This window comes from Miscanthus floridulus, chromosome 6, assembly GCF_019320115.1.
Source record: "Miscanthus floridulus cultivar M001 chromosome 6, ASM1932011v1, whole genome shotgun sequence".
NCBI lineage: Eukaryota > Viridiplantae > Streptophyta > Magnoliopsida > Poales > Poaceae > Miscanthus > Miscanthus floridulus.
This window is the reverse complement of record NC_089585.1, coordinates 18,365,207-18,437,295: the sequence shown is the minus strand read 5'-3', so window position 1 is coordinate 18,437,295 and position 72,089 is coordinate 18,365,207. Positions and strand designations below refer to the sequence as shown.

The 72,089-nt window shown below is 48.3% G+C and overlaps 1 protein-coding gene and 1 pseudogene across 1 annotated transcript; both read right to left on the bottom strand.

Annotated features, from left to right (window-relative positions):
- Positions 1-26,395: 26,395 nt before the first annotated feature.
- On the bottom strand, positions 26,396-30,505 carry LOC136457770 (uncharacterized; annotated as a pseudogene).
- A 3,710-nt stretch (positions 30,506-34,215) lies between these two features.
- LOC136457769 (triosephosphate isomerase, cytosolic) lies at positions 34,216-37,678 on the bottom strand. Its single transcript, XM_066457769.1, has 9 exons — positions 37,520-37,678; positions 36,673-36,748; positions 36,417-36,540; positions 36,004-36,088; positions 35,662-35,794; positions 35,103-35,197; positions 34,843-34,921; positions 34,659-34,741; positions 34,216-34,522 (listed from the first exon to the last, which is right to left on the bottom strand). The coding sequence occupies exons 1-9, from the start codon at positions 37,556-37,558 to the stop codon at positions 34,475-34,477; spliced, it is 762 nt and encodes a 253-aa protein (XP_066313866.1). The 5' UTR covers positions 37,559-37,678; the 3' UTR covers positions 34,216-34,474.
- Between the last annotated feature and the right edge of the window lie 34,411 nt (positions 37,679-72,089).

Genomic DNA, 72,089 nt, shown 5'->3' with positions numbered 1-72,089 from the left:
CATCCTGCCCCCTATCGAGCTGAATGTCATCCCGATCATAGCCGAGCTAAGCACCGATGTCCCAACCACAACCGAGTTGCCTTCGTCCTCGCCAATCGCACCATCAACCGATGCCGCTGGGGTCACAATAGAGTTTAGAGTAGAAATAGTCAGTTTATGTAAAAGATGAATTCGTGGGGGAACCCCTATGGGAACAGTTTTACTTTTGTGAATATTTTAAGTTCATTTTTATGATGAAATCACTTGTGAGGGGAAGCTTGTCCCATCTGCCCTTGTTTTTATCGTTGCATAATTTTGTCTTTGTCCTTTCTTTTTCACGCCCGCCCGTTGACCCATAGGCTGCAACCTTAAGAACCTAGGCATGGCCTATGAGGCTTAGCTACTCATAACTATAGGTCGTGGTGGGGTGTGATTGGTTGGGAGGTTAAAGCGCAAGTTACATAGGGTAATCAAAGGAACAGAATGCCCTTTTGTTTGAGCGACGTCCTTTTGTTTGGGCGAAAAGTGATCACTATATGATAGTAAAAAAAGAAGAAGGGTGGTATCGCACCCCATGGAGCCCCCGAGTGACCTAGGCCAAGAGTGCTTGGGCTAGGGTGCTGCAAGAGCAAGCATTGAATGGAAACAAATGGTAAGACCGAGTTTTAGGGAAAGAAACGATGTAACTGTTCGATGTTCCATGTGTTGGTGAGAATGTTGTCGTTGTCATCCTTTAGCCTGTAGGCGCTCGGTCGGATCACCTCGGCCACCACTTATGGTCCTTCCCATGGTGGAGAGAGCTTATGTTCGTCCTTGGTTGACTAGGCCCTCCTGAGTATGAGATCACCGACCTTGAAGGATCCTCCCCCTAATTTTTCTTTCATGGTACCTACGGAGAGTTTGTTGATAACGAGTAGAAATGGATGACGGTCATCTCATGAGCCTCCTTGAGTAGGTCAACCATGTCCTAGCTGAGCCTCTATGGCTCGGTCTCGGTCGAAGGCCTTTACTCTTGGGGCACTATGATCAAGGTCGGATGGCAACACTGCTTTGGCTCTGTATGTTAGGAAGAAAGGGGTGAACCCCATGGATCAGTTTGGGGTTGTTCTTAGGCTCTAGAGGGTCGTAGGAACCTCTACAACCCAATGCCCAGCATACTTTTTGAGCTATTCGAAGATGCAAGGACTTGAGACCTTAGAGGACCATGCCATTGGCCCATTCGACCTGACCATTAGTACGCAGGGTGTCCGACTAAGGCCCAATCAATCTTGATGTCGCATCCATCACAAAAGTCTAGGAACTTCTTCCTAGTGAAGTTTGTTTCGTGGTCAGGTGATGATACAGTTTGGAACACCAAACCAATAGATGATGTCGAGGAAGAACTTGACTACCTCTTCTAAGCGGATATTGGTGATGGGCTTCACCTCTATCCACTTGGTGAACTTGTCCACCGCCACGAGTAGGTGAGTGAAGCCACTCAAGGCCTTTTTGAGGGGTCCGACCATGTCGAGGCCCTAGACCACGAATGCCTAGGTGATGGGGATAGCCTGAAGCTCTTGCACCGGTAGGTGAGTTTATCCGAGCGTAGAACTGACATCCTTCATACCTACGGACCACCTCCTATGCATCTCGTAGCGCAGTAGGCAAGTAAAAACCTTGGTGAAAGGCTTTCCCAACCAGCGACCTTAGGCGCCTGTGTGATGTCCATAGATTTTGGCATGGATTTTGAGGAGAAATTAGTTTCCCTTAGTCGGTCGGGATGCACTTCATGAGCACTCCCGATGGACTTTGCTTGTAAAGTTCATTATTAATGGCGACGAATGTCTTGGCGCATCGAGCGATTCATCATGCTTCAGTGCTTTCTGGTGGGAGAACCTCCTCGACGAGGTAGGCGAAGTAATGGTGATCTCTAGTCAGGGCTAGATTGGGTGCCATCACCACGACATCATCGAGCGACGTTGCCATGGATGTACCAAGGTCGGAGCCCCCGATCACTCGGTCGGGGTCGAGGCATGTCGGGGGATCCGAGCCCCTGAGTGCTAGATTGGTATTGGAGCGAGTCTGGGTCGGATCCTGTCAGATGTGGGCTAACAGCTCATGGAGGTCGTTTACAAAGACCCCATCGGTGGGTGGTTCTCATCTCATCGCCAATTTTGTGAGGAACTCGGCGGCGTCGTTGTCCTTTTGAGGGACACGATGCATTTTGACCAATCAGAACTTGTCCTTGACCTTGCACACCTCCTGGTAGTACGTCACCATGAGAGGGCTCTTGTAGGAGGACTCCTTCATGACTTGGTTGACAACCAACTTTGAGTCACCACAGACATACAACCATGTGGCACCGAGCTCGACAGGTGATGCGTTGTCCATTGATGAGGATCTCATACTCCGTGGCATTGTTCGAGGCTGAAAAATGGAGATGGATCGCGTAGCGGATCCTGCTCCCATCTAAGGAGATCAGAACCACTCTAGCCCCTGAGCTAGGCACCATGACCGACCCTATCGAAGTACATCATCCAGTACTCATGGGTGACATTTAGGGTCAGGAGCTAGACTTCCATCCATTCGGTGATGAAGTTAGCAAGGGCCTAAGACTTAATAGCAGTATGGGGGACATACCTGATGTCGTGGCCCATGAGCTTGAGAGCCCACCTAGAGATTCAGCTGGTGGCATCATGGTTATGGACGACCTCCCCGAGTGGGTAAGAGGTGATGACCATGACATCATGGTCGGTGAAGTAGTGTAGGAGCTTCTAGGTCACCATCAGCACGGTGTACAAAAGCTTCTGAACCTAGGGGTAGCAAATTTTGGCGTTGGTGAGTACCTCACTAACGAAGTGCACCGGTCGTTGGACCTTCAGGGGGTGTCCTGGCTCCTCTCTCTCTTGATGATGAGGGTGGTGCTCACAATGTGGTTGCTTGCCGCGATGTAGAGGAGGAGGGATTCTCCCCGTTTGGGAGCGACGAGGATTAGGGCTGATGTCAGTGATGTTTTGAGACTTTCCAAAGCCTATTGTGCCTCCTTTATCTAGATGAATGCGCCTGTCTTCTTGAGAAGTTTGTATAGAGGCATCCCCCATTCGCCTAGTCCAGAGATAAAGTGGCTCAGGATGGCCAAACAGTCGATGAGCCTCTGTACGCCCTTGACATTGCGTACATGGCCCATGTTGGAGATGGCTATGATTTTTTTGGGGTTGGCTTCAATGCTGCGCTTGGACATGATGTATCCGAGTAGCTTCCCCTTTGAGACCCTAAAAACACATTTTTTAGGATTCAATTTGACTGCTGAACCTTCGAAGGTTCACGAATGTTGCGGGCAAGTTTGCGATCAGGTCGCTAGCTCGAGCCATTTTCACCACTATGTCATCTACATAGACAACAATTGTTGGTTTCAGCCGCTCAACTTGGTCAGGTTGGTCGGGTGGGTCGATTTGGTCGAGGAAGCATCGCTGCATGCACCATTGATAGGTGGCACCAGCGTTGTTTAGACCGAAAAGGCATGGTTACATAACAGTATGAACCATACAGTGTGATGAATGAAGTCACGACCTGGTCGGACTCTTTCATCGTGATCTGGTGGTAGCATGAGTAGGCATCCAGGAAGGAGAGGATTTCACACCCTGAGGTGGAGTTGACTATCTGATCTATGCATGGTAAAGGGAAGTGATCCTTTGGGCACACCTTATTGAGGCCAGTATAGTCGACACACATTCTCCACTTCCCATTCTTCTTTTTCACAAGAACAATATTAGCTAGCTAGTTAGAGTGGTATACCTCTTTGATGAATCTGGCTGCTAGAAGTTTGGCGATCTCCTCACCTATGGCCCTGCTCCTCTCATTGTCAAAGTGACATAGACTGTTGCTTGGTAGGCTTTGATCCCAGGAACGACACATAGTGCATGCTTAGCAACCTCCCTCAGTATGCCTAGCATGTCGGAAGGCTCCCACACGAAGACATCACGATTTATGAGTAAGAAGTCAGTGAGCTCACTTTCCTATTTGGTCGAGAGCTTAGTCTCGACCTGAATTGTCTTGGTCGGGTCGGTGGAGTCGATCTCCACTGCCTTGGTTTCCTCAATTAGATGGAAGGCACTTGAGGAGGTCGGCCTGTTGTAGTCGAGGACTGCTAGAGTTGCCAAATTCCTAAGCTCTGGGAGCTCGACGGAGTTGATGATGGCAGTGGCGAGCTCCTAATGCTCGCGGTCGCACATGTAGGCGTGTGAGAAGGTGCTACCTATGGTGATGACTCTGTTAGACCCCCACATCTTTAGCTTGAGGTTGGTGTAGTTGGGGATCGCCATGAACTTGGCGTAGCATGGCCGCCCCAAGATGATGTGGTAGGACCTAGAAAGTTCACTACCTCGAAGGTTAGAACCTCCGAGTGGAAGTTGACGCAATCGCCAAACATGATGGGCAGGTTGATCTGCCCGAGTGGATATGCCTATGTCCCTAGGATCCTGCCATGGAAGGGAGAGCTCACTAGGTGGAGCTCCGACCAAGGGATGTGCATGGCGTCGAGGGTGTCGATGTAGAGAATGTTGAGGCCACTGTCTCCAGTCCATCAGCACCTTGGTGAGGCATTTCTTGTGGATCATGGGGTCAACTGATGAGTGGGTAGCGACCCAATCAAGCGACTGTGGGAAGGATGGTCTCTCTAATCAAAAGTGATCGGGGAGTCCGACCAGCTAAGAAAAGAGTGGATGGCCGACTCAGTAGGCGCATGCCTCTCTATAGCGTACCTTGTGCTAGTGCTTGGAGTGGATAGCGTCAGATCCCCCAAAGATCAAGAGGCATTCCTCGAGGTCGGGGAAGCCTATCTTCATCCTTGCTCATCAGTGCCTCCTTTCTTGGCCGCCTCCTCCTTGCCTTTCCCTTCCTTTGGCTTGGCGGCTTGTCCGCAGGAAGCACTTGAGCTCATAGTCCATGTAGAGATGTTTGACGGGATAGGCATGGTTGGTGCATGGACTCTCCATGAGCTTGTCGAAGTGGTCAGGCTAGCCCTGCTAGGGCTTCTTGCCCGCTCAGTTGGCCACAGTGACCAAAGCTAGGTTGTCCAGTCAGCGCTAGTCCTTCTTGTTCTTCTTGCCCTTTTGTGTGGAGGGGCACTCGCCTTGGTCCTCGCACTTGGCTTGCCCCTGTCCTGACCACTACTGAAGGCCACCCCAACCGCCTCCTCACCTGAAGGCATGGTTCGTGGTGATGTTGAGCAGGTCACGGGTGGTACGGGCCTTCACATAGCCGAGCTTCTAGATCAAGGACTTGCAGGTTATCCCAGAGAGGAACACGATGATGATGTCCGCGTCGACAACATTAGGAAGGGAGTTGCACTACTTTGAGAACCTATTGATGTAATCCCGTAGGGACTCATTGGGGTCCTGCTAGGCAGCTCTTGAGGTCCCAGGAATTCCTAGGATGGACATAGTCCCCTAGAAATTTCCTGACAAAGACCCTCTTGAGATCCGCCTAGTCGCGGATGTTGTCAGGCAGAAGGAATTCGAGCCATGCTCGAACATGCTCCCCCACGTAGATGGGGAGGTACTGGATGATGAAGTAGTCATCATCCACTCCTCTAGCCTAGGAGGTGAAGTCAAAAGTCTTCGAGCCATATACCGGTGTTAACACTGGATTTTGGTCGACTCTAGAGGATGACAGGTGGACCCGCATGCGGGAAGAAGGATATTCGGCAAACAAAACTGAGCGGTCGGCTAAATGCTTGTGCAATCGGTTACTTCAGAAGGTGGTGACTCCATTCGGGAAAGCAGAAGATGGCAGGCAAAGCCGATCGAAAAGATGAAAGTTGTAATAATAAAGGACTCTGAGAGTTTAGGGCAAGGAATCATAGTTTCCAAGCTTATTTAAGAGTTCCTTTGTAAATCGTAGTCTTTTAGGACTCGTGTTTTGTCTATGGTATAAATATTGACCCTCGACCATTGTAATAGGGGTTCACAACCAAATCAATACAACCGGCCCCGTGCCAACTTTCGAGTCCTTTTGTCATAGTCGTCGAGTTCTTCGAGAGGAGTCATCGATCCGTCGACCTCCTGTAAGTTCCGACAACCTTGTTATCATGTTTAGTATCATGCTGGTGGATTTAGACGTGATGCAAGTAGTCTTGTTTGTTTTCAATGATCGTGCGGCGGATCTTTGCTTGACAATCAAGAAGTCTTTGCTTATGCTTTGTTTATGAGTAGATACCAGTGCGGCAGGCAGTTTGCTCAATATGCTTAGTGAAAGCAAGACAGTTATCAGGCTCTATTAGATACGGCAAAATCTAAATAGATTCATTAAGTTATCCTGTGTTGCATGTTTTAAATATTTTATATATTTGTAACACACTTCTGCCCAATCTAGATTGATATTGTTCGGCCCTCTCTTATGGTTTTATTCGTGCTTCAATGATCATTGCTTTTCATATTACCTTTGCAAATAGATAACATGCTCATAATGGCTGAATTATTTTAATCTAGATTGTCACATGTCGTGGGTTCATGCATGTTAATTACTGTTTAAGCTTTAATGAAACTAGGTGTCGTGCGGCAGATGCAGGTTTTAGATTAGTTTAGTCGTGTTTATTTGCATGTTCCTTCTTCATGGACCCCAACTCTGCTAGACTGCTGAGCTTGGTTATGCATTAACTCATAATTAATTTCACTTGTTCAAACATGTCTTCCCATGCACATGCATTCAGGCAATCGGATCTTTACGTGTGTTCATCTTACGATTAGTTGAATGGTTTATAAACTTGTTGGCAGACAGCTTCCTATAGCTGTATGTCAGTTGTAAGTGGCTTCAGGGCCGTATATATGGAACTGTCTAGTCTCACCCGACATGTTCCGGTTTGGCATTTAACTGTTTTATCCCTTGTTAGTTTTTTTTAGGTCAAACTGACTGGCACGTTTCCGGATCATGAAGCACCCTGGGGACCCGATTGAAGCCACGCTTTCCTGGCTTGCTGTGTGTGAGGCACAGTGTGTTACATTTTGTGTCAACACACTTTTTGGCATGCCTGGTGGGACCATCTGTTAGTTCAAGATGGCGTCTGAGATCAACAATGATCATGTTCTGGATGTGAGCATGGCAGAATTGCTAGATAATTATAGGGATTTAGTGCTACAAGCATGTGAGCAATACCAACGGAAGTGTTTGATGTCTTTTTCCAAAAACAAGAGCAACAAAGTGTTTCAAAAGCAGTCAATGCCAAGGGTTCTTCTTCCATATCAAACTGATTACACTGAAGAGGAGGATGCTCAGAAGATGGCAGCCCTGGTTTATAAAGCTATGGGAGAAACCATGACAAACCATCACACAGCTTTTCTGAATACCTTTCAGGGCAATCATGATCAGTACTTTTGGTCCAATGGTTGATAAATACTTTGAAGAAAATGTTGGCCCACTCAGTGGACCTGACACTTTTCAATGTTCCAAAGCATCAAGAGAAGCCTGTTGGAAAAGAAGTAGCGTCGACTTCAAATATAGGTGGATTGACTCACACTGAAAAGCAATCACATCCCACCTATGGCCAAGGTGACATTTGGTACCACAGGAGAACTGCCACCTTCAGCTTATAGAGTTTCTCCAGCATCAAACAGATTGTAGAAGAATATGTATGGAGATGGGTATCAAGAATTTACTGATTACAATGCTATCAATGCTGTGTCCAAATCCAGGGTATAGGAGTGTTTCAGGATTGCCTTCTGGAGTGCAAGTACAAGGAAATCAGGATTCAGGCATTGATGTTTTGATGCACAGGATGGCTGATATGATGCAAAATCAGTTCGGCTTGAAGCCAAAAAATCAATCCTATTCATACAAGTCTCCTTATCCAGAGTGGTACAATAGAGTGGCATTACCTCCAAGGGTGAAGCCTCCAACAGATTTGACCAAGTTTTCTGGTCAAGATGATACTAGTACCATAGAGCACGTCAGTCGGTACTTAATGCAGCTTGGAGAAGCTGCTTTAGATGAAGCTTGGAGGATTTGATATTTTCCTTTGTCTCTTACAGGACCAGCTTTCACGTGGTTCATGTCTTTACCAGCTCATTCCATTGGTACGTGGGCAGAGCTAGAGCAAAAGTTTCATTCATATTTCTACATGGGTACTAATGAGAAGAAGTTGGTCGATCTCATGAGTCTGAGGATGAGAACAAATGAGACACCATTGGAATATCTTCGCAGATTTAGGGAGACCAAGAATATGTGTTATTCTCTGAATTTACCAGATGATCAACTACCTGGAATAGCTATAGCAGGAATGTTGCCGAATATCAGGGAGAAGTTGTTCGGCATGGAGTTTGATGATCTTGGCCAACTTGCACAGCGTTTAGCAGCTATGAGTAATCAGGCCCAAGGATTCAGGAGAGATAATCGCTTTCAGAAGAACAATGCCACTAATGAGGTGTATCAAGGTTTTCTGGAGGAAGCGACTAAGTATATTGATGAAGATGAGATAGCTGTAGCTGAGTTGAATTGGGCAAAGGAGCCTACTCAAATTAGTCAACGCTGGTTGAAACAACAAAAGGGAACCTATGATTTTGATGTTACTAAGGCAGACAGGCTTTTTGCATTATTGATGAAGGAAGGACGCATCAAGCTGCCTAGAAGGAACATCCCATGCTACGTCCTGAAGGAGTGAAAGACAAAAAGTATTGTGGCTTCCATAACACTAATTCTCACTCTATCAATGATTGCCGAGTGTTCAGAATACGAATCCAGAAAGCTATCCAAGAGGGACATTTGAAGTTTGATGGCAAGATGAGAATTGATGATCAGCCTTTTCCACAAAATATGATTTCTTTCTCTGTGAATATGGTCTCTGCCAATGATCTCAAAGGTAAAGGCAAGATGAAGGTGTTGACTTCTGATAGAGCAAAGAAAAGTGGTGTTGTTGACCCGGATCGGCAAGTCACCTAGTAGAGAGCTACAGCAACGAGTTCGGTTTTAGAATAGCCGAACCGAGAAAGGTCAAACTTCCAAACCCAGAGTTACATCACGTATTTTGCTAAACAAGTGGCAGAGAGAGCAAGAGAAGGAATACTATAAGAAGCAATGGTTTATGGAAGAATGCCGGAGGTATGAGGAAGAGGTATACCAAAGGGAGCAAGAAGAATACATGACAGAACAGGAGCAGTCTCATTGGGGTTGTTCATTCTTTAGGCATTGTTGGAATGAAGGCTTGAGGTTGCCTACTAGAAATAATTGTCTAGAGTGTAGTGCTCAGTACTCCGAGTATAGGCAATCTCGAGTCAACCGCCTGTCCCTGTCTATGAAAGACTTGGAACGAAGGTTCCTGAAGATGATCAGCGCTTAAAAATAGATGATTTTGAGAATCAGCAAAGGAAAAGATTTGCAGGTCAAGGTTGGATTCATGATAGGGTGCAAGATGAAGAAGCTGATTCCTATAGATATGTATGGCAAAAAGGACAGTGGTGTCCTCCAGGCCTGAAGGAAAAGTCAGAAAAGAAGAGTTCAACGGTTGAGGAATAGGGAGTTGAAACAGGAAGTTACCGAAATAAAGCAAATATGGCATCCTAAGAAGAAGCCTGATGGATGTGGTCCTTCGACTGAATGCTTGCATGGCTTTCTTCCTCCCATCAGAGTTTATAGCTCCCTGAAAGCCAAGATGTCCAAGAAGAGGTGTACTCTGATTTTGATGAAAGTGAATATCAGGATTTGATGGACTTAGCTTGTATTAACACAGCAGGCTATTTTTGACAAACCAATCAAGAATCGTCACTTGAGACCACTCTATTTAAAGGGATATGTCAATGGCAAGCCTTTAACTAAGATGTTTGTTGATGGAGGGGCTGCTATCAATATCATGCCTTATACTACCTTCAGAAAGCTTGGGATGACTAATGAAGAATTGTTGAAAACTGACATGGTGCTTAGGGACTTTGCTGGCAACCCTTCTGATACCCGAGGTGCTATCCATGTCGAGCTGACTATTGGGTCGAAAACTCTGATTACTACCTTTTTTGTCATTGATGGCAAGGGGGCATATAGTCTACTCTTGGGCAGAGATTGGATCCATGCTAATTGCTGCATTCCTTCAACCATGCATCAAATTCTCATTCAATGGATTGGAGATGACGTTGAAGTTGTACATGCTGATGATTCGCTAAGTGTTGCTGCCACAGAATCTACCTACTGGGAATATGAAGGTGTCGATTGTTTCTTTGGAAAAGTGTGGAAAGAAGGGCCAACAGCCGATCCAAGCAGTCGACTCTCATAGTAATTTTTAATGGGAAATCCTGTCGATGGCAACAAAGGAAAGTTGGGACGTGGTTTTATGTCGGCTGATAAGTTGGAAGAAATTGATGTTGGTGATGGTTCTAAGCCAAGGCCGATGTATATTAGTGCAAAGTTAGACCCAGAATATAAATCAAAGTTGATAGATCTGTCGAAAGAGTTTAAAGATTGTTTTGCTTGGGATTACACGGAAATGCCTAGATTGGATCGTTCCATTGTTGAGCATCAATTACCCATTAAACCTGGATTTCGTCCTTACAAATAACCTCCACGGAAGATATACAAAGAGGAGGTATTGGCTGATGTGAAGAAGGAGGTTGAAAGATTAATAGAAGCAAACTTCATTTGGCCATGCAAGTATGCAGAGTGGATTTCAAATATAGTACCGGTATACAAGAAAAATGGAAAAATGAGGGTTTACATAGATTTCAGAAATCTTAATAAGGCCACTCCCATGGACGGTTACCCAATGCCAGTTGCCGATTTACTAGTAGATGCAGCAGCAGGTTATGAAGTCATTAGTTTTATAGGATGGTAATGCTGGCTATAATCAAATTTTTATGGCAATGGAAGATATTTCAAAAACAGCCTTCAGATGTCCTGGTCATATTGGTTTATTTGAATGGATAGTCATGATATTTGGGTTAAAGAATGCCGGTGCAACTTATCAAAGAGCTATGAATTATATTTTTCACGAGCTGATCAGCAAGATTGTAGAGATCTACATCGATGATGTAGTGGTCAAGTCTAGAAATCATGAAGGACATTTAGCCAATTTAAGAAAGACTCTAGAGTGCATAAGAAAGCATGGCTTGAAGATGAATCCAAACAAATATGCCTTTGGAGTTTCGGCTGGTGAGTTTTTGGGATTTTTAGTTCATAAAGGAGGAATTGAAGTTGGGAAAAAGAGCATGGAAGCAATAGACAAAGTTGTGCCACCAACCAATCTCACAGAATTACAATCATTGTTAGGCAAAATCAACTTTGTAAGAAGATTCATATCCAATCTATCAGAGAGAGTTTTATCCTTTTCTCCTTTATTAAAGCTCAAGAAGGATCAAAAATTTGTATGGGGTGACATACAACAAAAGGCTTTTGATGAGATCAAGCAATATATGAAGGCACCACCTGTGCTAGTACCTCCACAACTTGACAAGCCTTTTAAGTTGTATGTGGCGGCCGATAGCCTAATGATAGGATCGGCCCTTATGCAAGAATTTGAAGGAAAAGAAAGAGTCATAGCTTATCTTAGCCGAAAGCTGCTAGACCCGGAAACAAGGTATTCGGCTACAGAAAAACTTTGCTTGTGTGTGTATTACTCATGTACCAAATTTCGGCACTATTTGTTGAATGCCGAATGCGTGGTAGTTTCTAGTTTTGATGTAATCAAACATATGCTATCAATGCCAATTTTGAATGGAAGAATTGGCAAATGGATTTTAGCATTGTCAGAATTTAATTTAAGGTACGAATCGGCAAAGGCGGTAAAGGGTCAAATTATTGCCGATTTTATTACCCAACATCGGGATCTTTCTAGTTGAGGCGATAAGCATTGTGCCTTGGGCCTTGTTCTTCGATGGATCATCTTGTAACAAAGGTGGTGGTGCTGGTATTCTCTTGATTTCCCCACAAGGAAAAACTTTTGAGTATGCGATTCCTATTGAATTTCATGTTACTAATAATCAGGCAGAGTATGAAGCGTTGCTTAGAGGGCTTCAGCTTCTTATAGAAGTAAAGGCCATTGCTGTTGAAATCTTTGGGGATTCTGAGTTGGTGATTAATCAACTGAGTGGTCAGTATGAATGCAAGACAATGTGTTAAGAGAATATTATGAGGAGTGTAGAGAACTTTTGAAGAATTTTCTGGTAGTAACCTTGCATCATATCCCTAGAGAGTACAATGAAGAAGTAAATAAGTTAGCTCAAGCTGCTTCTGGATATCGAGAGAGTTGGGAAGTTTTTGCTATAGAAGAAGGTGTTTTAAATACTGATCAAGTAGATGGTGATTGGAGATACGAAATTACCAATTATCTGAAAGGTCCATCTCAAAAAGTTTCCCTGAAAACTCAGGTATAAAGCTCTCAAATTTGTGTTCCTTGATGATCAGTTATATTACAAGTCCATCGATGGAGTATTGCTCAAATGTTTAGTCAAGAAGAGGCCAAGAAAGTGATGTATGAGGTTCACGAAGGATTGTGTGGTGCACACCAGTCAGCTTATCGGATGAAGTGGATAATTAGGAGAACTGGTTATTTTTGGCCGACTACGTTGGAGGATTGTTTTGAATATTACAAAGGGTGTCACAATTGTCAAAAATTTGGCAATATTCAAAAAGTTCTAGCATCTGCTATGAATCCCATAATCAAGCCTTGGCCGTTCAGAGGATGGGGTATAGATTTAATTGGTCAGATCAATCCTCCTTCTAGTAAGGGACACAAATTTGTACTCTTGGCCACGGATTATTTCACCAAGTGGGTTGAAGCTATCCCTTTGAAGAAGGTAACGTCAGAAAATATGATCAGTTTTGTTAAGGAACATATAATTCACAGATTCGGGATTCCTCAAACTATAACAACTGATCAAGGAACTCAGTTTACTTCTTCAGAATTCTGTGATTTTGCCAAAGATATGGGGATTAAGTTATATAATTCTTCTCCTTACTATGCACAAGCTAATGGTCAGGCAGAAGCATCAAATAAGATTATGATTAAAATCATCCAGAAGAAGATTGATGAAAAACCAAGGAGATGGCACTTGGTTCTTAATGAAGCATTGTGGGCTTACCGAATGGCTTGTCATGGGTCCACTCAAACATCTCCCTATGAACTAGTTTATGGGCATCATGTTGTATTACCATGGGAATTACGGTCAGGTTCAAGGCGAGTTGTGTTACAGAAAGAATTGGTAGAAGAAGATTATAAGAATCTGATGATGGATGAATTGGAAGATTTACATTTGATTCGTCTCAAGGCATTGGAAAATATTGAGAAAAATAAGATACGCGTTGCCAAGTATTATAACAAAAGGGTTAGGCTGAAGCAATTTGTAGAAGGAGACTTGGTTTGGAAAACTATATTGCCAGTTGGAACAAAGGATAGAGCGTTCGGCAAATGGTCTCCAAATTGGGAAGGTCCTTTCCGAATAGTAGAATGTGTACCTAGCAATGCATACATATTAAAGACTTTATTTGGGGAGGAGTTTACCTAGAGCTATCAATGGAAGATTTCTTAAGAAATATTACCCCAGTGCTTGAGGTTGGTTCATGAATGTAGATCAGAAAAGCTGATAAAGGGAAAATCGCCTTTAGCCTAAAAAATAAGACTGAGAATAGCCGATATTGTTCATATTGCCTTTAGCACAAAATAGCCGATGCAGTTTGCATCGCCTCTAGCACAAGAATGTTTATGCAAGACCGAGGTGTTTTCAGCATTTTTCTGATGGTCACAGGCAGAATTTTACCGAAAAGAATCAAAGAAATAAGTATTCTTCCAAAAGACAAGATTATTTATAGAAGTCCATCCTAATACAAACTACTCCTCAAATAACTTGTTGAGGACGGACTGGGGGTTTGTGGATTTGGCAAGGGCGGCGGCATGATCATCGTAGACCTCTAGACGCTCATCGATGTCGTCGATCTCGTCTGAGCGTCCTCCAGCGAAGCCAACTGGCTGGAAGGAGTAGTCTTCGTTGGTTCGGGAGGTCATTGCCGCCAGCTCGAGAGAAACACCAAGGTGCACACCTTGGATGATGGCCTGATCAATACGGCCAGTCCACAGCATCAAGGCATGCCTCAGATAGTCTCCCCCTGGGCATTCACCTTGTCGGCAACCTTGTTCGCCGCCGCCTTTAGGCGGTCATTCTCCGCAGAAAGAGCTAGGGCAAAAAGGAAAAAAATGGGTCAGCAAGCGGGGGAAGCCAGAATGATAAAACCAAATGAAGATATCAAACCTGGTGATGGCAGTCGTAGAGTTGCTTCTGTTGGTCCTCCCATTCGGCTTGCTCGATGCCGAATTTCTTAGAGACGTCGCCTAGCTCCTCCCGGGCCTCATCCCTCTCCTGGCAAAACTTGAGCACTTCCTCAGTGAGAGTATGGATGGTGTGCATCTGCTGGTTCCTGCCGGGCCCCAAGGATTGGGATGATAGGAGCTTGAAGAGCTGGAGGATCCGGAAGAGCCGGATGATGGAGTTCTCGGTTGAGCTGTTGTCGCCGGAGGAAGGAGATGATATTGGCTGGAGCTGATGACCCTTATCCTGATGAATGAGGAAGAAAAAAAATTCAAACCTAAGAGATGAACAAGAAAATCGCAAGGGGGCAAAAAGCCGAATCGTACCCACGGCGCCGGCAGCGCGATGCTCTACTTCCTTCTGCCTCTCTATCAGTAGGTCGCTTGCCACAGTCGCCACTGTTCACCATTTGCTTTGGTGGAGGTTAGGGTTTTCTTCTGGAATGAATCGAACAAAGGAAGTGGAGGAGACAGATGTGAGAACGCTAAAACAGAGACAGCGATGAAGGCTAACGGAAGGGTCTATTTATAAGCCGAAGCGAAGAATCGTGGCGAATTCCACAGAGTCGTGGGGCGAGAATGCCGAACGATGGAGTAGGGGTTTTCCCTTTTAGCTGGGCCGCTACTGGGCTGGGCCAGGCATGGATTAAGTCAGACGTCGTTCGACTACCTCCCTGATTTGTTGGAGCCAACATTGTTCGGCTATACCCTCACAACATTTAAATTAGGATTCATTCGGCTATCAAAAGAATGGAGACAATCGGCTACATTCTAATTGAGTAATTTAAGGGAAAATGGCCGATTGCTTTTTCAAACTGAATAAAAATATGTAAGCATAAAGTTGATTGATCAAGGGACAGAGGATATCACACTTAAGTTTATTACAAGCCCAATGTCTACTTATTCAAAAGCTGATTGATTGCCTCTATGGCTTCAGTCCTTGATTCGGCTAACATTATCTAGCACTTTCTAATCCTCATCTTCAGAACTCTAGGATGCTGGATAACTTAGTTTTGATTTGCTGATCTTCTTTGATGGTCGAAGTTATCTTTAGTGAAGCTGCTTCTATGTTCTTCGGCAAATTAGCTATATGGGCCCTGTGAGACTGAATTGTGGCATTCAGTTCGGCTAGTTGAGCTTCTAGTCTGCTTTTTTCATCCTCCATGGCTTTCAGTTAGGCTCCAAGGTTGTCAAGGAATTTCTTGTAGTCTGGATATGAGAGTGAAGATCTTTAATCTCCAGCTTCTTCAAAGATCTATCCTTCTACAAAGTAGCCCTCGAAGATATGTTCTTGGTTGCCCTTCTCACCATGGCAAAGTGGTCATCAAGATGGGCTGCAGATTCTAGGGGGGCCTTGAGAGCAGAAGGGATATCTTGATCAATGAGTTCAAGGAGGTCTCTTATCTGATCTGCATCCTGAACCAGACTAATGGTATCCTTGTTCAGCAGAATGATCACCTCTTTTAGCCGAGCCTGATTTTCCAGCGATAAGGTTTGTTGAGAAGTAATCTCTTCACCTTTCTCAATGATGTAGTCCTCAATAGAGAAGGAGTAGCTGGTGGTCGGTTTAGTGATGTTCTTCTAAAGAAAATAGAAGAAAGGAGGTGTTAGTCGATTGGGTGAATTTGTTAAAATATAGTGTAAGACAAGGCATTACCTGCTGAACTGATTGATCATTAGGATGGGTTATACCCTGGCTTGCTAGAGGACTTGGCTGAAGGTTCAGAAGGGACGGGTTTGGAGCTTGATTAGGAGAAGTTTCCCTTACCAATTCATCTAAGATTTCATCTATTCTCAATAAAGTAAATGATAATGAGCATAAGGGATAGATATTATTTAAAAAAAAGGGAGAAAAAAGAGAATTGGTTGAACGATGTTACCTATAGTCTCATCAGATTTATGAGCCTTTGAACCTTCAGCTTTATGAGTCTCTAAAGCTTCACTATCATGGATTTCTTCATTTTTGGTAGAAACTTCAGGGGTTGGTTTTACAGGTGCTGAGGTATTGCCTAGTCTGGGAATTTGACTTGTGGCTTACAATGGAAGTAATGAATGTAGAGGTGGTCAGGTTTACTGCTAAGTGGGGTTGTTAACCTAATAGAGAATAAAAGGTTCATACCTTAAGAGATAATTTGACTTTCTTGGTCCTTGGTTTCTTGGGTAAGAGAAAATTTTCAGGTATTTTCCTTTTGCTTTTTCCTCTTGAAGATGCAGCAGCTGAAGTAGCAGGAGTTCTCATGAGTGCCTTTAAAGGTACTGAATCCAAAGTTGCAGGAGTTTTCATGAATTCCTTTAATTTTGGAGCATCAAACCCCAGAGCAGGCTTAGGGACCAACCTGAATAGTACTAGGATTGCTTTGGCTAGGGGGAGTAGACTCAAGATCCTGTGCATAACCAGATGTTAAAATAAGAAGTGAATTCAAGAGCAGGAAATGATGAGCATAATGAAATTATCTCACTATCAGAAGTAAAATGGATGAAGTTTTTGCATAAAGGATGAACTGATATATTGAAGATATGAGCATGCCATTCTTGCCACCAAGAGACAAAGAAGGGATGAGCAACATCTATTAGCCCAAATGGAGATGGTTCGTATGTTGGACAATTCCTATCCTAATTCAAAGATTTTCTTGGCTTCCATTCTTTCTGTTATTACTTCCCTTGACTTTATGATTGTTGAGAAGAGGAATCTTGGGGGCAGCTGGCCACATCCTAATTGTCTGGCCACCATATTTGGATAGTAGAATTCATAGGTGGACTGCACTAACCTCCCATGATGAAATTCAGCTGGCAGAGTGCAAGGTTTGATAAAGGAGTTGAAGATCTCCATGGATTCTTGACCTGAACAACCAATTTCATAGATAAACTTATAGGGCAAAGTTAAATTTTCATTTTCTCTGTAAGGAAACCAGAGCACATTGCCGAATCCTTTGAAAAACAGCTTGAAGAAATGACCGATGTCTATGTCAATGCTGATAGATGATGCTGCTTCCCCATAAGTCTGACAAGCCTTAACCTTTGCTGTACTGCCTTAGCATAGTTAACTGAAGGAAAACTTAGATTGAAGAGGCTCACAGAGGTTATCTGATGCATGTATAGCTGGAGCCACATTTGAATTAGCCACCAGGGACCATTCACACAAGAGATTTCTCCACCTTGGCGCATCTCAAGAGTAATCTGATGCATCATATGATAAACAGACCCTAAGAAATATTTGCCTAGTGGGATCTGAGTGCCTACAGCTAAGTCTTCAGTCATCACCATGTGATTCAGGGTTGGTTCATTGGATTTTCCACAGAAGATGAATCTGCATAGCCACATATTCATGAAGGCTTTCAACTCTTTGTCAGAGATGGTGCCAGATGCAGTCATGTAGTTCTGGATGTATTTGACCCATCCACATCCAGAGCTGACGGCTCTTTGATTACTTTTGCTCTTATACTTATAAGGGTATACTGGTAGTGACACGTTCAAGCCAGTCATCATGAACACGTTGGCTAGAGTGATGGTCATCATACCATGGCCGAAAATGAAGGCATTAATGGTGTCAGACCAAAAATGGGAAGCTGCTATCAAAAGGGAATCATTTCTAGGTGTTTCTGCTAAGGATAATTCCAGACAATGACTGATGTCTTGACTTTCCTAGTGGCTGCTGCTTTTCTCCAGCATTCTCCTGTACCAATTCCGCCATCCAGCGATTGGGGGAAATGGCCAATTCTTGAACGTGTTTGGCCATCGGTTTGGCAAGGTGATCCTAGATTTGAAAGGGATTCTTTGGGTTTCCTTCTCGATAATTTCAAAAGGGTCAGGATTTCCCATTGGGCCGAGGAAATAGGAATCGGGGTTGGCAGCATAGGGGATCAAAATCTGATTCTTGTATTCCTTTAAAGGGTGATTGAAATCAAAGAGGAATAAGCCAAAAGAAGAACAGAAAGATCAAGTGGAAATTGCCAAATATAAGTGAAGTTTACCTCTGGAATTTCATCCTGGGTCACCATTGAAGATTCGAAATGGGTCTGAGGTTGCGCTGAAAGCTTGAATTTTTGGACAGCGGCTGCGGTGTTGAACGGTGCTGACCTAGGAGGAAGAAGGAGCTTGTGGTCAACTTCAGAATAAAACAACTTTTATCCCAAAATTGAGGGGGCATGTGTTAACACTGGATTTTGGTCGACTCTGGAGGATGACAGGTGGACACACATGCGGGAAGAAGGATATTCGGTAAACAAAACGAGCGGTCGGCTAAATGCTTGTGCAGTCGGTTACTTCAGAAGGTGGTGACTCCATTCGGGAAAGCAGAAGATGGCAGGCAAAGCCGATCGAAAAGATGAAAGTTGTAATAATAAAGGACTCTGAGAGTTTAGGGCAAGGAATCGTAGTTTCCAAGTTTATTTAAGAGTTTCTTTGTAAATCGTAGTCTTTTAGGACTCGTGTTTTGTCTAGGGTATAAATATTGACCCTCGACCATTGTAATAGGGGTTCACAACCAAATCAATACAATCGGCCCCGTGCCAACTTTCGAGTCCTTTTGTCGTGTCGTCGAGTTCTTCGAGAGGAGTCATCGATCCGTCGACCTTCGTAAGTTCCGACAACCTTGTTATCATGTTTAGTATCATGCGGTGGATTTAGACGTGATGCAAGTAGTCTTGTTTGTTTTCAATGATCGTGCGGTGGATCTTTGCTTGACAATCAAGAAGTCTTTGCTTATGCTTTGTTTATGAGTAGATACCGTGCGGCTGGCGTTTGCTTAATATGCTTAGTGAAAGCAAGATAGTTATCGGCTCTATTAGATACGGCAAAATCTAAATAGATTCATTAAGTTATCCTGTGTTGCATGTTTTAAATATTTTATATATTTGTAACACACTTCTACCCAATCTAGATTGATATTGTTCAGCCCTCTCTTATGGTTTTATTCGTGCTTCAATGATCATTGCTTTTCATATTACCTTTGCAAATAGATAACATGCTCATAATGGCTGAATTATTTTAATCTAGATTGTCACATGTCGTGGGTTCATGCATGTTAATTACGTTTAAGCTTTAACGAAACTAGGTGTCGTGCGGCAGATGCAGGTTTTAGATTAGTTTAGTCGTGTTTATTTGCATGTTCCTTCTTCATGGACCCCAACTCAGCTGGACTGCTGAGCTTGGTTATGCATTAACTCATAATTAATTTCACTTGTTCAAACATGTCTTCCCATACACATGCATTCGGCAATCGGATCTTTACGTGTGTTCATCTTACGATTAGTTGAATGGTTTATAAACTTGTTGGTAGATAGCTTCCTATAGCTGTATGTCGTTGTAAGTGGCTTCAGGGCCGTATATATGGAACTGTCTGGTCTCACCCAACATGTTCCGGTTTGGCATTTAACTGTTTTATCCCTTGTTAGTTTTTTTTAGGTCAAACTGACTGGCACGTTTCCGGATCACGAAGCACCTGGGGACCCGATTGAAGCCACGCTTTCTGGCTTGCTGTGTGTGAGGAACAGTGTGTTACATTTTGTGTCAACAACCGGGGTTCAGTCTCCCGGGTTTACCTAGCGAAGTTGGTGGGCGGTCGAAAGCGCTATGGGAACGGTGCTTTCTGGATGAGACGACTAAAGGCCCATGGCCCCAGGCCATCTAGGCTGGGGCTCTGGTCGTTTGGTCAGGCCACCATACTTGGGGTGTGTGTCCTTGCACTCCTCGATGGTCAGGGTAGGGCCCGTGCCGCCTGCTCTCGCCACCATTCGATGGGCGTTACCACTATACCGAGCGTGGCATCGATTGTTAATGACACTACAAGCATCACAGTTCAGCCTGAGTTGTTCGCGCACATGTGGTCGGTGTGAAGCAGACGCCGGGTTAGGCTACGATGCAACCGTGGCTTCCTGCTCCATGCCCAGCAACTACTATGGTGAGTGGATGGAGTGATTCGACTGGTGTGTCCCTAGTCCCCTGGTTGTGCATGAGGCCATGAGCCGGTGTCACGATGCAGAGCTCTCCACCTGCTGAACGGCGGCGGTCTCCACTAGTGCCTAGAGGTTCAGATGGATTGCCTATTAATAGAGGTTGGCAGGCTCAGGGAGGCCATGTAGAAGCATTGTTGCAGTAGTGATGTTCTGGCCAGCCCATGCAAACTAAGGGGCGGTCGTCCCCTCCGTCTAGTATGTTACACTAGACCTGACGGGCACGACCACGAGTGTCGCTCACCGGGTTACACACATGTGAAACCGTGTGATGTGCCGGGCACTTCGGCGTAGGCGGGGGCTGGCTCTGCCCCCTTTGTCATAACTCCTCGCCATGCTACTGCTCACGTGCTAGGGCTTGCGTATGGGGGTCCCAAGGGGTGTGAGTCTATAGAGACTCCACTACCTCCGGTGGCTATCCCGGGGTGTCCGCCATAGCACACTCATAGGACAGAGGGTGGCCAAGTGCCATGACATCACCGATGCTGGAGCCATCGCTTTTAACCTCATCATCGACAAGGTCGTGAAAGGAGGCAGGAGCATAGCCCGCCATCCCCATGAACTCCAACGTGAGAGGGGGCGACATCAGCATCCTTCAGAGTCCCCACGCGCATGCGTCCTCGGGGGATGCGAAGTCGTAGGGGAACCGGTCGCACGGCGATCGTGGTGGGGACAACGGGGTCCCTTCGGAGAGTTGGTGGAAGGTGTTAAATAGTGAGTAAAGAACAAAATGTACATCACTCACCGTGGAGTTTGAGCCCAGCATGGGCTTGGGGTGAAGTGTGAGTGTCTCGACGTTGAGGTCATTGAGTGGCCCTGGGGCCGGTGGAGGGTGCTCCTCCTCTAGTGGGCGCCTGGACAAGCACTTTCTCGTGGCGGCAGAGTACGCCGAGTTGGTCAGTGACAAAGTCCAGACTCTCGAAGAGGAAGGTCTAGAGTGGCACGAAGACGGGAGGAGCCCACATCCCAGCAAGTGGGAGCGTGGGAAACTCCAGTGAGCCAAAATGAATTTTATCGCTCAAGCCCGCGATGCCGAAGATAGTGGAAAGGTGGGCCATCCGATGACTAAAACCATGAACACACGGCGTCCTCCCCATAGACAGCGCCAACTGTCGATGCGAAATGTGGCCAACAAGTAAATATTTGTAGTTTTGCCGTGTGTTGTGATTGGATGTGGCCTAGCACTCAATGACATAGGATTTATACCAGTTCAGGCAATAGGCCCTATGTCCAGTTGAGGTCGGTCGGTGACTTTATTCCTGAGCCTAGGTGCTCAAAGTTTGCTGTGGGGTTACAAACGAGTTAGGAATGAGAAGGGTAGTGTTAGAGGCCCGGTCGGACTTTGAGCCAAGTGGCAGAGAGTGACGGATGCATCAACATGTGCTAAGTATCGGAGCGTATGCTCTGTGTGTCCGAGCTTATCAGCTATTGAGAGCGTGTAGACTATGTAGCTGTCGAGCTCTAGAGCTGTTGTGTTGTTGTCCTTGAGTCTTCGAGGCTTCGGGGGGTTCAAAGCTTCTGTCCTCCTGGTAGGAGAGAGCGCATCCTCTTTTATAGTTGAAGGGAATGGCCTTACAAGTCAGAGAGAAAGAGAGAGTTCATACAGGCGCTGCCTAGTCTTGTTGCCCACGTTATCAGGTATGGGATGGCCGTCGATGCCCATAATATTGTTTATGTTTAGACGCATCTGGTAGGCTCTACCATGTTCGCCTGGTACCATAAACGACGACGCCCACAATATTGTTCATGCTCTGACGCGTCTGGCAGGCTCTACCATGTTCGCTTAACATGCCCCGATGGCACCATCCTGTAGGTGCGTAGGGCATGGCAGGGTACAGTCCGACCATGTCGGTCGGGAAAGAGTAGCGAGCAGAGGTTCGGCGTATCCTCGGTCGGAGAAAGAGGGTCGGAGTCGGACTGCGGTCCCACCTTGGCCAGGCCTTCTGGTCGAAAATTGGATCGTTGTCTTGGCCTATCATTATGTATCTGGGCAAGCCCAGGCACGTGTTGTCACTGCGCCGCCTGTCGGGCCGGGTTTTGTAGGGAAGCGGATCCATTGGAGGCCCCGGGTTTATGAACCTGACACCTCTGCTTTCTTAACTTTTTCTTTCTGCCATTTTCAAGATGATTTTTGTCATTTGCCTATGTCGATTTTATTTTTTCCCATTTTTTGGAGAAAAGCCAAACTTTTAAAATTGGAAGGGTTACATCATTTGATACTAATCATCGTTTAATACTAATCTTACAAAAATCAGGAATATGTCATAGTAACATTGTTAACGACAAAACTTTACAAGCATGCTTTGCTTTTGTTCTCTCTTTATAAAAGCAAACTCAACCCCTTGAAGAGGGCCTAATTTAGAGACAATACCCAAATTTCTATGAAAATGGTTTAATTTATCTGTAAATTTAATGATTCTACTTTTTCCCATTTTAGGTCAGTCTCAGTGGTGAGTTTCATGGCGTTGTTACCAAAACTGTCACATCAGCTTTTTGTGTTGGTAAATGTAACAACGGGTTTCATCTAGATGATACTATATGAAACTCTCTCTATATCTCTCTTTATAATTAATTTGTTGACTCATCAAATTTGCTGATGTGTCACGGTATTAAATAAGAATGAAGCTCTTTTAAAAAACTCTATTGAGACTGACCTATGCAGCATATATCATTTAGATGATACTATATGACACTATCTCTATATCTCTCTTTAATCTTTATAATTAACCTGCAACTCAGCAAATTTGCTGATGTGTCACGGTATTAAATAAGAATGAAACTCTTTTGAAAACTTCCATTGAGACTGTCCTATGCAGTATATATCATTAGTTGAAAAGGTTTACTTATTATAGTTAGATTTCTGGAGAATTTGTAGCAGAGATACAACAAAAGATTCATATGAGCTTCTAATCGAAGCTATGGTTAAAATGGAACATTAGTACCCGAGAATGGAATTCAATCTTCATGTAAAGAGTTAGCATCACAAAGGTAATAGTCAAATAAGTCTGCTACAAAATCATATATCATTTCTTTATTATTAGTAAATTTAGTTTAATAAAACAACACATATCTAGTACTAGCAAGCATTGAGATTTTTACACGGAAATGGTTGTATATAGTTAATGAATTAATGACAGAATAAAAGCTTTCTCATTTTAAATGGGTCGTATAATGGCCATTTAATTTATTGACAGAAGTGCAAAATACCGATATTTCCATAAAATTTATAGCACGATGCAACGAAAAAATTCTTATGGCCTTTCAAATTACACTACTATGCTAAAACTTAACCAAGGCGTTTGCTTTTGGGGCTCGGAGGTAGGCGGGCTGGTTCCGTTATTAGGTGTTGGGCAGTCGGCCCAGCAACCACCTCGGTTAATCCTTAATGGAGGCGGGCAACCTAACGCGCCCGCCTCGGTTAATGTCGATTAACCAAGGCGGTTAATTAACCTAAGGTTGAAATACAAATTATATAAACTTCTCTCTATTTTCTACCACGGGATGCATCACCCCCTCTTTGCCCTCCACCGTCCTTTCGCTCCATCCTTCAAATATTCATCAAAATGGCGAATTCGCTAAAAGCAGTTGGTGCACCTTGATCTTGAGTCCCGAGGGCCTCTTGAGGGACGAAGGAGCGAAGTAACAAGAGCACCAGGCATCGGGGCCGATAGGCGATGCCATGAGCCAAGACAACGCACTTCGCTCCTTCGTAAGAATAAGTCTCTTTTCACCATCTTTTATGAGTATTTCTCATCTGCAGGTGACCATTAGGTTTCGTTGCCACAACGGTTGGAGTCGCGAAAAGGAGAAAACTGGCCGAGAAGAAATGAGGAAACCGGGTCAAGGTTTGAAGGCGCCAATTGTGAAGGACGAAGGTGGCCCAATCTAGGTGGTCCCCTGCTCGTGTCAGGGGTGACGAGGTGCTAGCTGAGGGCGGTGGCGACTAGGGCCGACAGGGAGCACCGGACCAAGCTACCCCAAGTCTGCTAGGATATGCTCTAAATCTAGAGTGGGTGTGAGGGCATTTTGGTCCTGTGTAAAGCCTACGAGCGTGTATATATAGATCCCTAGAGTTCATGGAAAGAGAGAATGAAGAATGAAAACTTCACTTCGTCGTTCCCCTCTGGCCATATTTTCGTTCCCACCTCGCTTGCTTAGAGGGTTCTCGCTAGTTCAACTACCAACCGGTGTTCAAAGGTCCATGCCTAGAACAACAAGTTGTGTCGGGTTCATAAACCCGGGGTCCCTCGGGGACTGGCTTCCGCGTCAAGGCTTGGCCCAAGAGTCTAAATACAATAGGCCAGAAGGATGGCCCAGTCACCGACCAGAAGGTCTGGACCGAAAGGAGCGGCGCCCGCTCGTTGACCCCTTGGGCCCACCACTTTGATCGGAGCACTCGCTTCGGCCTCCAGCCGCCTCCAGATGCCCTCTCCGATCGGAAGGCCTGGCCCAAAGCGCTACTTCCGACTCCTGACTCCGTGTCCCTCCGACCGGGGCTCATAGGAACCCTGCTCACCGCTCTTCTCCGATCGGTGCACTCAGAGCCGATTGGAGCCATCCGACCGGGGACGCCCGCTCGGTAGGAATCAGAAGACGTGCGGAGAAAGGCAAGGCAAGGCTCACAAGTCAAAACCACTATACCAGGGACCATACCCTACACGGAACAGTACATTGCAGTCACCCTGACAAACAATATTATTATAGGGGCCGCTAAAACTCCCATACGGTAAGGCCCTCCACGTGCCTCTAGGGCATCAATAGCGGTATGGGCGTCAGGATTTATCGTACCGGGTGAACATGGCGAGACTCCTCACATGCCTCTAGGCATCAAACAGTATTTGCACGTACCGACGTCCACCATCCAAAAGGCAGCACGACCTCCCGTATGCATTTGACATTCTATAGTGACATCAACAGTGTTGTAGGCGCCCACCATTATCTGGTACCCGCCTGGTGTGGGCAGCAAGGCTCGGTAGGCGTGGACAACAAGGCTCGATAGCATACGCACCCTTTCCCTCTCACTTGTAAAGCCGTCTCCTTCATCTATAAAAGGGGGTGCGCTTCCTTCAATAAGGGAGACGGATTCCAGTAGGCCAGTCCCTTAGATCGATAGCTCACAACCACAGAACCACCAGGTTCGGACCTCAAGCACCCGCTTGAACACTGAGCTCATAGCGAAGTTCCTGTCACTCTCGGCCCTTCCGACCGGAGCCGACCGGACCTCTTGTATACCCCTTCTTCCTCCTCGTTTGTAACCCCACTGCAAACTTCAAGCACCTAGGCTCAGAAATAAAGTCATCGACCGACCCCGACTAGACGTAGGGCACGTTGCCCGAACGAATATAAATCATGTGTCATTGAGTGCTAGGCCACCTTCGATCACAACGTACAGTAAAACTATAAATATTCACTAGTTGGTCACTTTCTGCACTGACAAGTTGATTCCCGGAGAGTTCCATTTTTTCAACTGCCACGTCAGCTATTTTTATATGATTTTTTGTTAAGTATATAAATCTGAGGTAGAAAATAGTACCACTGTTTGTGGACGTATAGGAAATAAAATATATATATATATATATATATATGAAAATTATTTCCTACTCCTAAGGAGTAGTTACTCCCATATGTATATCTCTAGATTTAGGGCGTATATAGCCCGACGAAGTGTAAGTAGATGGAGTATATCATCATACTAGACCATCTAGGGTACTATGTAATGACAAGTATGTATATATACTTAGAGTATATGGTTATACTTATTTTATATGTTACTATCATAGTATTATATAATATATTAAAAAATATGTGCTCTTTTGAATTTTTTCACATAGTAAAGACCTGAAGTATCTTAATATTAGTATGTCAATGTACTCAAACTAATAAATGAGTATGTACACATACGCAACGTGATTTATTGATTATGGGAGTAACTACTCCCAGGATATATTCAGTAGCCAGCTACAAAATAAGTAATTTCGTAGCCACCTCCATTTACGATAATTTTATATACTAATTTATGATGATGTCAATACATATTTACGATAGTTGGGTTACTATAACATATGGAGATATTTACTATAATGTTATAGTAAACCATTTAGTATAGAGTTACTCGTAATCTCATAAATTAACATAGTAATTATCGTAATTCAAAATGGCTATACAGTAAGTTATTTTGTAGCCATTTACTGAGTATATATATATATATGGTGCTTTCCTTTTTATTGATACTTCTGCACGGAAAGACGATGCACAAAAGTTACGCGATCAAACGGTGGTAGTAGTTCACGTTTCACATCATTATCACCACCTCGCAGTCTGGCACTGCACCAATGCTACAAGCCTACAAGCAACAGCCGTTGTCACAGCAAAACTTGACTTAACCCGCAGCTGGCATGCCCTTTGCCCTGATCGAACGACCGCCCGAGACCTGCTTATATGGACACGGACGACGGTCGCTCACGCTCGCTCACCAGACGGGCAGCAGGTAGCAGAAGTCGGCGTCGTACGGCTCGACCTCCACCATCTTGGCCGCCGGCGCCGGCGTGGCCGCCCTGCTGCCGCTGCTGACGTTGGCGCCCAGGACCTCCCTGATGGCCCGGCGGAGCGGGCCCGACGCCCTGGGCAGCTGGCTGTGCACCCACTCCAGCAGCGACGCGGCGTCGTCGGCGAAGTCGCGCATGTGCCAGTGCAGCAGCTTGGGCACCACGACGGCGGCGCGCTGCTTCCTGCCGGCGACGCGCACCGACGACTCCAGGTACTCCACCTTGGCCCGCTCCAGCTCGTTCGACACGTCCTCCGCCGTGTACACGCGCAGCTGCAGAACAACGCGACAGCACGCCACGTGAGGCGACTTAGTCTGGCACTCGGTGGCAGTGGGGAGGGAGAGAAACGACGACAGGTCGGTCCAGGAGCTGATCGACGCCGACAGGGACAAGACCACACACGTACTGCTGGCGAGGAGCGGCTGCCTCTGCACAGCGCGAAGACCACGTTGGGCTCGGGGTACCCTAGCCCGTACGAGTGCAGCAGATCCATCCGTCCTTCGCCGTCCATGATCCCCTTATCATCATCATCAAGATAACCCTTGTTCAGATTAAAATTTTAATGAAAAGGCAAACGATGCATTCTGCAAGAGTGCATGCAGATTGCAGAGCTGAACAACGTTGTGACTCGTGAGCTAGTCTTGGTTGCATACTTGCTTGCCGTCAGGAGAATGCCTCAGGATGAGGTGCTCGATCGTCACCACATTCAGTACTGTTCCTCCGACGTTCACTGAAGCCTGAATGACAGTTGCCGTTAGCAATTCCAATTTGTGTAAAGTTTTTTTTTTTTTTTTTTTTGGAAAAGCCAATTTGTGTAAAGATAGCCTGAAGCAATCATTTTTTTTTTGGTTAGTAAGCTGAAAGAGCACTGCACCTGATTCAGCAGTGCAAGAAGCTTCTCTGGAGATGGAGGTAAACCGTGCTGAAGAAACGCCTGAAATCATGACGAAAAATTAGCATTGCTTTCATGCGATTGTTCATCAATCTGGCTACGCGTAAGATCGATGAAATCAGAGGATTAGCTTACAGTACATGCATCACGCAGAAGTTGTAGATGTTGATCCAAAACGCCAGCTTCTGCTTGTTGGTCAGGAGGCTGGGATCGACGGCGCAAAGCTTTTGCATCAGGCCTCTGTCAGAAGCAAAACAAACGCTATCATTTCAGAGCTGACAGCATACACAAACTGACAAACACAAACTCGGAGCCCAGCTCACCTGAGATTCTTGATGTCCACGAGGCACAGCGAGACGCGGGTGACGTCGACGGAGGCCCTCGTGAACTCGACGAACCTCCTCTGGCACCCGGTCCCGGCGGCCGCAGCCTCCTTCTCCGCGCCGCCGTGGCCGCCGCCCTTGGTCGACGACGCTCTGCGGTTCTTGAGAGGGCTCATCGCCGCCGCGGCGCCATTCACGGACACGGAGACCTTGGGGACGAGGCTCCTGGGGCCGATGCACGAGGAGATGAGCTTGGACGACGACGTGCCGCTCAGCTCCAGCTCCGCCGCGTCCGTCGTCGTCGTCTTGTTGAGCTTGTGGAAGATGGTCACCGTCAGCCTGACGAGCTCCTCCGAGAGCTTGTTCGGGCTGCTGCTCACCAGGCACGTCGTCTTGCTCTCGGGAGGCGTCGGGTTCGGATTCTCTGATGACGAGTGGCAGTGGCTGCTTCTCCTGACGACGACGTGCTCCGTCTCATCTCCTGATCAGAAACACCATGATGATCGTGTGGCGCATCAGACAGAGTCTGCGTCAGACATAATGAACTTCGTACGAATCCAATGAGCCCTGAATCTTCACGTGAACATTGGTCACTTCCAACCGTACCTTTGGCGGAGGCGGATCCGACAGAAGCCTTGCTCTCGCGTTCGAGAGCTTCGTCGCTGCCTCCTGGACATGGCAGCTTAGGGCAGCTGCTGCTGGGCTCCTTGGAGCTGGAGCTCCCTCCTGGACACGGAGTGCCGCTGCTGGCGGTTCTGCAGCCAGCTCTGTTGCTGCTGCTGCTGCTGAAGGATGCAGTGGTCCGTCCACTTCTGCTCCCGGTGCAGGCGCAGCCGCAGGTCGTCGACCTTCTTCTCCAGGTAGAATATCTCGTCCTCCACCACTGCTAGCTCTGCAAGGAGGCCTCTAACCTACACCATTGCAGTGCAGATAAAAGAAAGTAAAAAAAAAAATCAGGTCAGCAACATGTTGAGCTTTCACTTTCAGACCTTGTGGTCAGCCTCCAGCCATTCGGTATGAGTATGAGCAGAGAAGCACAAAGTTAAGGCCAGAGGAATTTTACTGTTGATATACACAAGGCAATGATATGGTCATGCGAAAATGTGGTAAAAGGATTACAATTACAAGCATTTGGTGATTGACCAGCTGATAGAGGTGGTACAATACAAGAAGACAGCATCCAAGGGAACCAGATCTGATAGATAAGTGGTACTAGTGAATAGTGATTGTCTGCGGACAAGCCGAGATTGCGAGACTAGCTCCAGATCACTCACACAGTAACTATGTGTCCTTGGTTCACAAGTCAGAGGCAGGTGACATCGGATTGCAGACAGGAATCCAAAGGACACACTGTTCCTGCACCTGGCGTTGTTCACCCGTACCCGGATCCTGAGATCTCCAGCCCTTGGAATGGAAATGGCCCTGCTCATTGTTACTGCTACAGTACGAGGGCCAGGTGACAGCTTCACGTGTGCAATATTTCCTTCAGATGCGGCGGTGAGGTGAAATGCTATGATGGAAATTCCACTGGGACTGCAGTGACAGTACACTTGCAATCATGTTTCTTCTTCGTGGTTCAGACTTCAGACTGAGCAGTTTCAGCTTTTCAGTAACCAGAGTGTTAATTAATAACATGTGTGTCACAACTCCAAACAATCAACAGGTAATAATTAGCTGTAAAAAATCAGAATTTTCTGGGATAGTTCTGCAGAAATCAGTTCAATCTAAGCGCTGCAATACATGATGATCTCACTCACACTGTCGGGACTGAACATTCAGACGCCACTACACGCAGGCATGGAACAAAGAGATGGATTCACATTGGACGACCGATGCAATGCAAGTGAGCAGAGCGTGAGGTGCTTACATTGGTAGGAACCAGCGCGGAGAGGCAGCAATGGCAGACGACGCGCCCCTGGAGCGAGCACCGCAGGACCCTGCCCAGCTGCTGCTCCTTCTCCAGCACCGTGTCCAGCTCCGACACCTGCACACACGAGTACACAACACACCACGTCAGCACGGCCACGCATGACAGGGACATGAAGTGCGCGCGCGATGTATGTGAAGAGAGGCTGCCGTGGCTCACCTCGAACTCGAGCTCCAGCCGCTTCTCGCGCTGCTCGTCCCTGTCCATGAGGAAGTACATGAGCTTCATCTTGCACCGGCGCACCCGCGGCCTTCTTAAATCCGCGCCCGGGCCCGGTCGCCCCCGCCGCCGGTGGACGGGGTAGTAACTGCTGGCGCCGCCGCCGGCGGCGGCGGTGGGGCGTAATGGCGTCGGCGAGCTCATTTATGGGGTCTCTCCGGCGGCGCGCGCAAGAAAAGGAGGAGACGTACGGTAGCGGCTGCGGAGAGTGAGAGCGACGTCTCGCTGCTGCCAGAGCACCGAGAGCGTGACGGGCAACGCGAGAGATAGATCCCCGCGCGGATCGGAGGGGCTGCCGCCGCTTTCGGGGCAGGCCGAGAGAGCTCGAGAGGGAGGGAGGGAGGCAACGAAGCGGTGGCCGGGTGGCGAGGACTCGTCGGCGTCGCGTCACGCTTCCCGTGCGCGCAACGGAAATGGCTGGCCCATGCAATGCAACGCATGACCGGCTTAAATTCCCCAGCGGTTGACGCAACGCAACGCAACGCTCGCTGGGGGGAGTTGCTTATCGAGGGGCGGCGAATTTATGCTCGTGACGGCATCTGTTACCGAGGTCACTTTGACGAGGGACCTTCCTCACAATTTTCTTTTTGAAAAAAACACACAACTTATATTCCTATAAATTTATACAAATAATAACGTTACTTTTTCATAAATTTATAGATTGAAAATTTATAGGAAGATGAGAGCACTTGAACTTATTAGCCCGGCTTATCAACCATGATATGGTGTGTTTTTTTCTAAAAAAAAAACAACATCAGCCGAAAAAACCATCAGCCGAACCGCTTGGATCGATAGGTTTGATCCTTCCAATTAAGCCACGCCCATTCTTGTACGTATATTTATATTTTAGCGAAAAAATAATCTAACATTGTTGGGATCCGTATTTCCTTTGTAAAAAAGAATAGATATTTGATTATTTTTATGTGTTAGGCATACATACTTAGGAGCATCTCCGCCACATATCCTATTCAATCTCTGCAACGCAGACGTCGTCTTTCTCCTAAATAAAGAAGACATGTTATAAGAAATCTGCTACAGCAGTGTTCCCTTATATCCTTAAGATTTTAAGGTACTCTTCTAAAAATAACTTCTAGAAGATGCATATAAGCGATCTGATGTCACTAATGTCTAGAGCAGATCAGGGCGCTCAGTTTGATGTATGGATTGGCCCATCATCTTTGTACTTAGGCCAGTCTCAATGGAGAGTTTCATTTCGTTGTTTCCAGGGCTGCCATGTCATATAGAATGAAATGAAACTTGGATGAAACACCCACTCTCAACGGAAAGTTTCATTCCATAGTTTCATAGACATTTAATTCTACGACTCATAGATAGTTGGTAACCGTGCCAAGAGAGTTTCATCCCCATGAAACCCAATTCTTCTCTATTTTCATTAAAACGTTGCCATGTCATCAAAAGTGCATATGTGGCAGGCTATTAAATGCAAATGAAACTCTAATGAAACTTCCACTGAGACCGGCCTTAGGGCACTCTCAGTGCATAATTTCTAAGACCAGTTACCAAGAGAAAAAAGAAACCAATTAATATCTACTAGAAACTGCTATTCCCAACCCATGATTTATAGGGTAGTTTCTATAGTGAGAAGAACTTAAATACACCGCAAAAAGAGATGGATCATCTGTGGTAAGCAACAAAGGAGTACATTAAGTAGTTGATCATGCGCGTACATACAATACCTGTACCTCACATCTTACGCATATATTGTATCGGACGTGGCTGACAACTTGTCTGAGTTCTGAAGCTGTGCAAGCGAAGTTTCAAGAAGAGAGACAGGATGGATATTCAGTCTGTTCGTTTGGCTGTAGCTTGTCGTAAACAATCGTAAATTTTCAGCCGGAACAGTATTTTTCTCTCACACAAACCAACCAGTAGCACTTCTTCACGAACCAGCAACGATACGAACCAGCCAACCGAACGGGCTGATTCTCTCTGTGTGCTCCGCGCGAGCAGCCATGTGGGTTCAGGAGGATGCCGCAGCAGATGGAATCCACCGCGCCACGCGGTGCCGCGTTCGCGTTCGTCGTTCTCGTTCGCTTCTTGGCCATGAATGCCGGTGCCCCGGCGCCGAACTCGGACGGCGAGATGGCCGCGGACGCCGGGGATGCGAGGCGGGAGCCGGCGGGAGGTCCAGCCGCATGGCGCGATGCGGCCGGGACTGCTTGCTACGCGCCTTGCCTGTGAGAGCGAAACAAGTCCGCCGGCACGGAGCGAGCGCGTGAGGAGAGGATCCGGGCGGAGCAACCGATCCGGAGTGAGAGAGGAAGACCTGACCTGCGGCCTCACCTGGGTCTCCCAACGCGATTTTCCCCGTTTCTTAGCGTCTCGTTCCGCGGTCGACTTGGTTTCTCCTCCAGGAAACGGTTTCTCTCTTTTTTTTCTCTCTCTCTCTCGTCAATTAATCTCTTGACGCATCGGCAAAATATTTATGAAACAGCCTAATTAATACACATAGAAACCACTATAAATGTACCATTGGGAGTGCCCTTATGACTTCTTTTTTGTGTGTGTGAAATTGAGTTAATCTATCGTCATCTCATTTTCTACAAATTAGCAATAGTAGTATAACCATAAGACTAGTCTCAATGGGGTTTTATTAGAGTTTTATAGACATTAAATATGTTGATGTGGCACCGTGATAAATATTTCATGGGGATACACATATAGCATGTTCGTTTGTTGGTTTCAGTCAGGACTTATCAGCCAGTCAACAGTATTTTCCTCTCACAACAAACCAGTACTAACCGGGCTTATCGGCTCAGAAACCAACCAACGAACAGGCCGATAGTTTCATGATAATAAAACTCTTCTTCGCCGTTTTCAAAATAAAGATGTATTGGAACTGGGATATAAAATCCCCTGTGAAACTGGCTAAGCAATGGGGTCATCTCATTTCCTACATTGCCAATGGAATCTCGCGGGGGCTAATCTTCTTCCTGGGCTTTTCATCTATATATAAAAGCAGTACTTTCATTTAATACAAAAGCATACTATTGGCACTGTTTGGATGGTATGGTTCTGGAGGAATTTGGATGGATTTGGAGGAATTCTGGAGAAACTTGTGAGAGGAAAATACTGTTCCGGATGAAAAAAAAAGAAGCAGATCATGTCGGGTTTAAGGGCACGCGAACGGGGCCATTGTGATGAAACCTCGATTCAGACTAAGACTACCCACAGCGTTGGGTTTCACCGGTGCTGAATTAGGAGAGAGAAGGATGATGCACCGGCTCATGCCATTGTAGAGTGCGATGCCAAATTGAAAAAATCAAGCACCGTGGCATGTAGGTTCACCGGTGCTTGCTGAATAAAGAAATAATTTCACAGCCAGCCACTAGAGCAGATAGAGACAGTGACGTTCTGACAAACCAGCCCCACATTCGCATGTGCATTGATGCTGACGCTGTTCCAGCATCGGTGAAGGTGGCGTAGAAATCTTTTGTTTAAGCATCGATCACGCTGTGGGCAGTCTAAGCCCATCCGATACAGACTCACGTCCGAATCTGAAGGCAAATAAGATCGGCCAGTGCAATGAATTAGTGTGCAATTGGCCAGAGCAGCACTGCTGAAATAAAATAAAATGCCGTTCAGATCAATCGCGCGAAAAAACGCCAGTATGCTCCGAGAACATAAAGTCCACTCCCCATCATTTCATCTTGGTATATGAAACATTTTTTTGAAACCATCTTCGTATATGAATCTGATGATGTCCCAACCGCCCAGGATCGTAGCGTCCTATGGCTGAGGATATCGCATATCGTACAATAATTGGCTGGCTGCCTCCGTGTAACGATCAGCTGACAAGTTGCTTTCGCAGATCAGGCTAATCGGTGCAGAGCACAGATGATCAATACAATTTTGGCAGCATTCGACCAATGTGGGCACAAGGCTGCCTTGCCCAACAGCCCAAACTCAGGCTCACACACTAGGCGTCGGCGGATGCACTACCAAACCCATGGTTCCGATGAACCTGTTTGCTTGATGGTTTCAGCCATGGTTCTGATGAGCCTGTTCGTTACTTATCAGTCATGGCACAGTATTTTCCTCTCAACAAACCAGCACCTTTCCTCTCTCAACAAAACAGCACCAGCCGGGCTTATCAGCCTAGAAATCAACCAGCGAATAGGCTGGATGACGGATCCATCGTAATTCACCAAAAAAATGGTCAAAATAAACACCATTATTGATATGTCCAGAGGTAAAACATTATTAGCAAGCTCAAACTGTAGCCTCCCAAAAAGCTGGGGGGAGGGAAAACAGTATCTGCTCCAGCGCAAAGTTACCACTAGCTTACATAGCACAGTCAAACAAAAAAATGCATGTTCCTTCCTCTTCAGCATATCTCTGCATCAGGGTGAAGCGTTGGAACATCTTAAGCGGACTTCACGGTGGCTGCGTTGATGATGTCGATGAACTCGGGCTGTGGACAACATAGGGGAAGGAAACAGTCAGCAACATGGGGATGTTGACAAGGCCAGCAGTCATTTTGTTGTTTCTTTGGTTCACACAAAAAAAAAGGAGCAGGGCATAAACTGTCTTCCTGGATTTTTCATTACCTTCAAAGAAGCTCCACCGACAAGGAAACCATCGACATCAGGCTGTGCTGCCAGCTCTTTGCAGTTCGCAGCAGTTACAGAGCCTGTAGCAAAAGGCACGTGTGTGATTATCAAGACAAGATGATTTAGCAGCCAGTACATAAAACACCAAAAGTCAATTGCTCCAAAAAATGTATATATATACCTCCGTAGATGATCCTTGTAGATTCAGCAACCTCAGGGCTGACATTGGTCTTTAGCCAGTCCCTCAGGGATGCGTGCACCTGGGAACATTATACAGATCTGAGTGTTAACATAATACAAATCTGAGTGTTGCACTAAGAAAAGGATAATGTGTTTAGCAGATCAACATATTTATAATCATAGTGCATCACGGGCCAATATTGAAACAGATAAAAATATATGAACCAGTAGAGAGCTGAACCAAGAGAGAACAGAACTTACTTCCTGAGCCTGAGCTGGGGTGGCAACTTTACCAGTTCCAATAGCCCAGACTGGTTCATAGGCAATAACTACGTTGCTCCAGTCATTGATCTTCTCTGTAAAACAAACAGCCATTTGATCCATTCAGCCTGAATTTTCATATGGCATCAAATTTTTTAACTTACAAATTCAAAAAGCAAGGCACTAAAAGTCCATATGAAGGGGGAAAATCCAGCGTGTGAATTCATCCAAGCAATAGAAACACACATACTAAGCTGATTCTAAACTACAGCTGTTACAGAAAAACAGTAATGTCTGAACTAAACATGCAGATTATCTAACCAAACTGAACGCCAAGATCTAATTTTTATCATGAACAAGACGAAACAAAATTCACCAGAAGAAAAGTGTTCACCAAAAGATGTATAGCTACGATTATATATAATGTTAAAGTTCCATGCATGGGAGCTAATTGTAGAAGCGCTTGAATATAATCAATCAACAACTCTCCATTATCATAAGAAAAAACTAACCATGAAGAGACTACACAATCACTGGACTGAAAGTAAATGAAAAGTACCAGCAATTGCTTTTGTTTGTGCAGCAACAACTTCCATGGTTGACCCAGCCTCCCTCTGCTCAAGGGTCTCACCAACACATGCAATGACCTTCAGTCCCTGAGACAGGGCATAAGCAACCTTGTCTCCAACAAACTGGCATCCAAGCAGAAGAGTAAAACCATTAGATGTGAACATTCTTTGGAAGGCAGTGGTCATGGTGTGAAGACAGGGCCTCCACAGTATGTCAACAATCAAATATATCGCAAAGGAAACATAGTCCCAAATGGAAATGTGCATGCATTTACAACCACAATGCAAATGACATGAGAAACATGTTGCATAAGATGCAACCTGGACCATACCTCATTCGATTCTCCCAGCAGAGCTCTCCTTTCAGAGTGTCCAAGAATGACCCAGGGAACACCAAGGTTCGCGAGCATCTCAGCACTGCATTAATAATGGCTTGGCTATCAACTAATAGTGAAATTGAATGGAGAAAGCGCCAAAGCGCAATATACAAACTGCTGAATTAGGTTACATATGCAGAATGCTTAACATAGGATCAGTTAATCAGTACGAAAATAGTTAAAATTGAATAAAAGCGTGAAAGGTGACATCAAAAGACTCGGTGCATAATGGTCAAGAGAACATAATCAATTATTCTAGTGCAAGACTGTATGCATTTGCATTGAAGACTTGGCATTAATCCTTCCTCAGATTGGTCATTATAGCATATGGTCTGATCAGATCAGACAGGAGAGAATTAAAGACTAACCTGACTTCACCAGTGAAAGCACCTCCCTTCTTCACCCAGCAGTTCTGAGCAGCAACTTGGAACTCTGGGCGAAGCAGGCTCTTGACCACAGGAAGGAAGACATAAGGAGGGCTGACAACGACCTCTGCAATACAACCAATTCCAAATGGCTAAGTACATCATACAATACGCTTTAGTAAATTTCTCAGGATTACGTAAATCTGCAAAGTTCGAGGTCAGTCCTAAAAGGCATTATGTGAAGTTTTGGCGTCCATACCAACAACATCTGAAGGGGCAACCTGTCCTTCATTCAGGGTTTTGACAATCTTCTCGACCTGATCTGTGGTTCCGTTCTGCACGCATCAAGATCAACCATGACATGATCAGTTAACAGGCAATTCACTATATATATGTCCCTTGTATGAGAAATTTGGCAAAGCAACAGGCTCTTTCACTGCCAATGAGTATTGAAGTCGCGAAAGGAACTACAATCTATGCTCGGATTGAGCAAGCCCCTTCACGAAACATCTAAAATTTACGACGAGCTCCGTGACAAGAAGCTAAGGTTAATTCGTGTGGCAGACAAGAATGAATCTCCAGAAGTTAGAGATTGAACTTCTATGCTGCTACAGACAACATGCATGCATCACAAAACTACGAGAAGGTTTTTTTTTTTCCGATTTGTTCTGAGCTGGAGTCTGGAAGCACGGTTGGATTGGAAGAAGAGCGCACGGTTGGATTGGAAGAAGAGCGCTGGAGTCTTGAAGCACGGGCGGATTGGAAGAACGCGGGCACTTCCAGCTAGGTCAAAACATACAAAGACCATCAACATCACCTTGTCTGATTCCGTTTTGTTTTTTTCCGAAAGATCCCTTGATTCCGTTTTGAACGAGAACGACCAGATCAATTCTAATCGTGGCCGGATCTCAAGAGGTTACGCCTGGAGGCATCACATCCAGGCTTCCCATCCAAGAGCAAAAACCCAATTCTTACGGCGATCTGAATCGAGAGCAACAGAATCCAAAACACTAGCCTGACCGCAAACGGGATCAGAAATTTCAGAGCTCCACATCCGATCCACGAAAAAAAAAAGACAGTCAAGTCGACGGGGGAAGAGAAATTACGCATTTCCAGTTGCCACCGACGAAGAACTTGCGCCCCATCTCGGTGCAAGTGTCAATTAGATTGGGCGGGGAAAAGAGGGAGGGGCGCTTCTAGATTGGATTTCGCTTCTTCTTGTAGAGGAAAGGAAGACAAGGGGCACAGGATAATAAAGGCGGGGTAAGGTTTGTGGCATCCCATGTGATCATATTGAGGCCGGCCGGCCAGTACTCACGATGACATGTGGCCCCTACTGCCACCATCGAATTTTCTGGAAGGTTTTACCTTAAAATAAATAAATAAAAGATGTATAGATACCATCCTGTCTCATTCTCTATATCCTCTCTTCTTTGTCTATCAATACAATATATACGTATTTATCTATATTTTTCATCCCGAAACAAGTAACACTATGGTATCCGTGCTGATCAAACTTATATAAATTTAACTATATTTGTAGACAATATTACATTTGTATCTCTAACTCATCAAGAAATGAGACCGACATTTATTTTTGGGTGGTGGAGTATCTCTATCTATACCTGCCTATATATATATAATATAATATATTAAAAAGCAAAATGTGATTCTAGTCCATCTAAATTTATCTATCTATATAATATAATCATATTAAAGAGTGAAGAGTTTCTTTTAATCCTTTTTTGTTTTTAAAATATCTATGCATTCTCTATTTTAATTTTTTATATGTGACTCGAACTCATGACCTATGCTTGTACACGTTAGAAATGACTTGTGTCTAATAACGGTACGAAATCTAATATCAAAACGTATTAGGTCATGTTGCAACACACGAAACATATTTGCTAGTCATAGGCAAAAGCTAAAATAGCTAGATGTGCCGGGGAAGCTTAATCGAATCTTTGCTGGTATGATTGCTTCAAGCAGATGCTATGAGCATCCCAATTCGCAGCTGGTTAGGTTGCGTGTGGTAGAACCTGCTTAGTCTTTGACTTGGCACAGGTGCTCGTATTTTTTTAGATTTATTATAGGATTTAACGGCGTTATTCTTTCAGTGGTATACGACGTCCCCGTCGACAGCGAGGTGCCTACGGTGACTTCATAAATCTCGTGATCTACCAGCTCAATCCTTTGGAGGTACTCTTAGGGGTAGGGTTTGCGTACGTGTGTTTATAGAGGTGGGTGTGCGTGACATTTATGTTGTACTGTGTAATTCTTTAAAAAAAATCGCTGTTTTCTTTTAATTTAATTAAAGATAACTGTTCTTGTTCCTACGCAGCTGGGAATAAATTAAAGCTGTAGCAGTGGAGTAGCACGAGTGTGTCACGGACACAGGCGACGCGGGTGTAGACGATCCAGCGGCGGCGCCTAATCGTGGGCACTTGGCGCAGCAGTGCGGAACAAGGGGCGCCGAAGCAGCGGGCGGCGGATCACGACGCTTTTGGGTGCGTTTGCATGCTTCCATCGTCGATGACTCGATGCGCACCTCCGCGTCGGCGATTGGCAATTGGCGATTGGCGATTCCTTCCGCTTTCCAGCTCTGCCCTCGCTGCAAAGGTTCGGCGGCCATTCAGCCCGCGCTCGGTTTGCAGCCGGGCCCAGCTTATAATTGCCCTTCTTTTGAGACGCACAAGGCGGGGCCCGAGGGGCAGCCTCTTCTTGTTGGTTGGGCCTGGTACCAGATGCCGGTTGAGCCCATCTCAGCAGAGATATGCACAATTTAGAGACCCAGCGAAATCGTATTATATAGTACCGCATGTTTATTGATGTTTCAGGGGGGGGAAACGCGTACATTTTCAAGATTTTGTTATCTATTTCTTGCACTTTCAAATGGAAGAGCTGTAAAATTTTCATGTTGAGAAGCCACCACCCGTCAGAACTCAAAAGAACCATGATCATTTTTGCAACACGTGAACGGGTAAGGCGATTTCCCCCAAATCTTATCCAAATTTCAAACCGTGTTTATTCTCCAAGGCTCAACATAACAAGTTTGGATCAAGATAACCTTCGCCACAATTATTGGCTCCAAAACAGGTCAAATTATTCCCCAAATAGCATGGAGCCGGAGGAGCCCGAAATCGTGGTTTCACCGGCTCCGGCTCTTCCCAGTTCATTTTCTACCTCGATTTCCGAAACGGCTCCTGCTACAGTGTCGCAGGCGGAGGAGCCGGAGCTGCGCCAAAGAGGGCCTTATTTGTATAGCTGGCTGAAGCTGGCGCAATTAGCTGTGTACTACGTGAATGAATGTGAGCTGTAGCAGCTAGAGTAGGTTGTTATTAAGGGGGTAAGAAAAACTTTAGGTTTTTGTTTTGATGGAAAATAAGGTGTACGAGCTGCTGTTTATTTATGTATGCGTCGTCGTAGGTGTGAGCAAAAATTTATGACCCCAGTGCAACGCACGAGCATATATCTAGTACTATTTAAAATTAATAAAACACGTTGAAAATAATAGCAAGAATTACACTTAGTAATTGTTAAAAAATCAAATAAACCAATTAAAACCAATAGTATAGGCTTATCATTACTACACATTTTTTTTCTCGATCACATAAAAGACTTGCGCGTTTTTGTATTAAGTGGGAGAATTTTGATAACATGATCATTACAACACAATAAAAATACAATAAGATTTTTATTATATATAGTTTGCAAATCTAATATGATTTAAATATTACGATTTTATTATCAGGCAGAAAAAACGATAGAACCTAGGATGGTCGTCCTAACAATCTGGTTAGAGTTGGTCGCCGTGTTGTAACCTCTGAACCTGATCCGCAGCCCCTACGGACGGACCTACTGTAGGTCATCAACTGGTAAAAACATGTGCTCCTTGACCAGGCACGTTTACGGAGAAAAAAGTCTGGTATTCAAAAACGACCTTTCCATTTTGCTTTCCGTTCATGTCAATTGTCTGGTTGCCTGCAAGATTAATCCATCCCACAATCCACACGTTTTCTTCTAGAAGGAAATTACTCCTCTTTTTTTTAACAAGAAAAGACAGCGCTAGTATATCAACCTTTTTCTGACGAAGTTTCTACATGCCGGACGAGTCATCGTCCTCGTCCTTCGTGGCATGCAATCTCTGGATGACCCCGGTAGTAGCTGCTAGCCTGCTGCTGACGGATTATAGGCGATACGATGTGGTTGAGAATGTAGAGGCGGCGTCGTGTATGTCCGCCGGCATCCACGAGTCACCGCGGTTCGCCGGACATTCGTAAGGATGGCAACACATCGGGTTTGGAGTGGATATTCATGGGTTCTAGGTTCTGCGGGTTTAGATTTGGGGATAGTTTTTCACCCATGGTTTTCAGGTTCGGGCCCCGAAGCCAATCGGGTTCGGTTTCGGGTTTGGTTTTCCACCCGTAGATATCCAATGGATATCCGAAATAAATCATTTAGAATTAAAACTCATGTTTTATAATATACTAATAATAATTTGTTTACTTAGATTATTAAATTTATTTAAAGTTGACTTATGAAAATATTTATTATTTGTTGCCTCTTGTTTATACATGTGAATATGTGTATATATATCCGCATGTTTCGGGTATCCATTCGGTCAGCAACCTCTGCGTTTTCTTCACCGAGAATTGACTCGTCCCATCTCAAAAGTCAGAACACATGTCGGCCACGGCCAGCGAAGGTTACTCGCGTCCTTGGCTTCATGACGGCGACATCAATTATCCATGTCTCTCTCTCCCGTCGACATCTATCAGACTATATTCCCTAGACGCTTTTGACCTTTATAGACCAAACAAGAAGTAATGCAAAAAAAAAATGTCATATATTTTAGAATGGAGGGAGTATGTATCATGCATGTAAACAATGAGATTGACAACCGCCCAAGGGTACTGGCTACTGATACATAAACCGGGGATATGACTGAGGGGCTCTTTGGAAGGCTTGAATTTTATAGAATTTGTGCATGATTTTCACATGACTCACTTTATTTTCATAGGAAAAGCACATAAAACAAAAAGATTTCCTATGTTTCAAAGGGGGTTTGTATGTTATCATCTCAATTGAGGTAGCCTATATCAAAATACATCAGGCAATGATATCGAAACTTTGTAGAAATACTCCTATTTGTTCATTGAGTGCAGACATGTTTAAAACCGCTAATTGGTTTCTTGTCATTTTTGCAACTTGCCGTGCTTTTTGCGGAGGTGAAAATAAATCAGTAAACGATTCTTATACCGGTCTTAAAATATAGAGCATTACTTAATAACTAATCTAAGTTGCCAAACTTACCTATTTATTAATCTGTTCGATGCAGCGCCCGCAAAATAAATTCCACCAAAATTCAGCTATGACAACATTTTACAGGTTATCGATTCTATTGGGACGAGACTCCTCTGACTTTGACGTATGTGACTTTGAACCAATCATGCGTACCTTAATTTACAATCAGGCCACGTGCTGATGACTCCAAGTCATAGATGTCAAAGTTAGAGGATCTATTTCCTTATGTTACACGTATTTTTTGAGCTGATGACATGTGCAGTTTTAGTGAAAGTTAAAAGAACACCTCCCAATTGCTAATAACATCGGTTCTTTTTTTCGCAAACATGCAATTTTGCGTGTTTTTCAATAATAAGTATCGGTTCTGAACATACAAAAAATTTGGTTCAAGTAATCCTATTTCGGATATTTTCATGCTTGCCTACCGATGTGCTTTTCATACAACGCCAGTAAAATGGGTTCTCCCGAAATTCAAGTATGTAGACTTTCCATAGTTTATCGTTTTCAAGACTCTGCTACATGCATTTTTTGCGAGCACACATGTGCTTTTAGGGAAAGTTACAAAATTGCCTCCCAACTGCTAATGCCTTTCGGTTTTATAAACCGAAATAACAATGGTTATCGAACAAACATTTTTTTGTGTGAAAACACTCATGTTTCAGATCTTTTCAAGCTTGCATATGGATATGTTTGATCCAATATTGACAAAATTGGTTATGCCTGTAGGTTATTGGTTTTTAAGATCATGTTACACACTTTCTTGAGGACACACCTATTTTCTAATAAAGTTACAGGAGCACCTCCTGGTTGCTTGTGTGGTTTTGTAAACCAAAATAGCAAGAACAATAATGCTCTATAACGAGCGTTCGGCTGGACAGTCCGGCCGAACCCGCCTGCCCCTGTGCCTTGTGCGCTTGCGGCCTCGTGCCTCGTGCCTCGCGCCTCACACTGCGCTCCACCGCACCACGCGTCTCGACTCGCGTTGCGAACAGTCGAGGTTCGACCTCCGCGCCGTGGCATCGAGCTCCGTGCCAACACCAAGCTCCGCGTCAACGAGCGTCCATTGGGGGCAGCAAGTAGATGATCACATGTTGCAACCGTATGTTTCATGCGTTTCAGATGTATATTGTATATGTTTTATTTGGATGTTGCAAAAGTAGATCTGGTGTTCCATATGTTGTAATAACTATACACGTATGTTGCAAGTGTATGTTTTAAATGTTTCAGCTGTTTTAAACATATGTTGCAAGTGTTTTATCTGGATGTTACAATGACTGTACACTATGCTACAGGTGTATGTTTCAAATGTTTCAGCTGTTTTCAAACGTATGTTGCAAGTGTTTTATATGCACGTTGCATATGTTGCAGTGCCCATACATATATGTTATAAGTGTACGTTGTAAATGTTTCATTTGTTTCAGACGTATGTTGTAGCAAATGTATTATGTTGCAAGTGTTTCATAAGCAGGCGCGGCAAGTGGGAGCATGCGGAGGTGGTGTCCTCAGGTGCAACGGGTCTTCGTGTGTGCGGCAGCGGACGCGGAGCATAAAGTTGTATCCATGGGTGTGGCAGCAGGCGCGGAGCACGAAGCTACACCCATGGGTGGGTAGCAGGCACGGAGCACGAGGCAAAGCGGGGGCACAAAGCTACATCTATGGGCAGGCAACAAGCGTGGAGCACGAGGCAAAGCGGAGTATGAAGCTACACCCATAAGCGCCCTGAGGGTATCATTATTGAAAACGGATGGGCAACGTGGGTGTCTGGACGCTCGGACGCTAGTGTTTCCGTAACAAGAAACCGGTTAAAGTAACAATGTTTCAGATCTTTTCGAGGTTTCCTATTCATATGTTTCATATGATATGCCGGCCAAAATCCAATTACGTATAACCCTAGTACCGTTTATGTTTTTTTAGACTAGCTTATGGCAACGTGCGTAGCTTATGGCAACGGGGATCACGGTTTTCCCCACGCTTGTGGCAACGTGCGTAGCTTACGCGAACATATTAAGAAAGCTATAAATCCAATCTCTACACCTAGAAAGTACCAACAATTGTCATCTTAGAACTACACCCCAAATCGATCTTATCACCTCGGAGCATGAAGTGGGAATGGTCCGAAAGATGAAGAATCAGATTCTAGAAATAAAAACTCAAAGGTGCTTTGTATACATTGGGCCTGTTTGGTATAGCTTATAAGCTGCTTATGACCAAAATAAGCTGAAATCAACAGCCAAATGCTACGCTTTTCAGCAGCTTATTCTGGCCACGCTTATTCCCACAGCTCCCATTTGTACTAAAAAGCAGAAGCCAGATCAGATCAGCTTATTTTGACCGTCGTTTTTACTTTTTTGTGCAACTTATCTGGGAAGCATTTTATAGATAAGCTGTACCAAACAATGCTATTATAATAACCTGTAAGCCAAGGGAGAAAGGTTGAGCCAGGTCTAGGTCCTTCAGAACCCTTAGCCATTAGCTACCTTTGTAGTGGCATAACGTGTAAAATAAGTAATTATAAAAAACATTTTACCCTAGCTCAAATGCTGTATGATAACCATGTGACCATCTCTACACCTAGAAAGTACCAGAAAATAATAAAAGAAAGGATCAAATAACCAAGCAAAACAAGAAAAGCTAAAGTGAAATCTTAAGAACAAGAGACACCAAGTCAAGTGAACTTACCACCAGAAGGGCCCAGGGAATCAGTCGGCCTCGGAGCCACGGCCAAATTCCCCCTTTTCATCATGTCGTTTGGCTTATAAGCCGTATTTTTTTAGCCAACGAATAATATTTTTCTCTCACAATAAATCAGCCAACAATATTTTCAGTCATGGCTTATCAGTCAAGCGAACAGGGCATTAGATGCAAAGTCTCGTGTGCGCGGCAGTAGCTTGAGGCCGGAGTTCGTCCTCCACGGCCCCATCTGACGGCACGTCAGAGCCCAAGGTAGGTTATCGAGGAGGGCTCAGCGGTGCACGTAAACAGAGCGAGGGCTGGGTGGGCGGCCGATGGGGGAGAGGCGGCGTGCCCGCGATGCATCGCCGCCTGCGGAGGGGTTTCCTTTTCCGATTTCTTTTTTCGTTCGGAGGACTACGGTCGTAACAAACCCGGAGTTTTAAGGATACGGCGTGCTTATGTCGGCGGGGTTTACGTGGGCGGGGGCGCGGACGATAGTTAGTTATTTTTTAGGTGTATATAGATTTTGCCACACATGCAATTTCTTTGTGAGGACATATGCATTTTTTAGGAAAGTTACAAGACCTCCACACAATTAATCATGAGTTTCGGGTTTAACCGAAACAACATCCATCATCAAATAATTTATTTCATTAAAGTAATTATTTTTTAGATCTTTTCAAGCTTGCCTATTATGTTTGATATAATACCGGTAAATTTTTTCGTGATCGGGGAATATAGCCCGTTTATCATTAAGACGAAGAGAGTTACACGACGCAACTACGAGAGAACCCTCGTAGCATAGATTAGAAACCACCAAGTAAGTGGTTAATAATCTGGAATACAACATATAAGAACAACAAAAAGAAGAGAAAAGAAAGAGCGACTACCCTCAAAACCCGAAACCTACCAACAGATTTTGCCACACATGCAATTTCTTTGCGAGGACATATGCATTTTTTTAGGAAAGTTACAAGACCTCCACCCAATTAATCATGAGTTTCGGGTTTAACCGAAACAACATCCATCATCAAATAATTTATTTCATTAAAGTAATTATTTTTTAGATCTTTTCAAGCTTGCCTATTATGCTTGATACAATACCAGTAAAATTTTTCGCGACTGGTGAATATAGCCCGTTTATTGTTAAGACGAAGAGAATTACACGACGCAGCTACAAGAGAACCCTTCTAGCACAGATTACAAACCACCAAGTAAGTAGTTAATAATCTAGAATACAATATATAAGAACAACAAAAAGAAAAAAAAGAAAAGAAAGAGTGACTACCCTCAAAACCCAAAACCTACCAACTGAGCCTGCAAAAAAAATACAACAACGCAAAAGGTCGCCTACAAACAAGATAACGCCACGGGGGCAAAGTATCCACCCCAAGTAGCAACGGTGGTAAAGCATCTACCAGCGACCCGCAAAGCATTCACCCAGGAATCCATCGACGGCCAAGCATCTGCCCGGGAAGAAACGACGACACCCACCGCGGCAAAGCATCCGCAGGGAACGGCCATGACACACTCGGCAGCAAACATCTGCTAGAGCGGAGACCAACGACGACAATGACGGCAAAGTATCCGCCAGAGGAAGCAATAGCGGCAAAGCATCCGCTATGAAAAAGCCAAACGACGACGGCAAGGTCGATTGCTATAGGACGAACCATTGCAAGTAGAATAAGGGCACATACAGGCTCAGCGAGGGACTCCACCAGAAGCCGACGACCCGAGAGGGGGTGCAGGTGTCGGCAACCACACGGGGGGGCGAGCCTGATGGATTCTATAGCGACGCCTTCAAGAAGGAGTTGACGCACAGGGTGATCTTGGACGCCATCGATGCTGGCCTTACAGCCTGTAAGGCAGGATTTACTCCCAGTATGTGACGCCATCTGTAGGAAGCATGGAGTTCAACAACGACGCCCCAAGGAGGTAAGTGGCGCCAGAGGCATCATCATCGTTCGCCCATCCAAAGCCGGACTGAGCTTTCGCCACAGGCTCCATGCATCCCGACGGCAACACAGTCAAGATGGCGCACGCGCAGGCGCCATTGGCCCCACCGCGCAGAGGCCAAAGACAACGCACCGATTGTGGATCCACGACCATGGCCGACCACTGCAGGCCAGCTGAACCATCACCGCGCACAGCGCATGGGGCGCCACCAGCCAATGGACAGGTGCGGCCACCAAAACCGGCCACCACCGACCAGCAGGCGGCGCGGCCACCGGAACTGCTAAGGGGCGGGCGCTGCCGCCGGATGAAAGGTCCTAATGGCTAGAGGGGGGTGAATAGCCTAATAAAATTTTCTACAACAACACTTAACAAAAGGTTAGACAATTATGAGGCGAAGCAAGTATTACGCTAGCCTACTTAAAATGCAAGCCACCTACCATAATTCTAGTTTAGATAATGTTTATCCACACAATAGCAAAGACACTACCCTATGTTAGTATGCTCTCAAAGACTAACTAAAGAGCCACACCAACCAAGCAAACAAGCTCTCACAACTAGTTACACTAAAGAGCTTAACAACTAGTTTGCGGTAAAGTAAAGAGAGTGATCAAGAAGGTTATACCGTCGTGTAGAGGAAGGAACCAATCAATCACAAGAATGAATAACAATTAAGACCAATCACCTCGGAATCAATGATGAACACAATGATTTTTACCGAGGTTCACTTGCTTGCCGGCAAGCTAGTCCTCGTTGTAGCGATTCACTCACTTGGAGGTTCACGTGCTAATTGGCTTCACACGCCAAACCCTCAATAGAGTGCCGCACAACCAACATAAGATGAGGATCACACAAGCCAAGAGCAATCCACTAGAGTACCTTTTGGCGCTCCACCGGGGAAAGGTCAAGAACCCCTCACAATCATCATGATCGGAGACAGAGACAATCACCACCCTCCGCTCAACGATCCTCGCTACTCTAAGCCATCTAGGTGGTGGCAACCACTAAGAGTAACAAGCGAAATCCGCAGCGAAACACGAACACCAAGTGCCTCTAGATGCAATCATCAGCTTCAAACGCTGTTCGTCAGATTTCAATGGCTATGAAGCTGACCGGACGATCCGGCAAAACTGACCGGACGCTGAAGCCCCAGCGTCCGGTCGTTTCTAGTAAGCTCCCCGAGGCGTATTTCTTCTACCGGACGCGTCCGGTCCACCTTGATCGGATACAGTCCAGCGACCGGTGGTTAACCCTAGGCACTGTGCTGTCTTACCAGTTCGATCGAACGTAAGCAGCCAGCGTCCGGTGCTTTCAGACCCAGCGTCCGGTCAGTTGACCGACGCCAGCGTCTTCGCGACCAACCCCTTTTCACTTCTAACTTCTCCATCCTTGCTCAAATGTGCCAACCACCAAGTGTATCACCTTGTGCACATGTGTTAGCATATTTTCACAAACATTTTAAGGGTGTTAGCACTCCACTAGATCCTAAATGCATATGCAATGAGTTAGAGCATCTAGTGGCACTTTGATAACCGTATTTCGATACGAGTTTCACCCCTCTTAATAGTACGGCTATCAAACCTAAATGTGATCACACTCTCTAAGTGTCTTGATCACCAAAACAAAATAGCTCCTATGGTTTATACCTTTGCCTTGAGCTTTTTGTTTTTCTCATTCTTCCATTCAAGTTTAAGCCCTTAATCATTACCATGCCATCACCATTGCCATGCTATGATCTTCATTAGCTTCTCCACTTGAAGTGTGCCACCTATCTCATGATCACTTGATAAACTAGGTTAGCACTTAGGGTTTCATCAATTCGCCAAAACTAAACTAGAGCTTTCAATCTCCCCCTTTTTGGTAATTGATGACAACTCTTATACAAAGATATAAAATAAAATTCAATTGAATCCATGTTGCTTGCCCAAGCATATTTACCATGTGTAAGAGGATATGGACAAGTTTCATGAATCCCAAGTGGTAGCAATTGCTCCCCCTACATATGTACTAAGAGTTTGGATTATAGCTTGCACATATGCTTAAATAGGAAATATAGGAGTCAATGACTATCACATGATGTTAAGGTATAAAAGATGGACCTTTGAAGAGTGATACCAATCGGAGTATACCAATATACCATCCTTAGCACCATGGTTAGCTCAATACCACTTAGAAATATTTGGAAATGAAATTTTATCTAGTGATTTCATTTCATCATTCAATCTAACAACTAGCATATATCATACAAGCATGGATATTTTAAATTTAGAACGTATGCCATGCAAGCAAACATATGAAATACACATTCAAATGCATCATACAAGTTCATGAGCTTGCTCCCCCTACTTGTGTGCTCAAAATTTTAGTTGATCCCATTCATTTGTCATATCTCTCCCTCCTTTGTCATATCTCTCCCCCTATGTCATATATCAAGATATCATATGTTTCTTTCCCTTTATGATATTTCTTTTCCTTTTTCACTATCTTTGTTTCTCTCCCCCTTTGTCATTAATGACCACAAAGGTTCTAAATGTAGATAGTATTACTTGTAGGGTTAAGATTATCAATGTCAATCAATGGGGTGAGGATCATTTTCTCAAATTTGGTCTAGTCTAGATCATTTACCAAAGATATTTAACTCGGTTTGATCCAAGGACAAGCTTCTTCACACCTCCAAATAAGGGTTATCTTGTACCATGTTGAGTTAAATACTTATAGTTCATTTTCTAGATTAAACACTTAGTTTACAAGCCCACAAACATGTTATATGCTATCACTAGATCAAATCAAGCATAGAAGCAATAGTGATATCATATAAACATCAAATTCATTTGATTTTCATGAATGAGCCTAATCAAATAGAACCACTTGAGAGGTCCTAATGAAATTAAAAAAAATGTGACTAGATACACTAATCATGTCCTTAGCAAAGATGTATGTCATGCCAATCAACTTTTACCTTGGATTGCTCGAATGAGAGGCATGTCATAAAAGTGAGAGGTGCATCAACACATATTTGAGAAATCCAATATGTTCAACTCATTCCTTAGCTTGCAAAACCTTTTCTCATCCAATGGCTTAATGAATATGTCGGCAAGTTGATCTTCGGTGCCTACACTCTCAATGCAAATATCCCCTTTTTGTTGGTGATCTCTTATGAAATGGTGGTGGACATCAATGTGCTTTGTTCTTGCATGTTGAACCGGATTGTTGGTCAACTTGATTACACTCTCATTGTCACATAGCAATGGCACTTTCTTGAACTTGATTCCAAAATCACTCAAGGTGGCCTTTATCCAAAGTATTTGTGCACAACAACTACCGGCGGATATGTATTCGGCTTCGGCGGTTGATAATGCAACACTATTTTGCTTCTTTGATGACCATAAAATAAGTGATCTTCCCAACAATTGACATATGCCCGATGTGCTTTTTCTTTCAACCTTGCATCCCGCATAATCCGAGTCGGAGTAACCAACTAGCTCAAACTTTGCTCCTTTGGGATACCACAAATCAACATTTGGTGTATGCTTTAAGTACCTCAATATTCTCTTTGTAGCCTTCAAATGACTTTCTCTTGGTGAGGCTTGAAATCTTGCACACATGCATATACTAAACATGACATCCAGCCTTGATGCGGTCACATAGAGTAGGCTTCCAATCATAGACCGATACAACTTTTGATCCACCATATTTCCACTTGCATCACTATCCAAGTTCCCATTGGTTCCCATTGGTGTGCTAATGACTTTGCTATCAATCATGCCAAACTTTTTGATCATGTCCTTGATATACTTGCCTTGACTCACAAATATACTATTCTTCAATTGCTTGATTTGAAGACCAAGGAAGTAGCTTAACTCTCCAATCATGGACATTTCAAACTCATTAGCCATCATCTTTCCAAACTCATCACAAAATTCTTAATTGGTTGATCCAAATATAATATCATCAACATAAATTTATAATACAAATAGATCTTTTCCAATCTTCTTGATGAAAAGAGTGGTGTCAACCTTATCCATTGTGAACCCTTTAGAGAGGAGGAAGTCCCTCAATCTCTCATACCATGCTCTAGGTGCTTGCTTCAAGCCATACAATGCCTTCTTCAACTTGTATACATGGTTGGGCTTCTTATCATCTTCAAAACCGGGTGGTTGCTCAACATATACTTCATCATTGATATAACCATTGAGAAATGCACTCTTGACATCCATTTGATAGAGCTTGATGTTGTGGGCACAAGCATAGGCTAGCAAGATTCTTATTATTTCCAATCTAGCAACTAGGGCATATGTTTCTCCAAAGTCAAGACCTTCAACTTGTGTATAGCCTTGTGCTACCAATCTTGCTTTGTTCCTTACTACTATCCTATCTTGATCTTGCTTGTTTCTAAAGATCCATTTGGTTCCAATCACATTGTGTCCCTTTGGTCTTTCTACTAATTCCCATACTTGATTTCTTGTGAAGTTGTTCAATTCTTCATGCATAACATTCACCCAATCAACATCCTTCAAAGCTTCATCTATCTTCTTTGGTTCAATAGATGACATAAATGAGAAGTGTTCACAAAATGATGCCAATCTTGATCTTATTTGCACACCTCTTGAAATATCACTAATGATTGTATCCAAAGGATGATCTCTTGCAATACTTGTTGGTTGGAGCAATGGAACTTGATTGCTTGCACTTGCTAGATCATTGGGTTGAGATGATGTACTAGTGAAAGGTCCTTGTTTGGTTTTGGTAATTGAGTGACAACTTAGGTGGACTAATTGTGTTTATGTGAGATACACAGGTGATTAGTCCACAGGTACATGTGTGTGAGCAACATATGCCATGGATGTGAAAATGGCTTGGAGATGTTGCAAAGCTCACACATGTGATGATGAAGGAGCTTAAATGCACATGAGACATGACATTGAGTCATGTGATCAAGGTGGAGAAGATCAAGACAAGACTTGGTTTGATGGATCGGTTGCAAGCGTGAAGGGCAAGTCGAAGGCTTTGGAGTGATGGACCGTGTGGCGGTGAAGCTTGAGCAAGACTTGGCGCCGATGGACGATGGCAACGGTGAAGAGCAAGTAAAGTCAAGATCGATGAACCAATATGATCATGTGATGATATGAAGTGGATCATATCATTGTTGATCGTGTTGGTGCATATGTTGCATCGACGTTGAAGGAGATGGAATGGAAATGCGCAAGGCAAAGGTATAACCTAGGGCATTTCATTTCACCGGTCATAGGTGTGTAGAGAAGTTTATGACCGGGTTTAGGATAGATGGCCGTATTATCAAGAGGGGCAAACTTGTTTGCATATCGGTCATCTAGTGCCACTCGAGTGATCTAACTTTGCATCGTCGCTAGGATCTAGTGGCGTGGCAAGTTGAGTGGCTAACATCCTTTTGGAAATGATTGTGAAAAGCTAACACACATACACATGGTGGTGTACACTTGGTGGTGTTGGCACATCTACAAAGGAGGTGGTGTTTGCAGGGTTGAGATAGGTTTGGGTCCCTCTCGATTCGGCGCTTTCGGGAAAATGGAATACCTATTTTCTATTACGCCGGATGCAAATTCTTATGGTTGGCACATTGGAGCAAGGGTGAAGAAGTTAGAAGTGAAAACGAGTTGATCGCGAAGACGCTGGCGTCGGTTAACTGACCGGACGTTGGGTCTGAAAGCACTGGACCTAGGCAGCGTGTGTCCGGTCAAACTGATGGGTCTGCACAGTACCGAGGGTATTGCACCGGACACTGGTCTATGTCCGGTCAAGGTGGACCGAACATGTCTGGTCGAAGAAATATGCCTCGAGGACCTTACTAGAAACGACCAGACGCTGAGGTCCAGCGTCCGGTCAGTTGTAGCTACTGTGTCCGGTCAGGTCAAGTAACCGTTGGAATCGGGACACGTGGCCATCTGTGGGTGACCGGACGCTGAGGTCCAGCGTCTGGTCAACACGACCGGAGCGTCCGGTCGGCCCGACTTTTGCCCAGTGAAGGGGTAACGGCTAGTTTAGCCCTTGGGGCTATAAATAGAAGTGGCCTTCGGCCATGGCTGGAGTTGAGCACCTTGGGGGACTTTGTGTCCATGCTTGAGAGTGCTTAGGAGCCCTCCATCTTACACATACTTGATAGTGATCATCCGATTGTGTGAGTGAGCGATTCTAGTGCGATTGCATCATGAGGTTGCATCAAGTGGCACTAGGTGATCGAGTTGCAAGCCGATGGTGCTTGTTACTCTTGGAGGTTGCCACCTCCTAGACGGCTTGGTGGTGGTCTCCGTCAAAGTGCGCAAGAAGCTTGTGCGGTGCTCCGGAGAAGTACTTGTGAGGGGCATTGTGCTCGCCCCGCAGGAGCCATGAAGAGCAACTCTAGTAAAGCATGTCATTGAGCTACCCTCACTCAAGGGGTAGATTCTTGCGGCGCCCGACGTGCGGGCTTAGCGGGTGATGCTAATTAGCCGCCGAACCACCAAGTGAGCGGTCGACACAATGGAGACTAGCGTGTTGGCAAACACATGAATCTCAGGAGAAAAATCATCGTGTCAACCTTGTTCTTCCCATTGGTTTGCATCTCCATTACACAAGCTTGCAATTACTTTTATACATATTAAGCTTGTGTAGTTGCTCTTGTAATTAGATAACTTGTGTAGCTTGCTAATTACCTTCTTGCTTGTGTAGCATAGAAGTAGCTCCCTTGCGTGGCTAATTTGGTTTTAGTAACCTTGTTAGTCACATTGCTTAGTTTGTGTAGCTAAGTATTTGCACTCTCTAATTAGACATTGGTTGCCTTGTTATTGAGCATTGCTAGTGAGCTTAGTTAGCTTTGTGTTTTTGCTTACTAGCAAGTGTAGGAGCTCCCTTGTTGCTTAAAGTACTAGTGGCATAGGTTTGTATAACCTTACTCCTAGAATTGTTTAGGAGAGCTCTAGCTAGCCCAGCACCTTAGTTGTATGATTAGTATCTTTGCAAGGTGTTAGTGAACTTAAATAGAGGGGTGTAGTCTTGGCTAGACCGATAGTTTTAATTCCGCACTTGTTTCGGTTAGCCAACGTGATTAAGTTTAAAAAAGGACTATTCACCCCCCTCTAGTCGCCATCTCGACCCTTTCAACTAGCCACTTGATCTTGATCAATGTCATGAGAGTCACTTGCACTAGCTTGATTTGTATCATCTTGCACTTTTGAGTTGGAGAGCACTTGCACTTGATCATCTTCATCATCAATCACTTGTCTAGGCCTTAATTCACCAATATCTATGTTCCTCATGGCATTTGAAAGTTGAATGCCTCTAACATCTTCTAAGTTCTCATTCTCTACTTGTAAACCCTTGGTTTCATTAAATTCAACATCATGAACTTCATCAAGAGTACCACTATCCAAATTCCAAACTCTATATACTTTGCTTGTAGTGGAATAACCAAGTAAGAATTTGTCGAATATAGTGAGAAGGGGTACCCTAAGCAAGAACCAAAAAACGACTGCTTAGACTTTGTAAAAGTCGAAACCAGCTAAACGCCACTGGCCTCGGCCGATTCTCCGACCCGCCCGAGGCCCCCTCACCGCTGACCTCGAGCGATCCCCGCCAAGGGCCTCGGCCGGGCTGCCGACCCTCTGTCTCGCGCGAGGCGGGCTTGGCAGCACTCCGCTGCCTCTTCCTTCACTCGTCCCTCTGACAAAACGTCGTGTCGCATTAACTCAGCCAACTGCTGCCCCTGACATCGGCCGCATGCTCGGCATAGTACAGCAGAATGGCCGACGGGACAGGAGGCAGGACTGGGCAGGGGCTACCCGCCACTGTGCTAACCACTATGCACGTGGTTGACGCCCATGCCTTACTGTGCTACCAACTCCTGCTCCGAGAACAATGCAGCGTGGGGAGCCACGTCTGAGATACTGTGGCCTCGGAATCAGTACCCAGGACTAATAATTCCCCCCAAGGCCTCGGCGGTTTGCTTCAGGGGCTCGGCAGCCTGAGGATCCATGTCCGCCAAACCCCCCACGATGGCTCGGCCTCGCCGTCTGCGGAGCCACAGCTCCCTACGACGTCATCGCACGATGACCAGCACGACGCCCGCCATGCCCTACATCAAGCTGTACTGGAGCCCCACGACACACAAGATCAAGTACGACTGGCGCGTCACTTCTACACGACAAGGACGGGGCCACTCCATCAACCATACCACAATAGTGGCCGGCTACAGGGCTCGGACACGCCGCCCCCATTTATAGAGCAGGAGGTCTCAGCATCCTGACACCAACTCCACTTCGTGCGAGGCTCCCCAGGGGAGGCCTCGGCAGGGAACGCCGTCTCCGCCCCGCCTGAGGCTCTCCACGGAAGGCCTCGGCAGGAAGCGCGTTCTCCGTATTGCGCGAGGCCTCTCGCACGAGGCCTCGGTAGGGGGCCTGATCTCCGTCTCGCGCGAGGCCTCATTCTCTGTGTCGCTCGGGGCCGGCTTGTCCGTGGTCCGTCGCCCCCCGGTCGACCCTCCCGACAGCGCGTCACGTCTCATTAATACTTTCAACCACTCCCACAATCTCCACCGGACAGTGGCTCAACGTCACAGAATGGCCGATGCGACCCGAAGTCGCATCAGCGCCGTATCGGCTGGGACAGGGCACGACGGGGGTTACCGGCAATTGTGTCCCGGCACTGTGTCCACGATCAGCACCTGGGACAGAGCGTGACGGGGGTTACCAGCCACTGTGTCCTAACGCTGCACCCGCGACCCGCCGCCCGCTCAAGGCCTCGGCACTGTACACTGGGGCCTTGGCAATCTCGGGGTTCGTGCCCGCCGAGACCCCCACCGCAGTACAAGCCTCGGCACCAACCAGGCCTCAGCCTCACGCACAATCTGTCCACCAGGGCTTGCACGTTCACCGTCACATCCGCTCCGAGACATTCCCGGGGCTCCCACGACGCACAGGGCCTGATGGGACAACCACGCCGCTCCAGTATTCCAAGGACGGATCGCTCCTACGGCCACGCCGCCACCAGAACGGGCCACAGGGTTCAGACGTGCCACTTCTATTGACACTACGTCGCATAGTGATACATGTACTACCTTCGTCCTCCCTTCAACTATAAAAGGAGAGGACTTGGGCCTCGTAGGGGGAGGAAAAAAGAGAGACGAACACACCGATAGAACGACACACTTCTACGCTACTTGAGAACAACGCCTCAAGCAGCCCGCACCACCCTCGCCGAGACCTGGGGCTAGCTCCCTCTCTCACCCAGCTTGTAACCCCCTACTACGAGCACTCCGGTGCAAGGAACATAAGATCGATCTCTCAGACTGGACGTAGGGCCTCGATTGCCTGAACCAGTATAAACCTTGTGTCTCTTTGCATTACCATCCGGGATTAGGGGCACGCAGCACAAATTCACTCGTTGGTTGAGGGACCCTCGGTTCCAAAACACCGATAGTTGGCGCGCCAGGTAGGGGACGCTGCGTGTTAGCTTCATCGTCCCAGCAGGACCCGGATGGCAGACCCCATACGACCATTGCGTCTCGGCACCATAGTTTGGTTCGGGAGCCTAGAGTTCATGTCTCTGGGGCATGAGTACGACATGGTGCTCCTCGCCCCTCGAGCCCCACCGTCCGACGATGAAGTCATGCCCCGGTAGCCTAGGCGCAGGCGGCGCCCGAGCAGCCGCTCTTGCCGCGCTCGCCAGGCACAACGCGAGGAATGCCACCCCGACGCTACGCGAACCCGGGGCGGCACGCCACTCCCCGCCGACATCCTACGACCAGCTGTTGGTACGGGGTCCCTGGCTGGGGACCTGTCTGGCCTGAGCCTGGATAAAGGAAAATCACCGGTGGCTCGCGGCGACGCCTAGTCGTCTAGTTCCACTCCACCACTCCCTGAAGAGTCGACCCCGGCGGGGCAGAATATGGAGACGGCACCATCCCCATGCCCCTTTGGGTTGCGGGATGCCGCCGCCTCTTATGCCTACGCCTACACTGCTGCTCACGAGCACCCCTCGGAACGCTGCCAGCACTTCGCTCTCGACTTGAGCACCCACTTCGACTCCTCGGACGAGGACGAGGCATGGCCCGGGGTGGATTTCTCCGAACTCCACAACCCCAGGGCTTTGCGCCAATTCTTGGCCACAAGCGACTACTGCCTCGGCTATTCCGACTCCGACGACGAAGGGACTCACGATCCATCTCGCGAGTGCTTCCACGTCGGGCTCAGGATGCCAAGGGCGGGTGAAGAAGAGGACCACAGTCCTTCTCCCGAGCCACCGGGCCCTCGGGTCTTTAGTAGAGCCATTCGCAACGCTCACTTCCCAGCCCGATTCCGGCAACCTGCCAACCTCACAAAGTATAGCGGCGAGACAAACCCCGAGCTATGGCTAGCCGATTATCGCCTGGCTTGTCAGCTAGGTGGGCGGAGGATGACCTGCTCATCATCCGCAACCTCCCTTTGTTCTTATCAGACTCAGCGTGAGCCTGGCTCGAACACCTTCCTCCCGCACAGATCCATGACTGGCGTGACTTGGTGAGGGTCTTCGTCGGGAATTTCCAGGGCACCTATGTGCGCCCTGGGAACTCCTGGGACCTCAAAGGTTGCCGCTAGAAGCCGGACGAATCTCTTCAAGATTTCATCCGGCGCTTCTCCAAGAAATGCACCGAGTTGCCCCGCGTCGGTGACTCGGAAATCGTCCAAGCATTCCTCTCTGGCACCTCCTGCCGGGACCTGGTCCGAGAATTGGGCCAGAACGTACCAACCACAGCGGTCGCACTCCTCGACATCGCCACCAACTTCACCTCGGGTGAAGAGGCGGTTGGGGCCATCTTCCCCAACAACGACGCCAAGGGGAAGCAGAAGGACGAGGCCCCCGAGGCCTCGCCCGCCCGCGTCCCCAAGAAAAAGAAGAAGGGTCGCCTAGGGAAGCAGGAGGTCTTCGAGGCCGTCCATGTTGCCGCGACAGATCGTAGGAATCCCCGAGGCCCCCGGGGCCCTGGGCTATTTGACGACATGCTGAAGAAGCCCTGTCCTTACCATCAAGGTCCGGTGAAGCATGCCCTCGAGGAGTGCACATGCTCCGACGTTACTACGCCAGGCTTGGGCTCCCCGACGACGATGAGGCTAGGAAAAGGGGCGCCGGCGAAAGGGACGGCGATAAAGATGATGGGTTCCCCGAGGTACACAACGCCTTCATGATCTTTGGCGGACCCTCGGCATGCCTCACGGCGCGCCAGCGAAAGAGAGAATGCCGGGAGGTCTTCTCGGTCAAGGTGGCCACCCCCCGGTACCTCGATTGGTCTCGGGAGGCAATCACCTTCGATCGAGATGACCACCCTGATTATGTTCCAAACCCCGGGCAGTACCCACTTGTCGTCGACCCGATCGTCGGCAACACCCGGCTCACCAAAGTGCTCATGGACGGAGGCAGTGGCCTCAACATCCTCTACGTCAACACTCTGGAGCTCCTAGAGCTCGACCAGTTGTGGCTCCAAGGCGGTTCCGCACCCTTCCACGGCGTCGTGCCAGGAAAGCGCACACGACCCCTCGGGCGCATCGGCTTACCCGTCTGCTTTGGCACTCCCTCCAACTACCGCAAGGAGGTCCTCACCTTCGAGGTGGTTGGATTCAAGGGGGCTTACCACGCCATCTTGGGGCGCCCGTGCTACGCCAAGTTCATGGCGGTCCCCAATTACACCTACCTCAAGCTCAAGATGTCAGGCCCCAACGGCATCATCACCGTCGAGTCCACGTACGAGCATGCATACGACTGCGACGTCGAGTGCATCGAGTACGCCGAGGCCGTCGTGGAGGCCGAGACCCTCATCGCTGATCTCGACCAGCTTGGAAGCGAGGTTCCCGACGCCAAGCGACATGTCGGGACCTTTGAGCCCATGGAGGCCGTCAAGCTCGTCCCCGTCGATCCCGCCGTCCTCGACGGCCGAGGACTGAAGGTCAGCGCCACCCTCGACAGCAAATAGGAGGCCGTGCTCGTCGACTTTCTCCGTGTGAATGTCGATATGTTCGCGTGGAGTCCCTCGGACATGCCGGGCATACCAAGGGAGGTCGCCGAGCACACCTTAGATATCCGGGCAGGCTCCAGGCCGGTAAAGCAGCGCCTGCACCGATTTGACGAGGAGAAGCGCAGGGCCATCGGCGAAGAAGTGCAGAATCTCATGGCAGCCGGGTTCATCAAGGAAGTATTCCATCTAGAGTGGTTGGCTAACCCTGTATTAGTCGAAAAGAAAAGTGGCAAGTGGAGGATGTGCGTGGACTACACCGGTCTAAATAAAGTGTGCCCGAAAGTCCCATTCCCACTACCACGAATCGACCAAATCGTCGACTCCACTGCGGGATGCGAAACCCTTTCCTTCCTTGATGCATATTCCGGTTACCACCAAATCAAGATGAAAGAGTCTGACCAGCTCGTGACTTCTTTCATCACTCCATTCGGCATGTACTGCTACGTAACCATGCCGTTCGGCCTCAGAAACGCAGGTGCTACTTACCAACGGTGCATGATCCAAGTCTTTGGCGAACACATCGGGCGAACCATCGAGGCCTACGTGGATGACATTGTAGTCAAGTCCAGGAAGGCCGGCGATCTCGTCGGCGACTTGGAGGTTGCCTTCACATGTCTCAGAGAGAAGGGCATCAAGCTCAACCCCGAGAAGTGTGTCTTCGGGGTTCCCTGAGGCATGCTCTTGGGGTTCATAGTCTCGAAACATGGAATCGAGGCCAACCCGAAGAAGGTCTCGGCCGTGACCAACATGGGCCCGATCCGAGACCTCAAAGGGGTGCAGAGGGTCATGGGATGCCTTGCGGCCCTAAGCCGCTTCATCTCACGCCTCGGCGAAAGAGGCCTGCCCCTGTACCGCCTCTTGAGAAAGTCCGAGCACTTTTCTTGGACCACCGAGGCCGAGGAAGCCCTCGCCAGGCTCAAAGCACTGCTCACCAACCCCCCCATCCTGGTTCCGCCCACCGAGGGTGAGCACCTCTTACTCTACGTCACCGCGACGACCCAAGTGGTTAGCGCGGCCGTAGTAGTCGAGAGGAAGGAGAAGGGACATGCTCTACCCGTCCAACGACCTGTTTACTTCATCAGCGAAGTGCTCTCTGAGACTAAGATGCGTTACCCCCACATCCAGAAGCTGGTTTACACCATAGTCTTGGCTCGACGCAAGCTGCATCACTACTTCGAGTCCCACCCGGTGACTGTGGTGTCGTCTTTTCCTTTGGGAGAAATAATCCAAAACCGGGAGGCCTCGGGTAGAATAGCCAAGTGGGCTGTTGAACTCATGGGGGAAACCTTGTCTTTCGCGCCTCGGAAAGCGATCAAATCGCAGGTCCTGTCTGACTTCGTAGCTGAATGGACCGACACACAGCTGCCACCCGCTTAGATCCAATCAGAATGCTAGACCATGTACTTCGATGGGTCTCTGATGAAGACTAGGGCTGGCGCGGGCCTGCTCCTGGTCTCGCCCCTCGGGATACACATACGCTACATGATCCGGCTTCACTTCGCTGCCTCCAACAATGTCACCGAATACGAGGCCCTCATCAACGGCCTGCAAACCGCCATCGAACTTGGAGTGCGACATCTCGACGTACGGGGTGATTCCCAGCTCGTCGTCGATCAGGTGATGAAGGAGTCAAGCTGCCATGACCCTAAAATGAAGGCGTACTGCACGATGGTACGTCGCCTGGAGAACAAGTTCGACGGTCTCGAACTTAACCACGTTGCGCGAAAGTTTAACGAGGCCACAGATGAACTGGCAAAGATGGCCTCGGCACGGGCCCCGGTCCCCCCAAACGTCTTCGCCAGAGACCTCCACAAGCCATCCATTGACTACGCCTCGGCAACGAAAGAGGGCATATCGGCCGAGCCCAACGCAGGGCCCGAGGCCCCCTCGGCCACCGAGACCCTGCCAGCCGAGCCCGAGGCCATGGCGATTGACGTAGAGCCTCCCAAGGTCAACCAAGGAACGGACTGGCGAGTCCCTTTCCTTGATCGCCTCGTTTGAGGAGAGCTTCCTGCGGATAGAACTGAGGCCCGGCGGCTTACACGATGAGCCAAGACTTACGTCCTCTACAACGGCGAGTTGTATAGCCGTAGCCCGTCGGGGATTCTCCAACGATGCATCACCACCGAGGCTGGCCATTCCCTACTTTGGGACTTGCACGCGGGAGTCTGCAGGCACCACGCGGCGCCTCAGGCACTCGTAGGTAACGCCTTCCGCCAAGGTTTCTATTGGCCAACGGCGGTGGCCGACGCCACGAAGCTTGTACGCTCCTGCGAGGGATGCCAGTACTACGCTCGACAGACGCACCTCCTGGCCCAAGCCCTCCAAACCATCCCCATCACGTGGCCATTCGCTGTGTGGGGGTTGGACATGGTTGGGCCTCTGCAGAAAGCACCCGGGGGCTATACCCATCTGCTGGTAGCCATCGACAAATTCTCCAAATGGATCGAGGCTCGTCCAATCACTCAGATTAAATCTGAGCAAGCGGTGCTGTTCTTTACGGACATCATCCACAGGTTCGGGGTTCCTAACACCATCATCACTGACAACGGGACACAATTCACCGATCGCAAGTTCCTAATGTTCTGCGACGACCACCACATCTGGGTGGCCTGGTCGGTCGTAGGACACCCAAGGACGAACGACCAAGTAGAACGTGCCAACGGCATGATCCTACAAGGCCTTAAGCCAAGAATATTCAACCGGTTGAAGAAGTTTGGCAAGAAATGGCTTAACGAACTCCCGTTAGTCATCTGGAGCCTACGAAACACCCCGAGCTGAGCCACGGGATTCACACCATTCTTCCTGATCTATGGAGCTGAGGCCGTCCTCCCCACTGACTTAGAATACGGTTCCCCGAGGCTACAGGCGTACAACGAGCAAAGCAACCGCACCGCCCGCGAAGACGCCCTCGACCAACTAGAGGAAGCCCAAGACGTCGCGCTACTACACTCAGCCAGGTACTAGCAAGCCCTACGACGCTACCAAGCCCGGCGCATCTAAAGCCGAGACCTGAAGGTGGGTGACCTGGTGCTGAGACTGAGGCAGAGCAACAAGGGCCGCCGCAAATTGACCCCACCCTGGGAAGGGCCATACATCGTCACCCAAGTACTGAAGCCCGGGACCTACAAGTTAGCCAACGAGAAGGGCGAAATCTTCACCAATGCTTGGAACATAGAACAGCTACATCGTTTCTACCCTTAAATTTCCAAACGTCGTTTACATTGTTTCTCAAAATGCAATAAAGAAGCGTTCTTAGTTGTTATAATTTTTTGAGGAACCCCCATCAAGGGGAACCTACCCCCTTATAGACAAGTCAACTGTATAGAACCTAAGGACAGTACGATCGTCTCAAAGGCGAAAAGGTCGGCCGAGCCGTGAGAACGGCCTATGCCTCCGGGCTATGGCAGCTCCCTCACCATCTTTTCACCCAAAGGACAACATAGGCTCTGAGGAAGTTCTGTACAGAGAGCTTGTCTATCAATAGGGGCTCGACGTCTCAATAGCACTATAAGGAAGACTCGGCTCTACCTCTGCAAAGCCGAGCCTCCCTCGGGGGCTAAAAAGGGGGAACCCCCTAAGTCCCGAACACCGTTTGTTAACGATCTTTCAAAAAATTTCTACGCCAAACTCTCTCGCGCTCCGACGGGACCTTCACAAGAAACCCAAAGACCAAAAGCTTGTCTCGAGGCCAAAGGGCCGGTCGAGTCAAGAGAACGGCCTATGCCTCTAGGCTACGGCAGCTCCCTCACCACCCTTCACCAAAGGACGGCTTAGGTTCTGAGGGATTTCTTTGCGGGTTCCCAAGATCGAGACAGAGGGCACAGGCTCGGAAGTAGAACAGAAAACGGTTAAAAGACCCACGTACGCAAATACTTTAAAGGCCTCAACGGCCACAAAAACGTCACGATACGGCAACTAACTCAATTTGGTTACATGGCCCCTTTTGGCCCAGGTCAAAGCTCAAGGATCGGTGGCCGGCGCGGGAGGGACCACCTCTTCTTCAAATAGACTAGCCAGCGCTGTGCCAGGTGCCTCGGCCGCCTCCAACAGCTTCACGACCTCTGCGTCAGCTTCCTCATCATCTTCTAGCAACACGTAGCCGTCGCTGACAGCCTCGAGGTTGATAGCGTAGTGCAAGGAGACGACGGCCAGGGCGCGCTTGACGCCCATGTGCAACGCCCCCCGGAGCCTCTCGTGGACGCGGCCGCTCAACGCAATCAGGCGGCTCCCAAGGGAGCTGGCTGATTGGACCCCCTCGACGTCCAGGGCCTCGCAGGCGGTACGGACTGCGCTGCGCAGCGCCTTGTGCTCCCGGACCTCAACATCCAGCGCCGCTTGCGCTGCAATGGAGGCCTCAGCCGCCTGGGAGGCCTCTTTCTCCAGATCTACGTCGCAACGAGGGGTCAGGAGTCAAACACGAACCAGAACAAAAAGAACAAAGAGCACGATCCGGCGGAACTTACCCTCGGCCTTGCTCTTCCAGTCTAAGGCCTCAACCCGAGAGGCCTCGGGCGCCTTGGTAGCCTCGGCCAAGGCGACTTTCGTCAGCTGATGCTCGCTCTGCTCCGCACCCAGCTGCCCGGCTATGGCCTTGGCAGAGGCCGTCGCTTCTTGGGCCCGAGACCTGAAGGCGTCTCGCTCCTCCTCCAGTTCCTTGATCTTCGCTACCAGAGGGGCAGACTGCTCCTTAGCCGTGGCCAACTCGACCTGAATGTCAGCACAACGAAGGTGGAGGTCCTCCACTTCTGCACTCCGTGCCAACAAAAGCCCCTGAGCATCGGCGAGCAGGCCTTTCTGCCGCCAGAGCTGGTCCTAGATATCCCTCTCCCTTCGTAGGAATACCGATTTCCCAAGGGATCGGGTCTCGAGCTCCTAAAGGGGCAAAACAAAAAACGCGCGTCAAACATTGCGAGGGGGCTCAGAAAGGAAACAACGCGGCACGGGAGAGGAAAGTACTTACCTGGGTGACACCGGGCAAGTCCCGTCCCATAATAGTCATCGCTGTCTGCAGCGACCGCACTGCTAGTTGGCGGTACTGCTCGAGGGTATCCCACCGCCCCCCCTCTGCGATATCTTCAAGGGCGAACACAGGCTCCCCCTCAGGATCAGCCCGGTCCCGCCAGAAAACATGCGGGAAGTTCCACCCACGGGGCTCGGGCCATAGCCGGGCAAGGGCCGAACTCCCCTCGGTAGGACCTAGGACTGGCTGCTCCGCGGTACTGGCCGCCTCGACGTCCGCCGCCTCCTTCCCTGGGGAGGAATCATCAGACGAGATTATCTGAACCAGGGGCGGCACCAAAACTTGCTCCGTCTCCACCTCCATCGCCTCAGCCTCGACGGATCCAGGGGCTCCGGCCTCCGCCATCTCTACCTCGGTGGCCCCGGCGTCCACCGCCCTGACTTTGGAGGCCTTGGGGGCTCCGGCCTCACCCTCAATGGCCTCGGCAATGGTGGACGCCCTAGCCTCCTTCGCCCCAAGACTCACGACATCGTGAGGCATGGGCTCCTCCTCCACTCGCTCCGCGGCTGCCTCGGCACCCTTTTCCTAGGCAGCCGCCTCCTCCGAAACGGCCTCGCCCGATGCCGCGCCACGCTGCACGCCAGCCTGTGCCTCCGCTGCCTGATGGGCGGAGGAGCTAAAGTTCACCTTGAGCGCCTTATGGGGCGCCAAGGCAGGATCTTCCACCAGATGCTTCTGGCTGGAAGCAAAGACACTCCCAAGGTCAGCATGCGACCAAGGGACAAACAAGAAGTACTACGGACTCCACTAGAAAAGACGCTCACCGTGAATGGGGATGCAGCCGCTTCGACGCCGCCATCCTCCTCTGTAATGGCGCCGGTGGTGGCAGCAGCGCGGCCTCGGTATCCACCGGTGCCAGCTAGCCTCCGCTGGACCCCGGCACCTCCTCGACCCTTCACGGAGACGATGGGGTCGGCCCCACCGTCGCTCGCTCCACCTCCACCGTCGAACCCATCGGGCTGATGGCACGCTCCTCCGACACCCGCGCCTCAGGCATGTCGGCCTCGGCCCCGGGACACCTCCTCCTCCTAGGGGCGTCCGACTCCTTGCCGGCGCCCCGGGCACCATCTCCCTAATGTCGGGGAGGTGTTCCAGGCAGGCCGTCCCCACCTCGCGCCCGCCACCGTCGCCCGAAGAATCCGACACTGACGACGAGGGGGATGGCTCCAATGGGAGACCGTCGAGCTTCTGACGCCGACGACGGGCGTCCAGCTTTTCGTGCGCGAGGAGCTCCTTCGTGCGCTTCGCCTCCTTGGCATCTTTCTTCTTCTTCTCCTCCTCGGCGCGTGCCCTGTTCACGGCTCGCAGCTGGGCGTCCTCGGGAACGGGCGGCGGGGAGTCTCGCACGTCCCTTATCCCCTACGGGAACGACGAAGTAAGACAACAGACAAAAAAGGCGGAAAACAAGAAGGCCGCGAAAGCGTCGGCAACATCCAACTCACCAGTGAGATGTACCCCCACGACGGGCGCATCGGGAACGACATCAAATCGTCGATCTTCGGCTTCCCGTCTACCGCCTCTCTCACCCGACGCAGGGTCTCGTCGTCGGTAAGGGCGAAGGCGGACATCTTGATACCGGCAATCGGGTCGCGCGGGGTCATCTCGAACAGCCGCCGCCGCCGGGCCATCAGCGGCAACACCCTCCAGCGGTGAAAGGCCGCCACAACCACGGCCGCCGAAAGGCCGCGGTCACGTAGCTTCCCTAAGGCCCGCAATAGCGGCTCCAGCCTAGGCTGATCAACCTTGATGATGCCGTATCCGCACTTCTCTGGTTGACTCTCTACAACCCGCCCGGTATAAGGAGGAAGTCCTCCGTCGTCGTTGCGGAGGTAGAACTAGCCATCGTACCAACGACGGTTGGACGATGACAGCTGGGCCGGGATGTAGAGGGACTGCCGGTCTTGGCGCACGTGAAGGGTGCAGCCGCCAGCCCTCTGCACCTTCCGAGCCCCCCTCGTTCCCCCCGGCTTGGTGGTGAACGTCGCTCGGAACAAGTGGAGCCACAACTCCCAGTGGGGAGCGATCCCCAAGTACCCCTCACAGACGGCGACAAAGATGGCCGCCTACGCGATGGAGTTGGGGCTGAAATTGTGAAGCTCCATGCCGTAGTAGTGCGGGAGCGCCCGCATGAACTTATCCGCCGGCAACCCGAGGCCTCGCTCATGGAAGACGATGAAGCTCACCACGTAGCCGTTGCGCGGCCTCGGCTCTGACTCATTCCCCGGAGCAATCCACTCCGGCTTGTCAGGGTCGGTGATCGGGCGAAGAAGACCGGCCTCCATGAGCGACTACAGCTTCTCCTCGGTGACGTCAGACCGCTCCCAGGGATCCGCCGGGAGGATGACGGGACCACCAGCCATTGCGCGGTGAAGGTCACTGCTACGGCGGTAATCTCTCTCTCTCTTTTAGTCTCTCGCTCTCGCCCTTCTCCTCCCCGGCGCTCTATGCTCTCAGCAACGGCACAGGGGCAGCGAAAGCAAATGCGAAAAAGGTAAGAAGGGGGAGGGCGAGGCTCTTTGCGTATTTATGCAGGGACGAGACGAAACCACCGAGCGACGAAATCGGGGAAGTTTCCCCAAAAAGTCCGGCGCGGTTATCCAGATCCAGTCTTATCGCCCACGCGCCCACTCCCTCCTCATTAATCGCGCGTGCAGGTACGTCCCGTCGGCTGACGCCACATCGCGTTCGACCACAGTAGCAGCAGGCACCGTTTCGCCTCCCCGAAAAAGCCGCCTCAAAAGACGCGCCTGCCGTTATTAGCCGTAGGGAGAGAAATAACCCCCCCGATTCCTTTTAGGCAAAGGAACTGGGCACCGAGCCCGTTACGGTCCAAGGGTTCAAAGGCTGGGCCCTTAGGGGTTTCGACAGCCGCCCCAGGGCAACAGAGTCAGGGGCGACTACGGGCGAGCCTATACGAGGCCGAGGCCCAAGCAAGCGAAACGCTTGGGACGCCCTGTGTCGTGTCCGAGACCGGTAGGGAGGTCTCCGAATGGGATCCCACCGTAGGGAGGCACCGAGCCACCGAGGCCCAGCGAACGGCCTCGGCATCCACTAGAGAAACCCTCTGGTACTCTTGGAGCGCGTCTCCAGACCGCTAGCCGACCCCCAGCGAACGGGGTACGGGCCTCCACTCGGACTTACCCAATAACAGCTCACCGGAAATGCCATCGCTCGCGCCCACCGAGGGTAGCGCGGCATGTCCCACCCCTCCTTCCGAGTGAAAAGGAAGCGCGAGGGTCGAATAAAAAGTCAGGAGAATCCCCGACGGCCCTCTTGCTCCACGCAGAGGCTAAGGGATTCTTCCTGCAAACCATTGCCGAGGCCCAGCGACTTGGGCTCGCACACGAGGGGGCTCGGCAAAACAAACCCTCCTTCCGAGCGAAAAGGAAGCGCGAGGGTCGTTCAAAAAGCCAGAAGATCTCCTGACGGCCCTCTTGCTCCGTGCAGAGGCTAGGGAGCTCCTTCTGCAAAAGACGCCGAGACCCCGCGACCTAGGCTCGCACCCGAGGGGGGCTCGGCGGACAGACCCTCACGCGCGAGGGGCGAACCAAAAGCCAGGGGGGCCTCTGACCGCTCTCTCGCTCCGTGCGAGAGACTCGGGGGCTCCTCCTGCAACTTTGCCGAGACCCAGCGGCTCAGGCTCGCACACGAGTGGGCTCGGCAAATAGCCCCCCGTCCGAGCGAAAAGGACGTGCGGGGGATGGACAAAAAAGTCGGGAGGACCCCTGACCACCCTCTCGCTCCGTGCGGAGGCTCGGGGGCTCTTCCTGCACCCAAGATAAAGACAAGCGACCCGAGCCCGTTACGGTCCAAGGGTTCGAAAGCTGGGCCCCTAGGGGTTTCGACAGCTGCCCCAGGGCAAAAGAGTCAGGGACGACTATGGGCGAGCCTATACAAGCACGCCCTGTGTTGTGTCCGAGACCGGTAGGGAAGTCTCCGAATGGGATCCCACCGTAGGGAGGCACCGAGCCACCGAGGCCCAGCGAACGGCCTCGGCACCCACTAGAGAAACCCGCTGGTACTCTTGGAGCGCGTCTCCGGACTGCTAGCCGTCCCCCAACGAACAGGGTACGGGCCTCCACTCGGACTTACCCGATAACAGCTCACTGGAAATGCCGTCGCTTGCGCCCACTGAGGGTAGCATGGCATCTTCCACCCCTCCTTCCGAGCGAAAAGGAAGCACGAGGGTCGTACAAAAAGCCAGGGGAACCCCTGATGGCCCTCTCGCTCCAGGCGGAGGCTAAGGGGCTCTTTCCGCAAGCATCGTCGAGGCCCTGTGATCCTATCGACGAAATATGGTCGGCAGTCCACCGAGGGGGGTGCCCGTGGTGGTAGATTATCGGTAGACGGTGCGCGTAATCAGGAACCAGATGATGACACAAGGCGCAGAGACAGCGATTTAGACAGGTTCGGGCCGTCTGATCGACGTAATACCCTACGTCCTATGTCTTTAGTGTATTGTATTGAGATGTATACAAATTAACCTCCCCTCTAGAGGACCCTTGTCTCTCCTTATATACTCCGAAGAGACAAGGTTACAAGTAAACCATCCAATTTGGTACTATTACAATATCTAGTACAACTTGTAATCTTGATGTGCTTGCCTTGATCATACGGGCCGGGTCACCTCAGATGGTGCGGCCCATGTACCATTTTGTGGTACTCGGGGGTATATCCCCCACAGCTAGTCCCCGAGCGCCATGTATTCTGATGCGACACGCCGTTTCAACCTTCTCCGAACAGTGAGGCTTGAGTTCTTGACATCTCCGACCACCGTTGTCGTCGGAGAAGTAGGTTGTCTGAAGAATGTATGGTGCTCTTAAGAAGAAAGAAAAAGATTTCCGTCCTGGGAAGTGTGCCCACTTGTATTTCTGAAAAGAAATGTAAGTGCGTCTTGAAGCGTAGCGTCTTTGATCATCAGATCGAGCACATTCACCGCAAGGTGAAGTGTGCCCACTTAGTCCCCGAGCCTAGTAGTAGGTGACGTAGTCACGTGGTGCCAGGGTCTAAAAAGAATTCCCAGTTAAATTGAGAATCCAATCGTCGTACAGGCGATACGAGATGCACCGGCAGGTGCATCATACCGATGTAGTCCCTGAGCTTGCTGGAAGGCGAGGTATGAGCCTTGTAGTAAGGTCTAAGTGCAAAAAAATATCCCCAACTGTATGCGAGTTGCCTATCGCATGTAGCCGAGACGCAAAGTCCCCGAGCCGTGGTCGGAGAGTGGTCGAGGCAGTCCCCGAGCACAGGTCGAGGAGCGAGCGACGAAGTCCCCGAGCCGTGGTCGGAGAGTGATCGAGGCAGTCCCCGAGCATAGGTCGAGGAGCGAGCGACGAAGTCCCCGAGCCATGGTCGGAGAGTGGTCGAGGCAGTCCCCGAGCACAGGTCGAGGAGCGAGCGACGAAGTCCCTGAGCCGTGGTCGGAGAGTGATCGAGGTAATCCCCGAGCGTAGGTCAAGAAGCGAGCGACGAAGTCCCCGAGCATAGCTCGAAATTACTGCAATATAAACATGTAGAAAGGTAGTACATGATGTACAAAATAATAAATTATGGAGAAAAATCAGCGGTGAAGAAATAGCGTATGACGCTCAGCAGTCATTTGCAAATGAAGCATGATGTGATAAAGCAGTTGGTGCTTTGTAAACATCAGTGTTAATGTGAAGTTTGTGTTTATACTTAATATAAATCGTCCGACCAGTTAGTATGTAGCTGAGCCTCCAGCCCTAGCTAGCCCGTTAACCATAACGCGGGGCGCGGAGCCCGTGCACGTGTAGGAAGAACAAAGCGTCGCTAAGGAGCCGCTGCCGACCACCCATAACGTAGAGGGCGGACGCTCATGCACGTGTAGGGAGGAGCCGGAGACAGGGCCGTCTCTGGAGGCATCGAGCGTCAACATGACTGGTCGAGGATTTGCATTAAGTATAGATGTATGTTATATTTAAGATTGTATACATGGACAAACGTTATTTGAAGAATAATCATGACAAGGACGTTGTGGAGAAACGTCATAATGAAAATTGTATTAATTATAAATATTAGAAGTGTACTTATCTTTGATAGAAATCTAGTCGGTGGCGATGAAGTTGTCCGGTCCTCGAGCTTTTCGGCCTGTCGCCATGACTGTGGTCGTGGTTGTCGTAGCGCCGTTCTTCGCAGCGATCATCATTGCGACGTGGTCTGGTGGTCGATGTGGTCGGAGCTTGGCGGAGCCACTCGGGATGTGATCGACGTGGTCGCGGTCGACGTGGTCGGAGCTCGGCGGAGCTGCTTGAGATGTGGTCGACGTGGTCGCGGTCGACGTGGTCGGAGCTCGGCGTGGCTCGCTTGACGGCTCGAACGGCTCGCTGAATGGCTCGGACAGCTTGTTCGATGGCTTGGAATCTTATCTCGGTGATGATGTCGCCGTCGGAGATCTTGGGTCATGAGATGAGATGCTCCTGGCTTGGCCGCGGCGGTTGGCACACGATGTTGAAGGTTTCAACTGGAGTCGGTGCAGCCGTGCAGGTTACGTGTTCGTTAGACTCGGAACTCTTGCTTGCTTGTCGCTGCTTGATCAGGGCCAAGCAATCGCTTGCGTGGTCATGTACGTAGATGCAAGTACGTGAAGCCTGTACGTGATACATATACACGTATATGCATGATTAGCTTGCATGCCTTCTCTCTGGCTCCTTCCTTATTGGCTTGTCGTATATCTTGTACTTGACGTCATATCTTGCATGGAGTTGTAGCTTGATTCTACGTTTACCTTTTTGATTGGTTGTTGAGCTTTCGATTGAATGAGATTAGGATTTCGACAGCGAAGTGCTCGGCGGTAGGACCCGACGCCGGACTGGGCTGCTGCTGTATGACGTAAAACCATGCCGCCGAACAGGGGCTGCCGCCCGCCGCTAAACTCCACGCACGAAAGCGTGAAGTTGCATAATCAGGCACGAGTCCTGTTGCGTGTAGCCATGAGTCGCTTCGTGACGCTGGGTCTGAGGTCGTCGGCGACGGAAGCAGATCGCGATGCACAATGTTGAGGGATGCCGGGTTGACGACTGGAACAGTGACCGAGTTGTGGACGAGGATCGCCGTAGGAGCGACGACGGTGACGATGTTGTTGCGCATGACGTTAAACGCCGCCACCGAATCGTTGTAGATGTTACTGATGTTGAGGTCCATCTGGCTCGCCAAAGATCAGCGCGCACACCCCCTACCTGGCGCGCCACTGTCGACGAAATATGGTCGGCAGTCCACCGAGGGGGTGCCCGTGGTGGTAGATTATCGGTAGACGGTGCGCGTAATCAGGAACCAGATGATGATACAAGGCGCAGAGACAGCGATTTAGACAGGTTCGGGCCGTCTGATCGACGTAATACCCTATGTCCTGTGTCTTTGGTGTATTGTATTGAGATGTATACAAATTAACCTCCCCTCTAGAGGACCCTTGTCTCTCCTTATATACTCCGAAGAGACAAGGTTACAAGTAAACCATCCAATTTGGTACTATTACAATATCTAGTACAACTTGTAATCTTGATGTGCTTGCCTTGATCATACGGGCCGGGCCACCTCGGATGGTGCGGCCCATGTACCATCTTGTGGTACCCGGGGGTATATCCCCCACAGATCCGAACTCGCACCCACGGGCCCGGCGAACACGATGAAAACCCCTCGCTCGAGAGAGAAAAAAGTCCCTGAAGAAGTGAAATCACTCCTCCAGGGCCTCGGGGGCTACACCCGGCGAGTGCGCTCGCACGCACCTACCAAAACCTCAAGTACAAAACACCATCCCAACAAGAACTATCAAGGGCCAATACTCGTCAGAACCTTAGGGGGAGTACCTCCACTCCCCCCAAGGCTCGGGGGCTACTGTCGGATATAGTGAGAAGGGGTACCCTAAGCAAGAACCAAAAAATGACTGCTTAGACTTTGTAAAAGTCGAAACTAGCTAAACGCCACTGGCCTCGGCCGATTCTCCGACCTGCCCGAGGCCCCCTCACCGCTGACCTCGAGCGATCCCCGCCAAGGGCCTTGGCCGGGCCGCCGACCCTCCGTCTCGCGCGAGGCGGGCTCGGCAGCACTCCGCTGCCTCTTCCTTCACTCATCCCTCTAACAAAACGTCGTGTCACATTAACTCAACCAACTGCTGCCCCTAACATCGGCCGCATGCTCGGCACAGTACAGCAGAATGGCCGACGGGACAGGAGGCAGGACTGGGCAGGGGCTACCCGCCACTGTGCTAACCACTATGCACGTGGTTGACGCCCATGCCTCACTGTGCTGCCAACTCCTGCTCCGAGAACAACGCAGCGTGGGGAGCTACGTCTGAGATACTGTGGCCTCGGAATCAGTACCCAGGACCAATAATTCCCCCCCAAGGCCTCGGCGGTTTGCTTCAGGGGCTCGGCAGCCTGAGGATCCATGTCCGCCGAACCCCCCACGATGGCTCGGCCTCACCGTCTGCGGAGCCATAGCTCCCTACGACGTCATCGCACGATGACCAGCACGACGCCCGCCATGCCCTACATCAAGCTATACTGGAGCCCCACGACGCACAAGATCAAGTACGACCGGCGCGTCACTTCTACACGACAAGGACGGGGCCACTCCATCAACCATACCACAACAGTGGCCGGCTACAGGGCTCGGACATGCCGCCCCCGTTTATAGAGCAGGAGGTCTCGACATCCTAACGCCAACTCCACTTCGTGCGAGGCTCCCCAGGGGAGGCCTCAGCAGGGAA

Bases quoted from the DNA above. Each gene is read 5' to 3' on its own strand.
- LOC136457769 (XM_066457769.1), bottom strand. From the start codon at position 37,558: ATGGGGCGCAAGTTCTTCGTCGGTGGCAACTGGAAATGC. The intron at 35,795-36,003 runs GTATGGTCCAGG...CTTGGATGCCAG, and splicing joins TGCTGGGAGAATCGAATGAG to TTTGTTGGAGACAAGGTTGC. The intron at 35,198-35,661 runs GTACTTTTCATT...TTTGTTTTACAG, and splicing joins ACAAACAAAAGCAATTGCTG to AGAAGATCAATGACTGGAGC.